General features: G+C 50.3%; 4 protein-coding genes across 4 annotated transcripts; 2 read left to right on the top strand and 2 right to left on the bottom strand.

Annotated features, from left to right (window-relative positions):
* Window positions 1–10,965: 10,965 nt before the first annotated feature.
* Window positions 10,966–12,821, bottom strand: LOC121347473 (gallinacin-4-like). Its single transcript, XM_041426143.1, has 2 exons — window positions 12,764–12,821; window positions 10,966–11,102 (listed from the first exon to the last, which is right to left on the bottom strand). The coding sequence occupies exons 1-2, from the start codon at window positions 12,819–12,821 to the stop codon at window positions 10,966–10,968; spliced, it is 195 nt and encodes a 64-aa protein (XP_041282077.1).
* A 4,598-nt stretch (window positions 12,822–17,419) lies between these two features.
* On the top strand, window positions 17,420–22,683 carry XKR5 (XK related 5). Its single transcript, XM_041426181.1, has 7 exons — window positions 17,420–17,519; window positions 18,323–18,506; window positions 18,609–18,784; window positions 19,768–19,977; window positions 20,091–20,260; window positions 20,790–20,901; window positions 21,617–22,683. The coding sequence occupies exons 1-7, from the start codon at window positions 17,462–17,464 to the stop codon at window positions 22,681–22,683; spliced, it is 1,977 nt and encodes a 658-aa protein (XP_041282115.1). The 5' UTR covers window positions 17,420–17,461.
* A 6,014-nt stretch (window positions 22,684–28,697) lies between these two features.
* On the top strand, window positions 28,698–46,999 carry TRAM2 (translocation associated membrane protein 2). Its single transcript, XM_041426215.1, has 11 exons — window positions 28,698–28,895; window positions 36,278–36,341; window positions 38,593–38,702; window positions 38,912–39,028; window positions 40,598–40,656; window positions 41,192–41,276; window positions 41,360–41,430; window positions 42,096–42,200; window positions 42,328–42,486; window positions 43,444–43,613; window positions 44,227–46,999. Exons 1-11 carry the CDS (start codon window positions 28,776–28,778, stop codon window positions 44,298–44,300), a joined length of 1,134 nt encoding a protein of 377 aa, XP_041282149.1. The 5' UTR covers window positions 28,698–28,775; the 3' UTR covers window positions 44,301–46,999.
* Window positions 47,000–50,301: 3,302 nt separating this feature from the next.
* On the bottom strand, window positions 50,302–67,253 carry EFHC1 (EF-hand domain containing 1). Its single transcript, XM_041426142.1, has 11 exons — window positions 67,143–67,253; window positions 61,873–62,094; window positions 59,975–60,262; window positions 58,068–58,217; window positions 56,827–57,019; window positions 56,374–56,594; window positions 55,533–55,673; window positions 54,153–54,366; window positions 53,659–53,806; window positions 52,646–52,847; window positions 50,302–50,427 (listed from the first exon to the last, which is right to left on the bottom strand). Exons 1-11 carry the CDS (start codon window positions 67,251–67,253, stop codon window positions 50,302–50,304), a joined length of 2,016 nt encoding a protein of 671 aa, XP_041282076.1.
* Window positions 67,254–68,784: the final 1,531 nt, after the last annotated feature.

The following is a 68,784-nucleotide window of genomic DNA, read 5'->3' as shown; positions in this document are numbered from 1 at the left end:
TCCCCCAGCAATGAGGTTCTTGTCTCCCTCCTACACCATCAAAGTACCATTACGGTCTCTCCTGTACTTAGGAAACTTCAAGTTCTCTTTCCACAAGCTCTGGCCTCTTAGACTCACATGAAGGCTTTCACTCTCTTTCCAGCGTCACGGTTTAACGAAGTCTGATTTTCAGTTGGGTGCAGTCCACAGGCCGCAGGGGCGGTTCCCTGTGGGGGGGACCCAGCAGAGCCAATCAGCTGGCTAGTTTTGAAGATTGACACCTGGTTCAGCCACTTAAAAGAGTTGAACACGCCTCCGTGAAGGCATATTTAGAAACCAACAAAGCCCAGGAAAGGTCTTTTAGCTTCCAGGCTTTGAATGGGTAAGTGGCCAGGCCGGGCAGGCCCTGTGTGGCCAGGCTGGCTCAGCCTGCAGCAGGATGGGGCATGGCTGAGATTTCTGCCCTCTGAGGGGTGGTGAGCAGGCTCCCCTCACTAGAGAACCTGCCAAGCCCCTTCCTGCTGGGGCCAGGCCCCTTTCCTGGCAGGGCCAGGCCCCTTCCCAGCAGGGCCAAGCTTCTTTCCCGGTGATAGGAATACCAGATTTGTCTGTAAAAACAAGGTGTGGGTCTGCTGGTAGATAAAACTAGCACTGGGAGATGAAAGAGACAATAGGAAGGATTCCACTGACTGATGAATGGAAAAAGATATTTGCTTTTACAAATAAACTTTAGGTTTGCCAATAAATCAAACTAGACATTGAAAGATGAAAGAAACAATGGGGAAGAAAAACCCGTAAATTCCATAAGAATTAAAAATTTAAAGGGAGTGTTATACATTAGAGGGGAATCTTCATTATCAGATGTATCAGGAAGTCTGTACCTCTCAAGTGCCTCAGCCAATGGGGAAAGAGAAAAGGGAAATGTGGCTGGGAAATTAGGATAAAAAGTGAGGCTGCGTCCTCCAAAAATTTGAGACCCCAGGGAATGCCCCATGGCCTCTCCCTTTATTCGAAGTAAAAGGACTCCTCTGTCTCCTTTTTGGACATAAACCTCTGATGTTTGTCAATTAATTTTCCTAAAACCAGTGGTGCCCACAGTGCTTTATTCCAGCAGCGCCACCAGGCCATGCCGTCCAGGGACTATACTGGCACCGAGAGCAATCATGCAGCTGGGACCAGCACCAGGAGTGGCCCAATGGTTGGGCTGGGAGCAGCCCCGAGGCCAGGGGCAGCCAGAGCCACATGGCCATCACCATCCCGGACCAGGAGTGGCCACATGGCCAGGGCTGCGCATCCAAAATTGGCACAACCGGGACAACGATGCACGGCCGTGGCTGCCTTGGCATGGCTCCCAACAAATTTTATTTAGCTGCTTTTAGCCAGCCATGCTGCGGACAGAAGGACAAAACCAGCAGCAGCAGCTTTACTTGTTTTCAGTGTTTCACATGAAGAAAAGCGCTGAGTAGATCTGGTGGCCAGCACGGCTCGCACGGTGTCGGTGGAGATCTCGTGACCAAGAGAGAGGCACGGTGAGCAATTTCCCCAGTGCAGAGCCTGGATGAGATCAACCTTTCAGCACTGCAGAACTGTATAAAAATTGTTTCAGCTGATAAAGCTTGAGAACAAATCAGCCCATGAACACCAGGTCTCTTGTGAATAAGAAAAAGGAAAGGGTGAAGACATATAGGGAAAACAACATGGGATACTGAGGTCAGTGAGGAAGGAGTCGAATTGTAGATGGGAGGGGATTGAGTGCTGGTCTTTATTCAAGCCAGGAAAAGCAGCCCCTGCCCCAAAGACAGCGGGGCTGGCACCACAGGGCCAGCCCAGCAGCAGCCAGCAGGAGCAGCTGCCACTGCTGCTGTCAGCCCATCTGGGCACGGCACAGGCAGCGAGGGCAGCGGACATCAGGAAATGGCAGGGGACATCAGGAGTTGGGTCGAGGAGCCAGAAGCAAGGGCCATGACCTGCTTGGGAATTTCAGGGTTTCAACCCCTGAGACTACAAGAAGAAAGCAAACAAGCACATTACCAGGTGTAACTTTCCCTGCCACTCTCTCCCCTGCCCTGCAATGCCCAGGGTGTGGTGCAGCAGGGTCAGGCTCAGGGGAGGTGAGCTGCAGTCCTTGGTGCAAACAGGTTGGAGCTGGGCTGTCTCAGTGCTGGCAGCCCTGGCTCCAGCTCTGTGCAGATGCAGCCAGACCTGGGTCATGTCCTTAGTGCTGCCTAAGGACAGGGAATGTTTCTCTCTTTGGTGGCTTTGGTGAGTCCTCTTCAGAGCCTGAATGAGCCCCCTGGGACTGAGAGTGGGAAGGCCCTGCCTGACTTGGGGCTGCTCAGGATGACTCCAAACCCCCCAAGTCTTTTCCCTCCCTTATGGGCCTCTCTCCCACAGGGAACAGATATGGTGATTATGTAGCAGACATTCACAGGAAACAATTTCGCTACATATTTCATTCTAGACAAAGGAGGGAACTCTGTCCTCAGGCAGCATTCCAGACCTTATCTCTTGCAACACACACTGTACAGTGTGGATCTTCCAATTTGTCTCGCAGAGAAGTTGCATCTCCCATACGTGCAGTATCCCCCTCTTTGCTTGCATCCAGCTGCATTTTGGGCTTCCATGGGGAAAGAAACATACAGAACAATTAAAGCAATAATCTGTGAGAGCAGTGTGTGGTTGCAAAAAGCTGGTGGTGTTTGTGCCTTTCTGGCCAGTGGATGGATTCAGCTCCAACCTCCCCACAGCAAAGATCACACACAGGGCAGAAGAACATTCAGACACCCAAAGAGGAACAGCTGGGTGCTCGGTGGAAGCCTGAAACCAAACCCCTTCCTGACCCACCAAAGAAGCCAGTATTCTATTTCCATGGGCTCTTTCCACCCCAGGTCTGTGTCCTATAGAACTATCACTGGAGAAACACCTTTCTCCTCAATCCCCCCCTTACCTTTGCATCACTCCCACTAAAGAGATCACTTCCCAGGACATGGAAAACCCCAGTAATGGAGGATCACACCTCTCCCCATCTCCCCACTTTGCCTCTCACTTGAAGCACTCTGGACCAACAGGAGGATCAGGGGGAAGAGCAGGAACAGGATCTTCATGGCTGCTGCCTCTCCCAGGTCTTCACAGGGCTGCAGAGGGGACACCAAGGCAGTGGGGACATGCAGGACCCCAGGTGGGGCAGGAGCCTGGGCTCTTTGGTTCACCAAACTGTAAAGGGGCTGCCTCCAGCTACAGCAGATGATGTTTCCTCTACTTTCCTCTTAAAAATAATTCTGTGATTTGTGCCACCCTGCCAGCTTCAGGAGCATTTAATGATGTTCCGGTCTCTGGGAAATCCATTACCTCATCTGGTCATTTTCCAGGAGACCCCAGAGTCACCTACCTGATGAAGGTCTGGGTGTTCAGGCAGCAAAAAACCCAAGAGGAATCACTGTGTCCTGTGACCCTTGGGTTGAAGGAGCATGATATAGTAGCCTCCTTGAGCCAGGTCTAATAAGCTCATGGTGGCCTATATCACACCCAAGATAGCTCAGCTACCTTTGGAGGCATAAAAATAAGCAGGATGGCTTCTGCTGCAGTGTTGGAAACAAAAAGGTTTAATAAAAGGCAAAATAACAAACAGAATAATCGAGCCAGGTGCAAGAGATCTTGCTCCTGGTAAAACTCACAAAAGCCATTAGTTTCTTTGTTCTCTTCTTTTTCTACTAAATTGCCCAGGCGGGACTTTTTGGTTTCTGTCCAATTAGCTATCCTTAAGTCTGAGGTGAAGTCCCCAAGGTCCTATGAAGTGGCTTTTCACCTAATCAATGAGAGAAGATTCTGGGCTTCTTTCCTCTTTAGGGGGACAAAGGATATTTTTGTCAATATGTCAACAGGGAGCACACTCCTACAGGAGCACTTTTTTGGCCAAAACACTCTGATTTTGTATCGTTGCAAGCCATGGGGACATTCACTGATTTTTGCTGACACATCTCCCCTTGGCCAATCAGAAAGCCACCCATCCATGTGGGGATGCTGGGGCTTCTCCTTTTCCCTCTCTGATGCAACAGCAGAGGCTGAGGTGCCTCCTGGGGCTGTTGCAATTGTCATCCTCAAGCAACACCTCTTGTGACACCCACGGCACAGAGGCACCCAGACTGTGGTGGCATGGCATGAACTGCCTGGGATGGACAAAACAGGCTGGTAGGTGCAGGCAGAAATAGGAACCAGTCCCAACCTATCTCTCCTGTGAGGGTAGTGAGGCCCTGGCACAGGTTGCCCAGAGGTTGCTGCCTCATCCCTGGAAGTGTTCAAAGCCAGGCTTGGGATAGTGGAAGGTGGCCCTGATCATGGTGGGGATTGGAACTGGATGACCTTGAAAGCCCCTTGTTCCCCAAACCATTCTGAAATTCTTTGATAAAATATCTGTCTTTTCCTGTCCTGTCAGTTTGCTTAGGGAGCTGGTGTTGTGTGACACACAGAAACATTAAAAAAAATTTGGTTTCCTTTTAACATCACAAGAACAGCTTCATGCTTGCGAAGGGGACTTGCATTGCACCTGACAGAACGTGATAAGCCTAAGGATGCCTTTCTGATGTCTACTCAAATAGTCAAGCAGTGCAAAGAGGAAATGCACTCACCTCATTCTGTCTGAATCCACTGCTTCTGAAACTGCCCTACTTGGTACAAAATCCACAAATGTGGTTCAACAGCAGCAAAACACTGTATAAAAATGGGCAATCTGTGGGAGATTAGTGAAGGAAGATGAATAGGGCCTTATCAGGCTTTAGAGATGTGGACTTGATCGGGAGAGGTTTTGGATTTATAGGAATTCTGTGGTATTTCAGAAAGATAAAGATCAAGGTGGCTCAGGGAGGAAAGATCATGAGAGAGAAAGAAGCAATGTATCCATGTCTGCTTCCTGGCCATGCCCTACATCCATCTTATTACCTGTCCTACATTCCTGGTAAACTTTATTTGTAACCCTCTTCTGTACAGTCAGTGCTGTGCTGTGTCTCCAGGGTGCTGGTCCATTGCTCAGAGAGACCAAAGCTCCTGGAGCTGGATCCTGGAGAGGAGAATGGGAATTGAGGTTGGATACATTGGACACAGGGGCTGGAATCAGAGAGATGCATGGAATCATGGAATGGTTTGGATTGGAAGGAACTTTAGAATTCATCCCATTCCCACCTCCTTGACTATCCCAGGATGCTCCAAGCCCTGTCCAACCTGGCCTTGATGCATCATGGGGACATTCCTTGAGCATCAGTCTGTGGAAGTAGGATTAGATGTCCATTGGTGGGTCCTTGGAATATCCTCGCTCCTGGAGGTTTGGAACCAGACTCTGGACCAGCCCAGAGCCAGCACAGCCAGGGATTGCTGCTTATGGTGTGGAAATGACTTCTGTAATCCCCACTGCAGGGAGGCCATGGCTGGGGCCAGCCCTGCCCTGGGAAGCTGCTCTGACCTGGGAATCTTGTGCTCGACCCCATCAGAGCTACAGCTTGGCCTTGCTGATCCAGACCCAGACTTGGACCAACAGCTGCCACCCTGATCTGACAGGGTGTGCCCACAGCAATGCCCAATACCCCAGGAGAGGCTGCTCCCACCCCTGGCTGCCCTGCTCCATGGAGGGGAGCAGTGGATGTCCCCTGTCCCAGCATCCCTGTGGTCACTGCCCCCTGGCACCCCCATGGCACCCTAACCCTAACCCTAACCCTGAGCTGAGCATCCTGGATCTGCCACACCAATCATCCACAATGACCCACCTGAGCTCCTAACTGAGCCCCCAGCCCCAGGCCTTGGAACCCTCCCAGCTCTAACCCCCAACTCAATCCAAAGCTCCTAAGAAGCCCCCTGGCACAGCCATCAGTCCTATTTTCTCTGTAGCAGAATGACTTCTCATACCCCTCAGGTACCCCTGGCCGCCACAACACCCCTGGTGCCCCACACCCAGGCCCCACAGCTGGTGATGGACCCAAGGATACCATGGCAATGTGTGTCCCATGGAACAGCCTCACAAGGACTCCTGACCCAGCCTGGGAGACAGTGGACAACCAGCAGGTCCCCACTGAAATTAGGGTGGTCACAGCCACCCCCTCCATCCCTGCGTGAGAGGTGCTGGGGTCCCCTTGCTGAGCCAAAAGGCTGGCACTGGAGTCCCTGTGAATGTCACATGTGTCCCCCCTCCCACCACGGGTGGAGATGCTGGTGTGGCTGAGGCCAGCATGGAGAGAGGGTGGATGGTGGGACAGTGTTTGTGTGTCCACGACTGTCAGGAATTCACCCCATCCTCTCTACCCTTCCCTATGTGCAGAAGAAAGAGATGCACACCCCGGATACACATCTTGGCAGTGAGAATGACCACCACCTTGTATTGGGGACACTGGGGGATGGGATTCCCATGAGATCCAGGTCTGGCTGTGCGGGGTTGCTGCTGCCCCCGGCAGTGCTTGGTGCCTCCGGGCAGCATCGTCCCGACCACGCAGCGAGGGCACGGGCTGGTGTCCCGCTCGGGGATCCAGGATCAGGGATACCAGCGCCTGCGGGAGGAAAGGTCTGGCAGTGCCTGTCCCAGCCAGGGCAGCAGTGAGGGTCAGCAGTGTCCCTGTACCCTTGGGCTACATAATCCCCGCTTTTTCCCCAGCAGCCTCACCCCGAACCCCAACAGCAGCAGCAACCTGCGCCCTCCGGGCAGCCCTGAACTCACATCCGACAGCAGAATTCCTGCTCGGAGCAGAGGCCGATGCGGCCGATCCCCGGCGGGCAGGAGCGGTGGGAGCAGAATCCCCCGCGGCGCTCGCAGTCCTGGGCTGATGCTCGAACCGGGGACAGCCCTGCAGGGCACGGAGAGAGGAGACTTTCAGCCGACATGCTGAGCACAGCCCCTGGTCCCTGCACGGCCAGCGTTAGCCCAGCCCTGCTTGTCCTCTGCCACAACTGCTGAGCAGGTGCCTGCAGCAGAAATCCAGGTCAGTTTGTGGCACTTGGATGGGAGAAAGTCACTACACCCCTAAGCAGGCTCTAGGAGAGGTCTCCATCGTGCCTGCTGCGTCCTTCCTGGAGCAAGGGAGAACGCGCAGGGTAGAAGCAGGATTTCCCTTCCTCCACGCTCCTCCTCCTCGTCTCCAGCAGGGCTGCTGTGCCCAGTGCGGCTGACTCAGAAATGCAAGGGTCAGGAGGCACGGAGAGGGATCAAATCCCACATTTGGAAGGATGAGAGCTTTAATACAATGCCCCAGCTCTGGTCCCAACAGCACAACCTGCAGCTGGAGTCTTTCCTTGAAGGTGTGGGGTCAGAGGGACCCCGGTGGGAATGGCACGGCCACCAGGAGAACTCACACGTCATCACACGCACACGAACATCAGCTCAGGCGACAAATCCTCCCTAAAAAAACACCGAGGACAAACCCTCCACATTTCTTACCTGTCACCCCCTGGAGCATCAGGAGGAGCAGAGCACAGAGGACAGGCAGGATCCGCATGCCTGGGAGTCGCCAGCAGAATCGCAGCTCTGGGGAGAAGAGAAAGGAGGCAGAGGTGAGTGGGAGGATCCTTTCCTGCAGGTCGTGCAGCACCTGCGCGGGGACAGAACGGAGGAGAGGGGATGTGACCAGTCACTGGTGGGAGGATGCACTCGGCAGCCCGGGAGTCGGAGCTTCCTGGCACCAGCAGCAGCAGTTTGGTCTCTCCACTTGCCAAAGTATCCCTTGGGATGGCTGAATCCTCCAAATGTCCAGCCCCAAAGCTCCTTTTTCTGCTCCTTCCCCCGACAGAGAAAAACAAGCAGAGCTTTCCTCATCTGACACCTGAGAAGGATTCCCAGGCCTCTAGCCGAGCCCAGGGTCTTGTGTCATCCTGCCTTGCGTAAGGGCTGCTCGGTGCTGTGGTTTGCTGGACACCTCTGGGGACACACACACAGCATCCCTGTTCGTTAGGCCCTGGCAAACACTCAGCTTTCACCACACAAAGGAGCTCTGTCCTCCTCCCCCCGCGGGAAGCGCATTCTCTCTATGCTTCACTTGAAAATAACTGGGAAGACGCCACTTGGGATGACATCCCCATCCAACCACAGCTCTAGGAAGGACAAGCTTTAACTGTGGCTTTGTTTAGTGGAGTTTGCTGTGTGTAACCCTTTGTTGTTTGATAGAGCATCTTCATGAATGTTTTCCGCTTTGCTGCAGTTTCATCAGGCGTTACGTGTGTGAGGATGGATGTTAAAAACACACTCGTGCCTGGTGTGTGTTCACTGAGCAGTCACATGAATCGTGGGATCACACAGTGATTTGGTTTGGAAGGGACCAGGAGTTTCCAGCCAGCTGCCATGGACAGGGACACCTTCCAGTAGGTACTCCAAGCCCCATCCAACCTGTCTTTGAACACTTCCAGGGGTGGGGCTGCCACAGCTCCTCTGGGCAATACATGAATATGCCTTTGATCCAAACAACTCGACATATTTAATTGTTTTGTCACTCACCTGTGAGGGACTTTGTACAAACTGTTTGCAGATCTGTACCCAGGGGGCTCACTACTACTCTGCCATGGTAGTCAGAGCACTCAGGACAGCTTTTTATTTCTTTCACCACTGAAGGAAATCCTGATCCTACAGCTGCAGCCAGAAAAAGAGAAAAGCCCAAATTCTTTTTTAATATCTGCTGAGCTGTCTTGGCATCAAAACCCCAGGAGGCAAGGGAGTGGGAGCAGCTATGTCCAGTAGTCAGTTTCCTTACAGAGCTTCATTAAAGGGGCACTTAGCTGCATCCCTGTGCTGTTGCTCTTTAGCACACGCATCAGCTTAATCCCTGGAAGTGTCCAAGGCCAGGCTGGACAGGGCTTGGAGCAATCTGGGATAGTGGAAAGTGTTCCTGATCATGGTGCGGGGGTTGGATCTATGTGATTTTAAGGTCCCTTCCAACCCAAACCAATTTATGATTCTCTGATCTATGAGTTTGAATGTGTGGAGTGCTGGGGAGATGGGATTGGGATAAGAAACAGGGAGATGTGCAGTATGGATCCTAGGGGATTTCAGCCTGTTTCACCCTAAACTGGCTCTTGAAGCCCTTCCCCAGCCATAAAGTCAAAGAGAGCTCTTTGTGGTGATGATGAGATAAAAGCATGATGGGACTGGATTCTGCATGATGCTGGCTACAGGCAGATGAATCTAAAATTACAGGGGCTGAACCCTCCTTGCAAAGTCCCTGGTCCTTGAGCAAAAATCTTGTGCCATTCCAGTTTGTGAAACATTCACCTAGCATGGATTGTGCAAAAATCTCTTAGGACATCAACTGTAAATTGCTGGTTTGGCTCCACTTGGCAACTTCCTTAGGTTTCCATCCAGGGAGATCCCTTGGAGGAGGCTGTTGGCCCAGCTTCCTGCCCTGCACAAGACTGTGGTTTCAATGGTGGCACAGTCATTTGCAGAAACATCTGCTTTGAACAGGCCAGAGAGTGAGGGAGCTGGACCTGTTCAGTCTGGAGAATACTGAGAGGGGATCTCAACAGTCCATAAAAATATCTGTAAGGGGTGTCAGAGGATGGTGACTGACTCTCTTCAGTGATGCCCAGCCACAGGATGAGGAGCAATGGCCATAAACTGAAATATAAGAAATTCCATCTCTACTTGAGGAGGAACTTCTTTATGTTGAGGGTGTCAGAGCACTGAACAGCTGCCCAGGGAGGGCATGGAGTTTCTTCTTTGGAGACATTCCAAACCCAACTGGATGTGTTCCTGTGTCACATGCTCCAGGTGACCCTGCCTTGGCAGGGGTGTTGGACTGGATGATCTCCAGAGGTGCCTTCCAACTCTAAAAATTCTGTGGTTCTGTAAGGGTGGGCAAATGCTTTGCAACAAATGGGCAGCTCAGGGCTTCCAGTCAGTCCTTTGCACTTGGTTTGGTTGCTTCCCTTAAAAACTCAGCCACTACTGCTCCTCCCTTCACAGAATGGTTTGGATTGGAAGGTCATCTCATTCCACCCCCTGCCATGGGACACCTTCCACTATCCCAGATTGCTCCAAGTCCCATCCCTGGCCTTGGACACTTCCAGGGATGGTGCAGCCACAGCTCCTCTGGGCATGAAGGATTCCTTGTCAGCACAAGGATGCTCCTGACCATGCAGAGACAGGAGCTCTCTGAGCAACCTGCACCTTCTAAGTTTTCTTTTGTGGTCCAGGGCAGTTCAGGCTGAATCTCTTGGAAGAGAAGTGATCAGAGGCACAGTGGGTTTGGCCTCTTGCACATGTTTCTATAATTGCCTCAAGCAATGTCACAGGTCTAACTCTGATCTCTTCATTTGCAACTGCAGCCGATATAAATTTTGCAGATTCACTCCAAATTTATAGCAGACAGAAACTTCAGATTACCAATTTGTTCTGCTCAGTGTGACTTTAGTTCCCATAATAAAACAATATGCTGTTCCCAGGTCTGAAAGCTCTGGACCAGGAGGTGGGAACCCAAAGCTGTCAGAGCAGAGGTGCTGTGAAGTGTCACACTGGAGACAACTTTTGTGCTCCCAGTGGAAATGGTGACTGATCTCAGCCATGACAGAGAATTGCCTAGCAGGCATGTGTGGAGAACTTGCCAGCACTCACTCAATCAGCAGCCCAAGAGGGGTAAATATTTTGGTGAACTACACATTCCTGGCAGGTCCAGATTAATTTCACAATTCTTGTTTAAAATTCTTAATGGAAATAAGACATGGGAAGTGAATGGGAAATTAATTACTTTTGGAAATGATTGACAATACCACACAGGGCAGCCATGCAACCTCCCCACATCTTGCTTTTATTGAAAGGAGAATGACAAATCCTTGGTTGCTGCTGCAACAATTCCTTGAATCCAACGATGTCAAAAGCGATCACTCCTGGAGATTCTCCACAATTAGCCACACTACAACCTACACGAAGGAAAGGATCTTCAGAATTATGATGATGAGGAAAATCGTGCTGCTTGGGGTTCAAATGATAATTTGGGAAGTCATCTTTGCCCCAGACAAGTCCTAAACTTACCACCTACAGCAACTGTACCCAGAACGACACGACCCCAGGTAATTGTTGCCACGAGGGCATTTCCCCCTGTGGCAGAAGGTCCCACGATACCCACACTCCATGTAAGGTCTCCTGGGCCTTGCCAAGCTTCTACCTTAAAAAAGAAGAAATAAACCAATAAATTAACAAAAGATGGGAGACATTTTATTTCTGGCAGGGATTTGCATTTTGCTTAATCCCTGTGAGCTGACAAGTTCAGTCTTCAGAGGAGGAGGTCTGTGGGCACAACGACCAAGCAAACACTCTAATTCCTTCTTCCCTGCCAAAATAGGATACCCACATTCAAACTGCCTTTTGGGAACGGCCACCAGCCTGTGATAATCCCAGAACAGGTTTTATCCATGAAGGTGCTAATTGTCAGGGATCAAAACAACCCCAGGGAGCAAACCAGCAATTAGGCAGGAGTTTACCTGGCCCTGTTTGGTCGATTAATAAAGATGCAGCCTGGCAGCTGAAGTGTTCTGGATGCACCTGACTGGGTGCACATGAACCAATTAATTCCAGTTTCCAGCTCATCCATGGAACATTGCAAAGTATTCAGAGAGAGGATAGCTTGTTCCAGCAAACAGGGAATGGATATTAAATATGGACCATGCATCCAGCACATCCCTGGTGGACTGGATTCCCAGCATGTGAGTAGAGTCATACATGCACAACCAGAAAATCCCAGGGAGTAATAAAGGAGTGGTTTAAAGGGTGAATAAAACATTCCTGGTCTCAAACTAGTGGTCTGTGAGGCATTGTGAGCAGTCTGAGCTCTCAGGGGCACTTTTCTTCCAAGATACAGATAAATTTCTGGCTTTAATATACCCAGAAGGCCCTACTGAAAACAGGCTAAACATCCCCTATGTGTTAAATAAGGACATAAAACAGACCAAAAGAATTCTTTTCCCAGTGTCCTGCCTCTGGGAACTGGCACAGGCAGAGGCCCAGGTAAGAATAACACCAGACAACCACATAAAATCATAAAATCAGACTCCTTTATGTTGGAAAAGACCTTTAAGATCATCAAGTCCAACTGTTAACCCAGCATTGCCAAGCCCACCACTAATCCATGTCCTCAGGGGCCACATTCAGATGGCTTTTAAATCCCTCCAGGAATATATATATGACACTTTTCCCACATTTCTGGTCTGCTGCAGTTCATCACAGACTTTTCCCATCCTAACTTCCCTAGAGGACACTTTCCATCCTGTTCCCACAGAGATCAAAACTCCACCAGCCCCTGTTTGTGCACAGAGCACCCTGCAAATTTAGCTGTGCCATTTTCAGAGCTGATATTAAAATAAAATCCCTTTTTCTGGACAATAGAGTTGCTTTGGGGTTCCAGACTCTTTGCACCCCCAAACAGGCATCATGATTTTGTGCCTCTCACTTTATATGTCCCAGCTCCTAAAGCAAAGGATATTTGAAGAACGTGGGGCCAGATTACTTTTTCTTTTTTTCTGTGTGGTTTAAGAATATTTGATCATGATTTAATTTGTTTGCTCGGTGACTCAGAGGCAAAGTGATTTAAGTACAAGCCTGCAGGGTTTAAAGGGGAAAACACTGGTGCTGAATAGTAATTTTGAGGTTGCCCCTTTCAAAGTGATGCTTGGAGTATTTGCCTGCTAATTTAATTTCTCATCCGTAATCTCTAATGAGTTTTGATGATTTATGTGAGGATTCTTTGCAGGAGGCAGCTTGGTCACATCCCAAAGGGGACAGGAGAGCTTTGCAAGACATCAGCATCTTCTCTTTAGTCCCTCACCTTACCTGCAGCTCCGTGAAATGCCACCAAGAGGAGAACAAGGAGAAAAGGAAGGATTTTCATGGCAGAGGGTGGGCTGGGATCCTGGGTCACTGCAGAGAAAGGAGACCAGGACATTGGTTAGAGCCTTGTCCCTCCATAGTCCCAGAAGTGACACAGAGAAATGTTCTTCAAGACCTGGAAGTTACCTAAAGGAAGTTATTACACATTTTTGTCATGATTGTGTCTATTGTCCTAAGATTTTCCTGGAGGACACATAGGATCATGGCACAGGAAAAAACTTCCATGCGAAAAATTTAATTTTAAATCCCCTTTTAATTAATGCTTTAAGTGACCAGCAATTTATCCTGGATTTCTCAATAACTTGCAGTGCATTGCAATAAATTTGATTTGCCTTATGGAAGGTAAAGCTGTTAATTCAGAAAATAAGACAATTTTTGCTAGATTTGTACAAAACAACCTCATGGGTTTTTCTCAAGCTTTTCTACTTTAAAAAAAAGAGCTGAAAAAGCAATTTTCTTCCCAATTAACCCAAAAGCCAGCTCCTCCTTATTCTTTCTTGGAGGCTGTTGTTATTCTTCCCCTCAAGAATTGCATTATTTCCAGGATAAATTTTTGAGTATTTGCATTTCCTGCAGCCAACAAAAACTCCTCTCCCTTATCAACATTTGACACCTCTAGAACTGCCTCATGACAGACTGGAGCCACTGCACAGTTAAGGCTATAAAACAAAATACAGATAAACATGAAAGACATGAAGTCTCCACCCATTTAAGAAGGAGAAAACCTTTTGAGAGAGGCTGAATAATGAGAATATTTTGGCTGTTACCAGGTAGGAGGGGTTCTAGGCTGGAACAGTCCCAGGATCAGTGTCAGCCACCCGGATGAAGATGACAGAGCAGAGCTGGGTGGGTTTGTGCTGTTTCTGGAGGGTGGTGAGGGATGTTTTACCTCCACAGCCTTCTGGTGGCCAATGAGGCTTTGGGGAGCTCTGGGGACACCCAATGAATCCTCTTTGCTGTTGTCCTAAGAGGAACCAAGGTCTGGCTTTCAAAGCATTGCGGCATCACCTCGGGAAATGTGTTGAGATGAGAAAAACCACCCTGGGCTCCTCCCTTTGAGCAACCCTTTGGCCACAGCAGCTCACTCAAGGTCTCTGTTTCCATCTGTTTTCAGAGGTTTTATATTTCCTTTACAAGCACAAACAATATATCATCGTAGAAGTAAAACAATCATCAGCTGGAATGTTAAAATAAAACCCACCAAACCTATGTTAAATGTGAAGTTAGTTCTTTGGAATTCAGGAAGAGGGTTAATGGGCTGTCATTAATTTTACATCATGACTGCTGTTGGAAGGGAAAATCTGGACAATTAAGAACACGGAAAAGATCTGCACTAGGGAGTGGCAGTGAAAAAATAAGAGAGGAAACGAGAAATCTAAGAGTTAAGAATAAAAAAGTGGTTTGGGTTTTTTTCAAATTTTTGCACCAAAACATTTTCATTACTAGGTTACCTGCATGGCACATAAGATATTTTATGCCATAACTATTTATGGACATTATTACAGCCCATGCCCAGCAATTTTAGGTTTATTATTATCTTTATTCTCTTGCCATAGACAGAAGAGTTCTCTGGGCACAGCCTCCTCCTTTCTCATCAAGGATTCCTCCAATGGCTTCCTGCTTTTTGCAGACATTTCTATAAATTCAGGTGCCTGTTGCAAAGGGATCTTCACTTCTCTTTTATCCCTCTTTCCTACTTGAATCCGGCCAGCCCCATTCCGTGGGAGTTGCCCTTCTCCTCCGGCAGCAGCTGGAGCACGGCTGAGCTCATCCCTGCGAGAGCCTCCCTGGGCTCGCCCTTCGTGCCCTGCAGGGATTTTTCTTAGATCTCTTTGTTTTCTTTCCCAATCAAAGCAACTATTTCACTGAGGCTTCCAGCACAGCCTTTTCAGCAGCTTTCAGGCTGCCTGCAGGCTTCTTGTTTCTCTGGGTTGCTCTTTTGCGTGCTTTTCTTTCCTCATTTTTGCTTTTTTTTGAGGTCAAATACTCGCGTGTCGAATACTTGGTCCCACAACGCGGTTACACATAATTGTGTTGTGGTCACTTTTACAGAGCAGCTCCCACAAACAGCTTTGGAATTGGGTCCTTTGCACCCAATCCAGGAAGGCAAATGTTCTTGTGGATGCCAGGACCAGCTGTTCTAAGAATCACCACTGTACAGCAAGAAAAAAGTACATTTTACAGAGGAAAAACCTAATGTCTGCATCTCCTGGCATCATCCACAATCACCTGTCAGATCTGCTCTGCTGCATCACCTCAGGCAAGGGAAGGACCTGCAGAAGATGTGCCCTGGTCCCCAAATCCTTTAGGGCAGGGCTGTTGCTGAAACCCTTCCCTGAGGTGTTGTGAGGTGTTTGCAGCCAAATATCTGAGCTGAAAAATGGCTCAGCACATGAGGAACAGCTGGGTCTGTGTGATGCCACCTGTGGGCAGCTCACCTGGAGCACCGAGCCCAGATCTTGGGATCCCCAACACAAGAAGGACTTGGAGCTGCTGGAGAGAGTCCAGAGGAAGCCATGGAGATGCTCCAAGGGCTGGATGCTCCAAGGGCTGGGAAAGCTTCCACCAGATCAGATTCCTCCAGCCTGGCCTTGGACACTTCCAGGGATTCAGGGGCAGCCACAGCTTCTCTGGGCACCCCCCACCCTCACAGGGAACAATTCCTTCCAAAATTCCCATCTATCCCTGCCCTCTGGCAGTGGGAAGCCATTCCCTGTGTCCTGTCCCTCCATGCCTTGTCCCAAATCCTTCTCCAGCTCTCCCTTTAGGCCCTGGAAGAGGCTCTGAAGTTGCCCTAGATCCTTCTCTTCTCCAGGATATAGCTTTCTTGAAGACCTAAGGAGGTTTTTTTTAGCAAAAGAGGCTCCTGGGTGCTGAAATCCAGCAGAGAAAAGTGCAGCCAAACCGGTGGCTGGGAGGCAGCCAGAGCAACTGGGAGCTGGCAGAGAAAGTGGGGAGGGTGGCTAGCTCTGGGAATATCTTCTGGAAGGCCTTCTGGCTTCCTCCTTCTCTGCCTGGCAAAGCTCCGGGGTGCTGATGGCACAGGATTTATTCCTGGCTTGGAACACAGGAGGAGAGACTGAGGAGAGACAGCTGAGACTCCTCAGGGTGGGAATGGTGGTAGTGGAGGGCAGGGGGGATGAGGTGACGAGGTTCACATGTCTTCTGTGGGTCACAAGAAGGGTCACATTGTGCCTGCATGGACCCTGGCAGCGTCCACACTGCTGAATTTGCAAAAATGGTTCTTCCCCATCCCACTCTCAGGTCTGGAAGAGGCTTTGGTGCCCATTAGAGGCTGAGTTGTGCTTTGTATGCTAAAAATTGGGTTTTCTAGGAATGGGCCATGTGGTATTTGCTGCTGTGGAGGACAGAGACAGCCAAGGCTGAGCTTCACTTGGCTCCAGAGCCCTAATTACACCCCTGACTTTGTTAAAATGCCCAGCAGCCCAACATCATTAATTAATGAAACACAAATATGGGCAGGGCAGTGGAACAGGAGGAAAAGTGAGTTGTCCTTTACACCCAAAGGGCCCCCAAACCCAATCAGATGGATTTGAGCTGCAAAGATGCCAAGTTCCTGGTAAAAAGCAGCACTGGAAACCCACAGAGTGCCTGGGGATGCTCCCACGAGTAGGGAAACCAGGCAAGGACATTTCTGAGCAGTTTGGTGGCTACTGTTACACAGCAGAGCCTGGGCTTTATTGCCAGAGTTGCAAAAAATCTCAATAAAATTAAAAAAAACAGCAATAAATGTATGAAAGTCCTGGTACACAGGTACATCCAAAGCCCAGCTGATGTACAGTTTTGGGAGCTTCCTGCAGCATATTGCAAAAACCACCAAAACCAGAGGTGATATTTTGCCTTAATTAAACTCCCCTTCGTGAATTTTCCTGTAGCAACCTGCTGGGAATTTATTTTCTAAAAAGATCAGCGCTGGAGGCTGCAGGGCTGGAAATTGGGATAAAAAGCAAATGCACACAAGAGGGCTCCTGCAACCTCCGATGCTTGGGATCCCATTTCACAGCGGTTTCATCTCTGTGGTAGGGCGGGAAAACAGCGGGATTAATTTATGGCTCTGTGCACACCATGTCCCAGCTGCCACCTAGTGCTCATCCCCGCGACACGGGGACATCGCGGGCGTCGCACGGGGGACATCGGGATGGGCGTGCCCCGGTGCACAGAAATTTGGGGCACAGCAGGGTGGGCTTGTGCCAGTGAACAACAGCACAGGGAGCAATGGGATGGGCTTGAGCCAGTGCTGAAGAACCCAGGGGACATCGGGGTGGGCTTGTGCCACCGCACAAGAACCAGGGGACATCGGGGCGGGGGCTTGTGCCGGTGCACAACAATTTGGGGGGGTACGGGATGGGTTTGTGGCAGTGCATAGCAGCTCCAGGGGTCTCGGGATGGTGAAGGCAAGCTCGGTCTCTGTGTCCCCAAGCCCCCGGGGGTGGCGCAAGTACCGTGATGTCGCACTGCCCGGGGAGGGGACACTGGGGGAGGTGCCCGGTGAGGGGCGGGAGGAGCGGGACCGGCCCCGGCGGCTCCTTCTTCTTCTTCCTCCTCCTCCTCCTCCTCCTCCTCCTCCTCCTCCTTCTCCTCCCTTTCCTCCCACCTCCTCCTCCCCGTCCTGCTCCCAGGATGCGCGGGGCCGTTCCCAGGCTCAGCCTGACGCTGCTGGCGGCGGAGAGCGGCGCCCGTGAGTGAGCGCGCAGGATGCGCGCAGGATGCGCGGGGGCGTGCGGGGCTGCGCTCCGGCGGAGGGGAGGGGGAAGGCGGATGGGATGCTGGCAGTGGCCTTTGCGGCCATCCCGGGGGTCCCGAATCACCTCCGTGTAGCGGGGAATGGGGGTCATCCCTGCGCCCCGCGCTTGGGGAGATGCGCGGTTCTGCTCCCGGCATCCCCGCGGGCCCGGCCGTCCTCTTGGCTTCTTTTTCATATTTAAAAAATGGCGCTTTTTTATTTTTTTTCTCCCGCTTATTTATTTATTTGTTTATTTCGGAGCCCGAGCTTTTTATCAGAGCCTTCCTGGGGGCCGGGCCCCTCGGTGGCGGTGGCTGTGCCTCAGCTGACAAAGCCACCGGGAGCCGGCAGCTGGAGATAAGCCCAGGAGAAGGGCTGCGAGCACCCTGGACGGGCTGGGAGATGGAGTTCTGGCGAGAATGGCTTTAAACTGACAGAGAGCAGGTTTACATTGGATATTAGGAGGAAATTCTTCCCTGTGAGGGTGGGGAGGCCCTGGCACAGGCTGCCCAGAGAAGCTGTGGCTGCCCCTGGATCCCTGGAAGTGTCCAAGGCCAGGCTGGACAGGGCTTGGAGCACTCTGGGATAGTGGAAGGTGTCCCTGCCCATGGCAGGGGGGGGAATGAAAGGAGCTTTAAGATTCCTTCCCCTCCCCCCCCAAATCATTCTGGGATTCTCTGGCTATGAATGGCACCACTCAGTTGCTGGGGGGGTGTGGCTGTGTCATCCCTCAGCAGCGCCTCTCTGCCCTTCTCCAGGGCTCTGTGCCATCATCCACTACCTTGTCCGTGGGCAGCTGGGCTGGTTCGGGCTGACCATCGCCTGCCTGGTGCCCGGCTACGCCGCCCAGCTCCTCAGCATCCTTTGGTTCCGGGCAGACGGACACACACCCGGCTGCTGCCTCCTGGCGCTCCACCTCCTGCATCTGGGCCTCTGGAAGCGGTGAGAGACACTCCCCACCATCCACCCACCCCCCACAAGCCGGGTGCAGCCCCAAATTTTCTTCCAGCCAGGGTGGGCATCCCGTCACGGTGGCTCTTGCAGGTACTGGGATGTTCTGCGGGCGGCGGCGAAGACGGGCGGTGGTGCCGGGGAGCTGCTGGCTCAGCTCGGGGATGTTTGTGTGCTGCGGCTCCTGGAGGCCCTGCTGCAGACCCTGCCTCACCTTCTGCTCCAGGCCTATGTTGTGGTGGCCGTGGACCCAGCAGGCTTCATCCCTGGTGAGTTCCCAGGAGGATGGTTCAGGGGTGGTGTGTTTGGGTGAGGGATGTGTGTGCCCTCCAGACGCAAAGAGACTGGGAAGCCTTGATGGGAAGCATCAGGGACAAGCGTAGCTGAAAGATCTGCTGTGGCTGAATGCAAGGGTGGCTGCTTTGCCCCAAAGGTGAACTTTCAGGTGTGCAAAGAGGGAGGTTGCAGTGTGGAGTCATGGCATGTGCAAGGTCACACTCTCTCATTGTCCATCTGGTCCGACGGCAGTGGCTGGGCTGGAGCTGCCCTGAGGCTTCAGAGATCTAGATCTGTCCATGGAGAGGGTATCCACAGGGAGATGCTGAGCACGCAGAGACTAGATTTAGCAGGATTTAGTTGAAATGCTCATTTCATCCGGGGTAACATTCAAGTCAGGTTGGACAGTGTCACTGTTGAGTCAGGAACAAAGTGAAGTGACACATAAACTGTTATTCTCTTCAGCAGTCTAATCCCGAGTTTATTGAAAACCCATTCCTTTTTATACAATGTTCTGATACAGGTGGACTGGATTGGTCATTTAATCAACACCCAATCACCACTGACTAATTAAAAAGACACCCTTTGGTAAACGTCTTATGAGAAAACAACTGTTCAAAACACCAGCTGCAAGATTGTTTTAATTCTTTCTCTCAGCCTTCTCAAAATTGTTCCCAGAACAATTCCTGGGAAAGTTTATGAATTTCTCTCTCTGACCAAACTGTCACAACCACAGGACAGGGCTCTGAGAAACCTGGTCTGGTAGAAGGGGTTCCTGCTCATTGCAAGGAACTGGACTAGATGGCCTTTAAGGTCCCTTCTGTGATTCCTTGATTCCATGGTTCACTTTATAGGATCAAGGGGTGTCTGGTTTGTATGGGGTGCCGTGCTACCAACACCTCCTTAACACAGAGAATTGGCCCTGCTGTGCATTTGGGCCTCCATCAGAGCCCTGACTGCTCCTGTCCCCACACAGGTGTCAGCGCGGGGCTGTCCCTGCTGTCCCTGGCCTGGGCTTTGGTCTCCTACAGCCACTTCACCTTCCTGATGAAGCCTGGACATCTGAGCCCACCAGCTGCTGTCATCCTGTGCCTGCTGCTCTGGAGGACAGGGATGTTGGGGACCCGGGTCCTAGCCCTGGTGCTCTTTGCCAGGCTCTATTCCTTCTGGGTTTTCGTTGTGGCAGGTAAGACCTGAGATCCTGTTCTCCACATCCCACCCCAATGTCAGCCCTGTGATGCTCCTGCTGCTGGGACTGTTTGCAGCCTCATCGAGGAATGGCTTTGCAAATCCCTGCAGGGGTCCACTGGCTGCTCATGTCCTTCTGGCTGGGGGCCCAGCAGACAGATATCGTGGCCCAGCCGTGCCGCTGGAGGCTCTTCAACTGCCTGCTGGGAGCTGTGTACATCTTCTGCTACATCAATGTCCGGCCCGGCCCCTCCAGGACCAGGGTGGCTGTGTTTTATGCAGTGAGTACCTGGAATTGTTTTGTATTCTGCATGGATGAAGCTGCTGGGGACGAGCGACAGCTTCAGACTCTCCATTTTCATCTCTCACATCACCACTTGCTCAAAATCCAGCGTTTTACTGTGTCCTGACAAAGCCATGTGCTCTCCAAGGTGCATGTGCCTTCTGCACTGCCTTTGATTCCTTAGAGGCAGCCTTACAATGTCAGTGGTAAAAAGTAGGTGAATACCTTGCAGAAAGTTCAGTTCGACAGCTTCTATGTTTTAAGTGGTAAATTAGATGCAAAATATAACAGCAGAAGTGCTCAAGGCCAGGTTGGATGGGGCTGGGAGCAACCTGGGGTAGTGGAAGGTGTCCCTGCCCATGGCAGGGGGTGCAATAAGATGTGCTTTAAGGTTCCTTCCAACCCAAACCATTCTGTGATTCTAAGAATCGATGAAAATCTAGGAAATGGGTGTTTTCTGTTATGAGAGGCGCATCTAAAGCCATCAGAAGGATATAAGTGATGAGTCTCTTCCCTCTGCCTTGCAGATAATGATGATGGAGAACACGCTCCTGCTGCTGTTGGGCACCCGGTTCCTGCAGACAGAGCTGAGGAACAGCCTGACTGTGACTGGGGCTGTCATGTCAGGGTCTTTAATAGGTAAGAACATTGATTTTAGAGCCTGGATTGCACATCTCGAGAGTAGTTTCAGGAAATGAGCTCCAGTATCCTGTGCCAAGTCCCTTTCCAACTCTCCTGGCGCCCCTTTAGGCTCTGGAAGGGGTTCTGAGCTCTCCCTGGAGTCTTCTCTTCTCCAGGTGAACACCCCCAGCTGTCCCAGCCTGGCTCCAGAGCAGAGGGGATCCAGCCCTAGGAGTATCTCTGTGCCAAGCAGGGTCATATTTTCCCAGAGGGATGGGAGCAGAGGGAAGTTGTGCAACTCTTCAGACCCTCAGATCAACTGTGTTAAAGAAATAGGATGGAAAAGGAGCAATTCCTGTGGTCTTGGATGAGTTTAGGGTATAAGGAGGAAGCTGTCTTAAAAACTTGCTGGTTTAAAGGCCAGAGGATGGGGATGCTGTGACATGGAAGGTTTCTTTCATCACACATCTCCCTGCTGGGCAACTTTCAGTCTGCAAATTAATCCAGATTAAATTTGGGGTTGAGTGTGCACTTCCTTTGCCAAAATCTGCTCAAGTGGGATTCTAGCATCTCCATAAATGGTGGGAAAATGTGCTGCTCATACACCCGATTCTCAGCAGCATCTTTGCAAAGGTCTTGTTGATCTGGAGGTGCCTCAGGGTCTGGTCTCCTCTCCACAGCTGACCACAATGCTGCTGGGACTCCTCAGTGACACTTTTCTGCTCCTTTCCAGGTACCACAGCTCTGGTGATTTACTACAGCCTGCTCCATCCCAAGTCCACTGAGATCTGGCAGGGATTCCTGGAGACAATGTGCAGTGCTGCAGCAGCTGGGGATGAGGAGGTGTCTGGAGAGAGCTCCCAAGCTGGGCAGGGTTCAGGGACTTTGGGAGATGAGGAGTCCTTGCCAGTGGAAGAGACCAAGACAGAGCCCAAAAATGAGACCAGCTCATCACTGCTGCAGTCCAAAGGGTGTTTGGAGGACAGCTGGACAGACCATCACCACTGGCTGCTGGTGAAGCTGGCCTTGAAGACGGGAGATGTGTCTGTGATCAACGCAGCTTTTGGGGATGGTGGCGTGGGAGAGGCTTTTCCTGGAGGATGGGTGATGGGGAAACCCCCTGGTGCTGAGCCTGGGGCAAACTCTTCCCTCCCCATGAGGGACATCCATCCCTCTGGACTGGCAGTGGGGAATGGAGGAGGCATCAAAGCCAGCGCTGGTGCTCTGGGAATGGCACAGGAGGAGGGAGCAGGGCAGGAGCTTGATTTTCCCCCATCCACATCCCATCCCAGTGGCTTCTCCCCGGATTCAACCGAGAGCTCCTCTGTGTATTTCAGTGCAAGTGCAGGAGGCATCGCCTCACCTGGGACAGGGACAGCCACAGCCACAAGCATGGCCCTGGTGCAAAGGGACAGCAAAGCTCAGCCTCCCCCAGGCTACCTGGGAGAAGGAGGAGGAGGAAGAGGAGGGGATTTATCCCTTGGGACAGCCAGCATCAGTCCAATCCTGGGCGCTTTTGCCCACAAGCGTCTGCAGAGAAGCTCTTCCTTCAGCAACACAGGCAGCTGTGGGGTGGCAGGTCTCCCCAAAGAGGGCTCAGAGCCCACAGGGACAGAGGGTGCCCTTGTGGGGTGCCATCACCTTTGGGACACCTACCCTTGTGGCCCACAGGGGACTGTGGTGAGGAGCAAGCTGAGGTCACCGTGCTTCACCTCCACCCCCAAGGCCGGCCCTAAATACTCCCAGCGAGGACTGGGGGAGCTGGGAGAGGGGACAGACCTGTCTGGGTTACCAGAGTGACCCTGTAAATGGCTGCACTGTCACCTTGGGCCAGCCTTGGGGTGACTGTCTCATCAACAGAGCATGGCAGGAGGTGGTGGGATGAAGACTGTCCCCACGGTGCCCCTGCCATGGGACTTCCATCACTGGGACTTCACTTTCCCTCCCAGTACATCTTCTAGTGGCAGCCTTGAAGAACTTCAAAAGCCTTAAAAAGTCCTAAAAGTCCAGGGAGGTTGTTCATTGAGCTTATTTATGTCACAGACCTGCCAGGCAGCCAGAGCCTTTTGCCTTTGGTGTATTTGTGACGATGACTTGAGGTGTGTCCCTAAGCCAGTGCCTGCACAAGCTGCTGGCCTGTCCCAGTGTGGAGATCTGGTTGCTGTCTCCAGGGGCTGCAGTGCTGGCCAAAGCAGTTTTCTCAGGACAAATAAGTGCCTAAATCAGAAAAATTATGGGTTTTGCTCTCAGATGTCCTACCTTCTGGGCAGAGTAAGGCCTCAAGTAAGGCTCAGCATTGCTTGATTGTTTTTTCTCCATCAGGTTTATCTTGAGGCCTTTACCAAATCCATTTTTGGGGTCACGTAGGATTGCAGATTCTCTTCCTGCTGCAGACCACAACCCCAGAACCTGGAATTACAACCAAAAGCCATGTCCTGCTGCTTGCCCACTGTCTTGCCTCCTCAAGTGGTCTTTTCTCTCCAGTCTCCTCCTTGTCCCCTTCCAGCTGCAAATCACAGGACCCCAGAATTATTTGGGTTTGAAGAGACCTTAAGTCTTATCCAGTTGCAACCCCTACCACATGTAGGGACACCTTCCACTAGACCAGGTTACCAGGTTATAATCCACATCTGCCTGGATGCTTTCACCTAAACTTAGGCCAAATCTCAAATCTGTTCTACTGCCACCACAAAACCCGCAGTGCAGGCAGGGTTTGTTTGTGTTAGGAACTAAACCCATCAATACCATGGTCTCAGAAATAGCCAGTGCTTCCCACCAGGCTGGCTGGGCATGGATTTGTGCCCAGGACATGGCTGAACATGTTAATTGAGGTGTGATCAGCTGGATTCACCACCAAGCTCCTGAGTGCCAGCTGGAGCACATCTGGCTGTGCTCTCCAGCTGTTGCCCAGCTGTGGGCAGGACTCTGCTGCTGCCACAGGGCAGGAAAGGCAGCAGGGAGGGCAGAGGCATGTGATGAATTATTAAAAATAGCTTCCATGTTGCATTCACTGCTCAGGGCTGACCCAGCCAGATGTTCCCTTGGGGCATGGAAAACCCAGTTGGTGCTGAGGATGGAGTGAAGCCACATTCCAAGGGGATGAAAGCTCCCTGCCTCCATCTGGACCTCAGCCCCCTGTGCTGTGCCTGTGCTCTGCAAGCAGGAGCAGTTCCAGTGGCTTTTCCAGAGCCCTTGTCACTGTGTGGATCACAGAGAAGGCAGCAGTGCTGCCAGGCCATTGCAGGAATTTTTATCTAGCTTGGTTTTCTACTTTTGATAATATATAATTATGCTTGAAAACACCCCAAACCAGCGTTTGCTGTGTCTGTGTCTCATGTTGGGGGTGAAAATAAGTGTGGAGGGGTCTTTCTTCCCACTCTTGGCTCTTGCAGCCCCAGGATGAGTTGTCTGTCAGGATTTCCAGTGGGAGGGTGGAGAAGGGACCTGGGCAACAGGATCTGGGGGAACGGCATGAAAATGTGTCAGGGAACATTAAGGCTGGGTGTTAGAAAAAGATTCAGAAAACGTTTAATTCATGAAACTCTCTCACAGGCCAGTCATAAAGGAAACAGACAATTTTGAGAAAGTAAAGAATACTTTTGTGCACAGGAGTCAGGAATAAATGTGGACTTTGATTTCCCAGAGCACATCCACAGTGCAGAAGTGCACCGTGAGCTGATACCTCTGACCTCGGATGAAGTGGTTGTGGAAATCCTGGATACATCAAGGAATGACAAAAGAGAAGGGGGGAATCTGGGGACAGAGGATGCACGAGGACTGGGGTAGGGATGAGGGTGTTTGTGTGAGGGTTGTGTTCCCACTGCTTTGCTCCCTGGTGAAGAGAGTTGGTCACTGATGAGCCATGCTCCACCTTCTCTTTGGAGCAATGTGAAATCAGGTGGGATAATATGGATTGTCTGTCTTTAAAGGCTTCCAGCCTATGTGAGAGCCCTGTTGCACCCAGAGGCCAAGTCCTGCATGCTGGCACAGTCCCAGCACTGAGCCACAGGTCTCTGATTAAATAACCTGTATTTAATCAGAGAATCCCAGAATGGGTTGGGTTGGAAGGGACCTTAAAGATCATTTCATTCTAATCCCCTGCCATGGGCTTGGACACTTTCCACTATTCCAGGTTGCTCAAATCCCTGTCCAACCTGGCCTGGGACACTTCCAGTGATGGGACAACCACAGCTTCTCTGGGCAGCCTGTGCCAGGGCCTCCCCACCCTCACAGGGAAGGATCTCTTCCCTATATCCCATCTAAGCCTAGTCTGTAGTCAATTCTAAAGCCCTGTTTGAAGTAGGAGGACTCCAGCAGCAAATCACAGCTTCAGACACCCTTCCCCACCCTTCCCATCTCCTGTGGCCCAGTGACCTGGTGCACCTCCAGATTTTTCCCAATGCTGCCAGACCAGGAAAATCATACTGGGGAGGAGTTTCTCCCCAAAACTTCTTGTTCCCTTTGCCACCAGAGGGAGATGCTGCTCAAGGTCCAGATACACCTCCAGTGCCTGTGTTATGGAATCATTAAGGTTGGAAAAGCTCTGAGCTCATCCAGTCCAACCATTCCCCAGCGCTGCCAAGGCCACCACTAACCCACGTCCCCACGTGCCACATCCACACCTTTGGGGGACCTTTGAGTTCCTCCAGGGATAATGACTGATGAGGAGAGGGAGGTGCAGGACTGATGCTGCTGTGGCATTGCACTGGGAGCCAGTGGGAATGAAATGGGGAGCTCTGGGATATTGGAGGAGGAGTGCACAGCAGGTGCCTGGAGGAATGAGACCACGGCTGTGGGCATCTCTTTTTACTTCCCAGGCATCACTGGGCCATGGGGAATGTTTGAAAATCACTGTCAGGGTCTTGCCCTCTTCAGGAGAAGAGTCACCTGTAAATATCCCATGGTGCCTTCATGTCCAAAGGTGTGTGTGTGAGGGGAGATGCCCCAGATCACACTGGATGCACAATGGGACCCTGGGGGTTTGGTAGAAGTGGCTCCAGATGATGCTGAGTCCTGATTTTGGTGGTGTATCCTTAGAGCTGTGCCCAGGTGGGTGACCTGGTCACTCCACACTCTGCTCTGTCCTCAGATCAACCCTTGGGGTGCACAAATCCCACAAATCCCATGTCACTGCTCTGTGTGGAGCAACATGGAGGCCTGGGCCGGTCCAAACCCTGGATGGAAAACTGCAGCTGGCAGAGCAGCAATGGACCAACTGCTCCAGGCAACTTGATGATGCTATCTTCCAAATGTCCCAAATGCTTGAGGAGACCCGGGCAGATCCTCTGCTCCTTCTGCAGCATCTCCCATGAAGCTGTTTTGGGGTGAGGAATGATCGTGAGCTAGACTAGGATCTGCCCAGCTTTTGGGGGTGTTCATCACCAACGTTTGGGCTTCAGCCACCCACAGAAGAGCTGGAGCAAGGGGATATCTCCATCCCACTACACTTGGACAGATTGTCCAGTGCTTTTGCCTGCTCTGGAATAGAAAATTTCTGCTCATTTGCCTCCTGTGAACCTTTTCCATTTTGTTTCTTAAGGAAACCCTCTCCATCAATTTAGAGAGGTGGAGGGTCATGCCCCAGCCCAGGAGAGCTCAATGCCACAGGTGAGAGGAGCTCTCAAGGGCAACATGGGAGCAGGAACCAAGCATGAATTTTGACAATGCAGGGAGTGACCCAAAGGCTCCCCAGGAGAAGTGGCTGTGCCACTCTGGTGATCTGGAAAAAGGAGCAAACAGGCAGGAACAGAGGCTACGTCCCTAAGAAATTAAACAATACCCAGGCGAGTGCCTGGGCTTGGGAACGTGGCTGTCCTGACCGCTGGCACTGTCCCCTTGGCTTGTCACTCTGATCCCTCTTTCAAGGTGAAATAAAATAAAGCAGGATGGAGCTGTACCAAGAGGGTTTGAGTGTGGGGCAGCAGCCTTGCCCCAGCCCTGCTGGGATCTCACCGTCCAGCAGCCCAATTTCTGAGCATTGCCCATGGGTGCCTGGTTTTGTGAAAAACATTCCCTCCAGCTCCAAAATGATGTAACACCACCCCACTCCTCACTCCCCTCATCAAGAAAGATTTCCCCGGAAAAACCATCTTTTCACTTCCAACAACATTGAAACACAGTACTTGGACCCTACAGAAAATAGAATTATTTGCCCTGGGGCTGTTGTTATTTGTCTGGTTTTTTTTCCAAGCTGAAACTTTATTTTTTCCCCCTTTAATTAAATTTGGTTTGCTGCAAATCCCTTTCTGGTGCCTTCAGTGTTCCTGTAAAAGGCAGGGCCCAGGCTGCAGCTCTGTGCCCATGGCTCCAAGGCTAAACAATACCACAGAGGGGGGGAGCAGAGGGTAAGCCCAGCTAATCAGGACTTGCCTAATAGGACTGAGTGCTTAATGAGAACCCAGGGACTCTGCTTCCCTGGCTGGATTTGGCTGGAGGAAAATGCTTTGTGCTCTCAGCACCAGGTTTGAGACGGCTCACTTCTCTCAGATGTGCTGGAGCAGTGTTTTCTCCCTCCCGTGAATCCATCCTCACTGGACACAAGACAGATCTGTGAGGGATCCATGGGGATCCAGGGATGCTGGAGGAGCTGCACATGACCCTGGAAGCAAAAGGATCCATGTTTTGCTTGAAGGGAGATCTTTCAAACCAAAACACTGTTTATACCTTGATTTTCCTAAGCAAAGCCACCAAAAGGCCAGGTCTGCTCCTCTCATGTCCTTGGAGCTCCCTGAGGAGCTTTGCGGGGATTTTAGGGATTGACTTCAATAAATAACAGCAAATGTTCCACTGTTTTGCCCTGGAGACCTGCTCAGATTGTCTCTGTCCCCTACTACACCCCCAAATCGAGCTGGGGTGTGGTTTTGGGAAAGGGGAGGGAAAGGGGAGGGATAGAGGCCTTTCCCTGATTAATGAGGGAGATCTGGGGCTCAGCACAGGGATTTTGGGATCCAGGGCAAGGTGTCAGGGTGTGCACAGGGGCATGGGTGCTGGGTGCATGGGAACCCAGATGTGCGTGGTGGGTGGGTGCAGATGTGGGTGCAGAGGTGGGAGGTTGCCTGCACACAGTCAGTGGGTGCAGATGCAGGTGGGGATCCCCACACACACAATAGGTGGGTTTAAGCACGGGTGGCTGTCCAGATGTGCACAGCACCAGGGCACAGATGTGAGGTGAGTGCCAAAACCAGCGTGTGCCTCCACCCGCTGTGGAGTGCTAGGGTGTGCTTGGGGCAAGCAAGAGCCATGACCAGAGCTGGGTTCTCTGCCTGGTGCCGGGCTGGGTCCTGGGTCCCGGTTCGGTGCCAGGTCCAGGGCTGTGCTGAGCTGGAGCAGGGCTGAATCCAGGTCCGGGGCTTGATCCAGGTCTGTGTCCGTGCCAGGTCTCGGCTCTCGGTCTGGGTCCATATCCGAGCTTTCCATCGCGTGCTGGGTCCAGGTCCCGGGGCGGGGCCGGTGCCGGGTCCCTGTCCAGGGCTGCGCCGAGGTCCGGTGCAGTACTGGGGCCGGGTCCAGGGCCGTGTCCGTGCCCAGGTCCGGTCGGGCTCGGGGGCGGGTTCGGATGCTGGGTCTCGCTTTGGGTGCGGGTCCATGGCCGGGTCCCGGTGGGGACAGTGTCCGTGCCGGTCCCGATGCGGGTCGGGGCGGTGCCGGTTCCCGATGCCGGCCCCAGTCCCGGTGCGGGTCGGAGCAGTGCCAGTGCCGGTGCTGTTCCCGCTGTGGACCGGGCGGTGCCGGGTCCGGTGCCGGTGCGGGCCGAGGCGGTGCCGGTTCCGGGGCCGAGCGGAGCCGGGCGGGCGCGGGGAGGGCTCAGGCGGCGGCGCCTGCGCGGGGCCATCGCGGCGCTCCGCGAAGTTCCGCGGGGCCCGGGGAAGTTTGGGCTCGGCTCGGCCCCGGCCATGGCCTTCCGCCGGCGGGCCAAGAGCCACCCGCTCTTCAGCCAGGAGTTCCTCATCCACAACCACGCCGACATCGGCTTCTGCCTGGTGCTCAGCGTCCTCATCGCCCTCATGTTCGAGGTGAGACGCCCCCGCCGTCGCCCCCCGCCGGGACCGGCTGTCCGTGTGTCCCCACCCCGTGGACGAGGTGGCCCGCCTTGCTCTGCATGGGGTGTCCCCTCCTGCGGCTGTCCCAGCTCGGGAGGGTCCTCACCCGGCCCAGGTGCCCCCATCCCGTACGGGGAGGGGGCTGTGGGGTGCGGGACCCCTCGGTCTGGGGACAGAGTGCCTCCCCATTCATTCCCCATCGCTCACCCAGCAGCGGAGAGGTTCCCCACATTCCCACGGGGACCCAGCCTGCTGCTGGCTTTAGGGGTGGCACATCCTTCTGCCCCCGCTCCAGTCTGCCGGGGGTCCCTGGCTGAGGAGGGGGAGCACAGGGGGTGTCAAAACCCCTGCCCCAAACCCACCGCAGCTGCCGGGATGTCCCGAGCACTGAGGGGCGCATCAAGCGAGAAGCCAACCCTTGTCTGATATTCACATCTCTTGGAAATGGAAGATATTTTTTTTTCCTTTTTTTTTTTTCCGCCTTTTTTTCTTTAACAGTAGCCCTTTCCCAGGTGTTTTCTCCGCAGCGCGCTGACCCCGCGCCGTGGGACGAGCACCGGGGGCTGCTGGGCCTGGGGCAGAAGCCGGCGGCTCCCCGGCCTTTCCTCATCCCTGCCATCCCGCTGAGCTGCGGGCCACGGGAAGGCATCCACGGCATTCCTTCCCCTGCCGGGGTGGCCGCAGACCCCCGCAAGGCCGCTGTCCCACCACCGCCATGCCGGGAACGCCACTCTGTCTCTCCCGCTGCTCCGGCTCGTTCCCTGTCCGCCGGCTTTCCCCGTGTCCTGAGGCTTCGCTGGGCTCCGGGCATCCCGCGCCGAGCACCGGGCCGTGGTCAGCGGCACCGCCGGCCGGGACCTCCCCGCACTCCCCCGCTGAACCCTCCCCTTCGGCACTGCCACGTTTCAAAGCAAATCCGGATGGGAAAGGGGTGGCCGGGGGGCCTGGCGAGGGAGGAAAGGCTCCTTCTGTAGCAAATCGCAGGAGGAGGAAATCCATTTCCTTAATTCCTCCCCGCTGGCACCCCTTGCTTTTCTATCCCCCTCTTTTTTTACTGCGAACTCATTGAATGAACGAGTCTCTTACAGCACTCGAACCCTTTTCAACGTCCTTGTGCATGTATGTGTGTTTATTTAAGGGTTTCAAAACTGACTCAGGAGGGCCAGCTGTGTTCCAAAGCCACATGCAAATGCTGCAAAGTTGGGCTGCAAGTTTCATACTCGTACTTTAAAAAGAAAATGCCACTGAAGTTGCGTCTCTCTCTCTCAGGGTTTTTCCCTGCAGATGGGTTTGTTGCATATTGGGAGCCCCATCCTGGTGAAGTGGTACCTGGGCTTGCTGCTGTGGTGCTTTTGGTTGATATGGTGCTGTGACGGCAGTTCTGAAAAATGATGAGCCTACCCCCGTGGAGGTGGCAGCAGGGAGGGGTTTGTGGTGTATCTGGGTTTTTTTAATGTATTTTAATTAAATCTCCCTCGGATGCTGAAGGCAGCAGTTTGCTACTCTCCAGCAGACCTCAGGGAGACAATGCTTGTCATGCCAGAGTAGCTTCCAGTGCTCCCTGTGGCTGGCAGCATCATCCCTTGGCATGGGGTTTGGGACAGCTCTTGGTCCTTGTGGGTATTTCAGTTTACTTTTATTTTATTATTACATTTATTCCTTCTGCTTTCTCTTCCCCTGGAGGGGAAATCAGCCTCTGCCCTTGCCCAGTCTCCGAATCATCTGTCCCTGTTTGTGCCACCTCTGTGGTGAGTTTTGGTGGCAGCTCTGATCCCTTGCCATGGTGAGGAGAACCTGTCACTGTCCCTTCCCCTCCTTCTCCTCTCATCCCTGCTTCCCACCCTGCAGCCAGGCTTCCACCTTCCCCAATGCCAGTGGCCACAGCCAAGCTCAGGCCCAGCGGAAAAGGCCGAATCCTGCTCACAATAGGCTGTTTCCTGCAGGGAAGGTCTTTTTGGGAAGACACAAATAAGATTTTTAACCTTTTCCCAGGCATCCCTCAGGAGCTGGCAGCTTCCTTGCTCTAGTACCCTGCTCGGGATGATGCTGGGGGACTGCCACGGGTCTCCCACTGCTCAAGCACAGCATAAGCTACACCTTGAGCATCTTTTTGGCTGCACAACCTTTCCCCATCCACATAGATTCACCAAGCTGGTAATTCCTCTGTGGCAGGGAGCAGGTACCGGTCATGATGGGATTTGGAGGCTTGGGGCTGCTCATTGGTGTTCCAGGTGATTTAATTATTCCAGTGTTGTGTGTGTTTCTGAGGATCATGGTGTTGCTCAGGGAGGGAAGCCTCAGGCTTGGAGGGAGTTTCCCCATAAAGACCTGTCCTGAGCTGGGCACTACAAAGGGTTTTTATTTTATTAGCCAGCCCTAAGCCTTCAGGGTGTGAAAACACGCTTGGTTGTGCAGCTGCCTGATGCCAGAGAGGGATTTTGCCACGTGTGTGTGGCTGTTGGAGCCCAGAAAGAAAAATCTCCCTTTTTTATTTTTGGTGAAAAACTGTTTTTAGCGCGTGTGTATAGAAACGTGAAACAGGTGCTTCCCATCCTCATGCAGAAATTACTTTGCATATCTTTTTCCACACTGCTTTGCAGAAAAATGAAGCAAAGGCCAGGCTGGGTTTAAGCTGTGTCCCACCAGGGGTGGCTGCTGTGAGCGGTGTCTGGTCAGGTTTGGGGAAAACTTTGCTGGTTTTGGAGAAGTTTCTATATTAAATGAGGGCTGCTGTTGTAATCTCTAATGTAGGGAAACTGAGGCTCAGCCTTATGCCTGGGGTGATGAAATAAAGCTGTAAACCATTGTTTTAGCAGTGGTTCCATGCTGTTGCAGGGCTTTCCCCCTGTGCAGATCGTGGGATGTGAGTCACAGGCTCTCAAACTCAGAGTTGTGACACTCAGGAGAAGGCGGCTGACGAATGAGCTGCTATTTCCAGGCTTCCTGCTAAATATACTTTCCCCTTCCTGGTCCCCTCCGTAGTACTCTAAAAATTAAGGCCTTTCCATTGTTAATGAGGGAAAACAAAATGCATTCCTGCCTCCCCTGGTCTTTGCCAGATGTGGGAACCGAGGCATGTGAGGGATGTCGGGGTTGAGTGCTGGGGAAGAGTGGAAAAAAGGTTAAAAAGTGCAGTATTTAGGTTTACTTTTAAAAAGGGAATAAAGAGGAGGGAGGGTGAGGCAGTGGAAATAGTGTCATGCTGGGGGATGAGTTTGTCTGTGGGGGCAGAGGGGCTGCACCGCCCTTGGGAAGGGCTTTTTGTTAAAGACAGATGTTTACTTTGAAAGGCTTTGGTCCAAAGTTTGGGCTTTAGTTTACATATAGGGCCTGTGTCAATCCATACTGTGCATCAGCAAGTTTGTGTTTCAATAAACTCTGGCTAGCGAGGGTAAAAAGAAACCCAAAGTTGTGAGAAAAGCCCTTGGACAGCATTTTGTCTGTAATTAGTTTGAGTTGTTTTTCAAGCCATGGAAATATTTTCCCGGCTCAGACTGCAGAAAACTCCCCCAGCCTCCCCTGCCAGAGGTTTGGAGCTGCTCCTTTCCTCCAGAGTGGCTTTAACTCAAGCAGGACCATGGGGATGGTGGTATGCCTGGGGATTCCTGGCTGTGGTGAAGATAAATCCCACTGGGATGAGGCTTTGGAGAAGGGAAATGTGTTTCATAGAATCCTGGAATTAGTCGAGTTGGAAGGGACCTTAAAACTCATTCCAACCCTCTGCCATGGGCAGGACAACTTCCACTAGACCAGATTGCTCAGAGCCTGTCCAACCTGGCCTTGAACACTTCCAGGGATGGGGAGTCCACAACCAATCTGCGCAAGCTGTTCCAGGATTTTGTAGAATGTGCTGGGGAAGGATGCTCAAAAATCATCCCTTATTCCTGAAAATATTAGAGTTTGGGAGTTGCAGTGGGTAATTTCTGGAAGAGGTGCTAAACTGCCTGGTTGTGTGTGCTCAGACACCTTTTTAAAAGCCACTTGCACGTCTGAACAAGTGGAGTTGGGATTTTGATGTGGAGCATTTCATGGCAGGGGTAACACCAACATCTTGTAAATTGCTGGGTGGGGCTCTGAGCACCCTGGTCTATGAAAGGTGTCCCGTCCTATGGCAGGGGGTTAGAACATGATCTTTAAGGTCCCTAACAACCCCAACCATTCTGGGATCTAAAAAAAGGATGGAAAGAGCTTTGCTGTTCCATATTAGGCAGCAATCTCCAGGCTAGGGGGTTGTGAATTTTTCCAATCACCACATTATCAGCGAGCAAATGCCTGGTAAATGTGGCAGTAAATGTGTGGTAGTGCTAGGATTGCTTGTCTTTACCTATTGCTCTGCCACCCAGGGTAGCAAGGTGGATGTGCTGAGTGGATTTCTAGGATTGCTTGTCTTTACCTATTGCTCTGCCACCCAGGGTAGGAAGGTGGATGTGCTGATTTGATTTTTGGCCATGAGGAACAGCCTCATCCCTGTCCTGACTGATCCAAGCATCTCAGGAAAGGATGGTCATGGTGGACACACTGAGTTAGTTTTCTCTCTTCACCATCCATCTGCAGTTTGGTCCTTGAGTAAGTGGCTTTTACCAGCAGAAAGCCACTCACTGCTGAGGATGTTGTTCCTTCTTCATGGCTATAGAGAGCTCCCAGGACAGCTGCTTCCCAAATTTACCTGGTTCAGGCACACAGAACCATAAAATCATTAATGTAGGGAAAGCCCTCTAAGGTTATTGAGTCCAACCATTCCCCCAGCACTGCCAAGGCCACCACTAACCCATGTCCCCAAGTGCCACATCCCTCATGTAAGGCAGGATGAGGCTGGGATGAGGAACATCTCCCTCTGCACAGAGGTGCCCTTAATGCAGGTCAGGGAGTGGATGAGAAATAAATATATAGCATTTGCTACCTGGTTGCTGCTCTGTGTGTCCCGTGGAGAGAAATCCCTCTCCCACCCTCTAAAAAGTTGTGCCAGAAAGGATTAGGTTGAATATGAGGAAAATTTCTTTGCTAAAAGGCAGTCAGGGATTGGAACAGGCTGGAAGTCATGGAGTCACCATCCATGGAATTGTTAAAAAATTGTGCAGATGTGGCACCTGTGGCCATGGCTTTGTGGTGGGCTTGGCAGTGCTGGGGGAACAGTTGGATTCCATGATCTTAGAGGACTTTTTCAACCTAAATTATTCTATGATTCCATGAATTGTGCCCCTGCCAGTAGCAGTTTAGTGGCAGCTCTGGCTCTGCTCGCTGCCCTGCAGGGCAGAAGCATGCCTAGCACTTCCTCTCCCATATCAGCATCTTGTTTCAAAGCAAACAGACAGCAAGTCTTGTGCCTCTGAATAATCCTCACATTGCTCTTCCCACTCCAAACTTCTGCTTTCCCTGGCTGCCTGTGAAATGCTCAAGGCAGGCTCTGAGGAGTTTTGCCATCCCTGGTGCTCATCCCTGTTTCCCAAGCCAAGGAAACCTGGATTTTGCCTTGCAGCTACCTGCGTCTAGGAGGTCACATTTGTCTTTGGTTGTTAAAATATTTCACTGAGACTTGAAGCAACCTGCTACCCCTCTGTAAGGAAAGGTGGGGGGTGCTGGGGTGGCTCCAAAGCTGCTGGTGGTTCTCCAGCCCACAGGAAGCAAAGGCAGGTGTGGAGATGGCACAAAGCATTGCTTAATGGAGGAACCTTCCTCCCAGGTGCTCTGGGAAAGAAGATCAGGAGAATCCTTGGAAACTGTGCTGAGGCTGAGCTCTGTCCAGGCATTGCTTCCCATCCTGGAGATACTCTGGGGCCATTTTCCTGGACTCACAGCTCTGGCCTGTGTCCTCTCCAGCAGGTTAGGAGGCTTCACCTGGAGATGATGTCTTATTCCCAGCTGTTTATAGCAATGGATATCAGCCAGGTACTCGGGGAGCTGTAAATCCATCAGTGCCTGCTGCCATTAGCATGTCCATGACACAGCCGCCCATCCCTGCAGCACCACAGCCACCACTGGCTCCATGCCTTTGTTTCATGCCCTGTGCCAGCCTGTGGCAAGGTTTGGATGTAAACTCCAGGTCCTGGATGTGCTGCACAACTCTGGGATGAAGCAACTTGGCTTTCCCAGCCAGCAAGGTCTGTGGGAGCCAGAAGTGTCTCCCTTAGCCAGCTTGAGGCCAGGCGATGCACTTTTTCCATTCCCACCCCAAACTCTGCCTATGGTCTCCATCTCCTGCATCTACTCCTCCACAAACAGAGCACAACATGTGGGATTTTTTTTTTCAGTGGAAAAAACAATAAAATCCCCTAACATCACAAAAACATGCCGTGGAGTTTGCTGTCTCCGAGCTGGGGCTGCCTGCACCAGTTGCTCAATGCTGGTGGTGGCAGGATGGGAACACTTGGCAAAGTCCCCTTAGCTTCCCCCACAAGCTGTGGAGCAATTTCCAGCTGGGATTTTAATATCCTGCAGCTCTGAAGCAGTGGCAGCCATGTCTGTGTGAAATGCAGCTCATCTCCGTCGGTGTTTGACGGGTACAGGTTTTTTTGGAAATGGTTGTGTTTGAGGGTGGGTGCTTGTGAATGTTGGAGGGTTGGCTGGGAGCCACTGGAAAGGGAAAATCTGTGACCTGCTGCCAGTGTGGGGTTGGTTGGGATGAAGGCATGTTTGGTGTTGGACGTCTGTGCACTGGATTTTGCTGTGGCTGCAGCTTGAGGGTGTTTTGGTCTCAGAGGTGCAGTTTTGGGGTGTCCTGTGGGGTGGATGCTCTGCCCCATCCCCACAAAGCCTCCTGCTTTGCTGCTGGGGAGGACCATTCCTTTGAATTAAAAGCAATTTAGTCAATGGCCATCTCTCTGCTGATCAGTGACAGGATCGGAGGGAATGGCTGGGGCTGTGTGGTTTAGGTTGAATATTAGGAAAAGGTTCTTTCCCCAGAGGGTGGCTGGGTACTGAACAGGCTCCCCAGAGAATGGTCACAGCCCCAAGCCTGACAGAGTTCAGGAATAGTTTTGACAATGATCAGGCACAGGACAGGATTCTTGGGATGTCCTGTGCAGGGACAGGAGTGGGATTTCAGTGATCTTTTTGGTCCCTTCCAACTCAGGATATTCCATGATTCGATTTTATCATTCAGTAAATGAAAAGTGAGCAGCACAGCCCTGGGTTTTGGATGTCCTGATACCTCATCCCAGGCTTTTTTTCCCCTTTTTGTCCATGCATCTGGGATCTTGTGGGTGACCAGTGCGAGGTTCAGTGTTTCTGCAAGTGAAGCTGGTGCTGGCACATCTCCCTGGGTGATTTGCCTTTCCCATCGTGATGGGAAAAAAACTGGTCCAGAGGAATGGATTTAACAACTGATTTGCTTCTTCTCCCCTCTGTGTCTTTGACAGGTCACAGCCAAGACTGCCTTCCTGTTCATCTTACCTCAATATAATGTTAGTGTGCCTACAGCAGGTGAGAGATGCCTCTGCTCCACAAATCCCAAGGGAACGTTGAGTCTGGTTTGCCCCAGATCCTCACTTCCAGCTGCCTTGGGCTCACCCTCTACTGATCAGCTGCTCAGGGTCTTGTCTGGCAGTAAATGCAGTCTGGCAGAGAGGTTAAAATTAAGGTATTTTGGGAAGAGGCAAAGTTTGAGTTGCTCAGAGCACTCTGGTCATGTCTGCCAGCCCTCATACTGCCAGGGTTGGGAAGAAGTGTTTTCCGGGGAGTTTGGAGGCTTCCTCCCTCTTTCTGCCATGGCCAGGCCACTCCGTGCTCCCTGCAGGATGAGGGTGCTGCTCCAAGCCTGGTCAGGCAGGATCCAGCTGGTGATTGCCTGTCTGGGGCAGCTTCTTGTCCCCCTGAGGAGCAGGAGGGATTTACCTCTTTGCCAAGCCGCAGGGGCTGTGCATGTCATCCCTGTCCTGCTGATTTTTGGGGATGGCACCTGGAGGGGAGGGTGTGGAGGGCCACATGGTGCACAACATCCCTGCTCCAGGCAGGTTCTGATTCACAGGGAGTAAATTCCAGGAGGCTCTGAGCTGGTGCAGCTCAGAACCAAAGAGACCAGAGGAGGTGTCGCAGCTCCCAGCCAGGAGGCTCAGCCCCTGTTATTCCTATTTTGGCTGCTGGTTGCTGCCTTTCTGGCTCAGAGCCCCTCTGGATCTGGCAGGGATCTGGGCACTGGCCTGGAGACAGCAGGAGGTGCTTTGGGTAAAGGCCTGGGCTTGGGATGAGCCAAATGCCCGGGGCACAAAGCCTGGCCTGGTGGCAGAAAACTGAAATTAATTGGGAGTGTTTGAGTAATCATCCAAAGAAAGAGCAGGGCTGGGATTAGGGGAGCTACAGTGAGGCAGACATGCGGAAGATAAAAGCTCTGCCCTTAAAGGTTTTGGTTATGGCTGAAGGAATCATCCAGATGAAATTGTGGTCCCTTCTCCCCTGTGGCACAGTCCAGACAACTTCTGCTACTGGGTTTTTAAGGGTTTTGTTCTTTCCTGATATGAGAAGTCCCAGGGGGCACAGAAACATCTCCCTAGGACCAGGTATTGGGGTATCAGTATAGGGCATGAGCTAGTGGGGAGAGAGATCTTAGTGCAGCAACTTCTTGGGAGGAATCTAAATTTTTCCAAGGCTTTCCCACATCTCCCACAGCTCCTGCTAGAGTTTCTGAGGTGCCCTGGTGAGAGGAGGGAGAGCACATGTACATGATATTATTTTCTTTGGCCTTGCAATTCTGTCTTTTACCTTGCTCTGGGATACAGGCACCATTTTAACCTCTGGGTCTGCACAGCACCAGGGGCTCCTAAGGACAGGGTGTTTTCTTATCCTTGTGCCAGTTGTGTTCATAAATCCTGTTCAAATCTTAGAAATCTGGAAATAAGCTTTCTTTAGGGTAGGCAGGGCTGGTGACAGAGCAGTCTCTTCCCTGGTATCAGGAGAGGACAGATTGGATCAGGGTGAGGGAGAGATGAAGCTTTCTTTAGGGTAGTCAGGGCTGGTGACAGAGCAGTCTCTTCCCAGCACTGGTATCAGGAGAGGACAGACTGGATCAGAGTGAGGGAGAACAGCAGCCAGGAGTGGGCTGAGCTTCATGTGATGATACTTCTTTCAGCCTTCCCAACTCTGCTTCTTCCCATAAGCTTCAGGGCTGAAAATAGTCACCTAAATGCAGATGTCTGGAGTATTTTGGGTGCTGCTCGGTCTCCTGTTGCTCCAGAAGAGCACAGCCTTCTGTGGGTCCTATTTCTAATTCACCAGCCCTGTGCTGCTTCCTCAGATCTCTGAATAGCAGAAGGCATTTAGGCAGCTGAATCCCACTCCAGCAGTTTTCAGGGAGGAGTGGGAGATCATAAGGAAGTGTTAAATAATAACTGAGGGGGTGGAAGTCCTATCCCAAGCCCTGATGTTCCTAGTGGGGCATCCCTGATCCCGTCACTTGCTTCAGCCTCCCATGTCATCATCCCTCCAGGTGATAAATTCCTATCTCCACAGCTGAGCTGTCCCCAGTGGCAAGGGGAAGCTTTTAGTGTCCTCTTCCTTGAGGTGTGTATCTGTAAGAGGGGAAACCACCCAGCTCTGCCCTGAAGAGAGCCCTTTTTCCCTGCCACTGGCATAGTCATGACCTCTCTCTGGTGTCCCCACCCAAGCTACTCGCCACTAAGCCCTCACCTGGAAATCTTTGGGCCACGGAGGTCTGACCCACACTTTGGTGTCTTTGCAGATGGGGAGCTGGTCCAGTATCACTATGGGCTGAAGGATCTGGTCACCATCCTCTTCTACATCTTCATCGCCATCATCCTGCACGCGGTGGTGCAGGAATACGCCCTGGACGTGAGCGCCATTCCCTGTCTTGTGTCCTCAAAATACCTCGAATCCCATGGGGGGCTCTGCACTTAAATGCTGTTCTGGGGGTGGTCTGGGGGCTGAGGTGGTGATGAGTGAGCCTTCATCTCTGGAGGCTGCTTGGGATGACGAGGAGGGGAGAGTTGACAGTGGCTGATGTTTTTTTGTTGTTTGTCTCTCCCTCTGCTCCTTCCCAGAAAATCAACAGGCGTCTGCATCTGTCCAAGGTCAAACACAGCAAGTTCAATGAGTCAGGGCAGCTGGTTGCCTTCCACCTCACCTCTGTCATCTGGTGCTTGTATGTCGTGGTGACGGTAAGGCACGGTGCTGGCTGGCATTTGGGTTTCCAGGGGGAGCTGTGGGTTCTGGAGCACAAAATCCCACTGGCAGCAGTGTCCCCAGCCAGCTTCTGGACCAAAACAGGCACATTTCAGTCAGTTTGGTTTTCAGCTGTGGTGGATCTTTGCAGCCACTGCCTGAGGGCATTTTTAGGAGGTCCTTCTCCTGTATTGTACAAAGCACAGGTAAATGGGCTGTGAAATATTTTTGGAGCTGGGCCCCAGAAATCCTGCCTGGCCCCATCATCTCCATCCTCTGCTCCAGGACCTGATGCCTTTCTCAGCTTATTTTCCTCCTTGTGTACATTCAGTGCCTTGAAGTTTCTGGTTGCCTTTTGTGGGGTCATGGGGCTAATGGGCAGAATTTTGGGATGCCTCTTTATTGTTCCTTCCTTGGCAAGCTGATGGTGAGGGAATCTTTGAAAACAGGGAAATCTTGCTGTTCCTTGGGGATGTGTCAACCCAAAGAAATCAGAGGGAAAACTGTCATTTTGGGAAGGAAGGGGGAGGGAAGAATTTTTTGATGGGAGAAATCTGACTGTTTTGGCAGTGTGAAGTGATGACACTTTGTTATCTGCAGCCACTGGGGTCCAGCTGTGGTCTGCAGTGTCTCTGGGGATGGATCCTTGGGGAGACATTGGGTCTCAGAGGGTCTTGCCAGCCCTTCTTGGAGAACTACTTTTCCCTTCAAGGCCAGCATTCCTAGAGATCTGCTAGCACTGCCTCTGCCCCATAGAGCTCTGAGGAAGAAAGCTTTGGCAAAACAGTTGATGCTGCTGGTTCTGGGCTCCCCTTGCCCAGTGCCAAACCCATCCCTCAGCAGCTGAGGGGCTGGTGCCTCCTGTACAACCCAAATTGCTGTGATGTGCCCCCCAAACACCCAACACAAGCACAGCAGGTCACTCTTGTGCTTCCCTAGCCTTCCCCAGCTGAACAAATGGGTCTTGGGACGCACAGGGAATCGATGATGGTGACTGGGCAGGACAAATTTCCCATGCCAGCATCTTCTTGCAAAGCCCAGGGCAGCATCTGTGTGGCAGGAGTGAGAAGGGAGTCCCATCCTGTAAGGCAAGAGGTGGAAAATGAAACTATCCAATTCATATCCAGTTATTCCTGTTGGTGTTTTCTGTTCCTCTGTCTCTTCATAAGCACTTCTTATTGCTTAAGTGCTGCTGGGGATGGAAATGCCAGTGGGCAAGAAGCCTCTGGACCATGCACACGGCTGCCTGAGCCATGCTACAGGAATCTCACCCTTACACCTCCAGAGCATTCCAAACCCCAAAATATCCTCTCCTGAACTTGGGACCCTCTGTGCAACTGAGCAAGCAGCCTTCAGCCCCCAAACAAGGGGCCTGGTGAAATTTTAGAGGTGTGCTAGAGACCCACTGATGCAGAGCTCAGCCTCAACCTTGTCCCTCACAGGGAACGTGGTTTTTCCTGCTGAACTGGGTGTCATCCCCAGTTCCTTGTTTCACTGTACTATCAGCCCACCCTCTCATAACCTGTTTTGTTTTGCTGAAGCCTTGCTTCTCTTCTCTTTTTCAGGAAGGATACATTTCAAACCCCCGGAGTCTGTGGGAAAACTACCCGCATGTTTATCTGCCGTAAGCACTTGGGAGGGCATTTTGTTCTGGGGCCGGCCACTTCCTTTCTCTCCATGGTTTTGCCTGCTGGGAGTGGGGTGCTGACAGCACAGCACCCTCTGCATGCACCCTGCAGTGAGACCATGGGGAGTGGGGATATCTCATTTGTGCGCCCAAGGAGGGGTGTTCCAGAGGTTTCATGAGGAAGGCCTTGTGGGCTTGGGTATTCATCCTGCTTGTTTCCTGCATCACCTTAAGAAGGTCTCTTTGCTGTTCATTTTTCACAGCAGAAATGTAGTGGGGGATGAACCTTCCTTCTTGGTTTTTTTACAAAAGTGAGGTTTGCTGAGAGCACAGAGACCACAGCACAATCATCTGGATAAACTCTGTGTGCGGCTCTCTCGGCTCAACAAATAATTTCAGTCCTGAAATGATTTCTCCTAAATTCCATGGCTCCAGAACAGTGGAGGGATTGCTCAATGCTGCCCTGGCACTCGGGCTCTTGGGGTCCTGCCTTGGCCTGGTCTGGCTCACGTGGCTCCTCCCTGCATTTCAGGTACCAGGTGAAGTTTTTCTACCTGTGCCAGCTGGCGTACTGGCTGCACGCCCTGCCTGAGCTCTACTTCCAAAAAGTCCGCAAGGTGAGAGCCAGGTGGAGGTTTTGGGAGAGGGAAGGTGGGTGGAGAAGGCTGAGAGGTTGATTTGGCTTTTCTGCCCCTGCCAGGAAGAGATCCCCCGGCAGCTGCGCTGCATCGCGCTCTACCTGCTGCACATCGCCGGCGCCTACCTGCTCAAGTGAGTCACCTGCCTCAGCATCCCTCCCACATCAGGGATGGGGCTGCTTCTGCCCTGGGGGTCACCTGGGAATCCTCACTGGGGTGAGGGGCTTAGAAGGAATAAATGGAATTGTTTCAGTGGAGAGTGACTTTTTACCTAGGCAGGTATACAGGACAAGGGGAATGGTTTTAAACTAAAAGAGGAGAGATTTGGATATTGGGAAGAAATTATTGCCTATAAGGATGGTGAGGCACTTGGCACAGGTTATCCAGAAGGTTTCCCATCTCTGGAAGTGTTCAAGGCCAGGTTGAATGGGCATTGGAGCAACCCGGGACAGTGGAAGATGTCCAGGTCAGGGGGTTGTAGCGAGATGATCTTTAAGATCCCTTCCCCCCTAAACCATTCTCTGCTAAAAAGCAGAGCAGCCTTGCCAGCCATAAGGTTTTATGTTGGATGTATCCCAGCTCTGCCAGTGTTTTGGACTGTGTTGATGGTTTGTAGACAGGGATTTCCCCTGTTGTAGTCCTGCCCCCACTGCTGCACAGAGGTCTGGCTTTGGGCTGGTGCTGCAGCTCATGGACAGCTGGGCTGAGGCTGCAGCTGGGTTTGAAGGATGAAAATTGAAGGTTGAAAGATGAAGGCTGACCAGCCCAGTGATGCTTTTTTTATCTCTTCCCTGCCAGTTTAACCCGCTTGGGGCTGATCCTCTTGCTGTTGCAGTACTTGGCCGAGTTCTTTTTCCACATGGCGCGGCTGGTTTACTTCACGGATGAGAACAATGAGAAGCTGTAAGCAGGGGAGCTGCCTGTGGGTCCCCTCCTCCTCCGGAGCCCAGGAGAGCCTGGATCTTGCTCTCCTCTCCTGGGTGAGCACTGGGGGCTGCTCCTGCCCACATGTCTGCTTGCCCTCCTGCAGGTTTAACATCTGGGCTGTGGTGTTCGTGGTCACCAGGCTCTTCACCCTCACCTTGTACATCCTGGTCATCGGCTTCGGGCTGCCGCGTGTAGAGAGCCAGGCCCTGGACCCTGACAGAGGGAACTTCTTCAGCTTCCTCTTCAACAATATTCTCTTCAGGTAGGAATGTCTCCTGTGTCTTCCTTGACTGTGTTATTCCAGCATGGGTTTTTCTGAGTTTGGAAATCATGGAGTCCCAGAATGGTGTGGATTGGAAGGGACCTTAAAGATCATCTCGTTTCAACCCCATCACTGGACCAGATTGCTCCAAGCTCCATCCAGATGGGATCTAGACAGTGATGATCTGATCCTGATTCCATTTAGGGAAGGTCTTAGTGAGCTGAAGGGCGTGTGAAGGAAGCAAGGAGGGGTTTAAAGGCTACACAGAGCCAAAATGGAGGGGAAAAGTCAGGAAATTAAGTGTTAATCAAGTGAAGTTACAAAGTACAAGCCTATCTTGGAGAAATGCTTGCACCTGTAAGTGTATCTCTTGTACCTGTAAGTGCATTTACATGGATGTGGTCAAGGAAAAGGCATTTTCCCTTCTGCTTGTTTTGCTGCCTGTTGATGTGGGAAGCAGAGGGTGGAATGGGCTCCTCTATGCCTTGCAGTTTGTCAAGTCTGGGAGCCTTTCTCACCCTTGCAGCAGCTGTGGGTTCAGTTCAGAATTTGCTAGGCATGGTCATTCTCAAGCTTTTTGAAGCCAAGGACTGCTGGCACACCTGAGGATTTGAGGGCCTTTCTTACCTCCCTTCCACCTGTTAGATCATCCAGGGACATCATGTCTTGACTGTGCCACTGTGGTTTGGGCAGTGCTGGTTGAGATGATCCTGTTCATCCATTTCTGCCTAAAGATGAAAGAATCAATGAATCAAAACCTGAGAGCTTCATGACGTGGAGGGAAAGGAAGGTGGCTGCTCTGGGCTCAGGGGTGGCAGAAAGGAGAGATGGTGGCTGGAGGGATGGCATCTGCCACATGGGGGGACCTCAGCCACCAGCCCTGGTGTGGGGGGAAGGCCGGGCTGGGGGTGGCCTCGCTGCTGTGTTCTCAGCCTGCCTCTTCTCCGCCCCTGGCAGAATGAGTGTGCTGCTGTTGGTGTGCCTCTTCCAGGCCTCGGTGATGTGGCGCTTCATCCACTTCCAGCTGCGGCGCTGGAGGGAGTACTGGAACGAGCAGAGCAGTCGGAAGCGAGCCGCCGCCGCCGCTGGCACCAAGCAGCAAACCAAGCTGCTCAAGAGGGACTCGGGTGAGTGCTGGAAGAGTGGCACTGTGGAGGTGTCAGCCCTGGGGTTCAGCATCCCTCTGCTGCCTGTGCAGGGTGTCCCCAGCAGTGTCCTGATGTCATGGGGGTTTCCTCATGTCTGTGGGCCAACCCGGAGAGAATAAAGGGTTTGGTTTGTGCAAGGGACAAAGTTTATTTTTCCATAGAATCAAAGAATGGTTTAAGTTGGAAAAGACCTCTGAGATCATGGAGTCCAACCTTTGACCAATCAGCATGGTGTCAACCAGACTAGAGTGCCGAGTGCCACGTCAGGTCATTCCTTGGACACCTCCAGGAGTGGTGACTCCAAACCTCTCTGAGCAGCCCATTCCAGTGTTTAATCACCCTTTCTGTGAGGAAATTCCTTCTAATGTCCAACCTGAACCTTCTTTGTGGCAACCTGAAGCTATTTCATCTTGTCCTGTCCCTTGTTCCCTGGGAGTAAAGTCCCCCCTGGCTGCACCCTCCTGTCAGGGGGTTCTGGCAAGTGAGAAGGTCCCTCCTGAGCCTCCTTTTCTCCAGGTTAAACACCCCCAGCTCTCTCAGATTACGCTGTAGACCCTTCACCAGCTCTGTGTCCCTTTGTTGCCATCCCCAGGTTACCATGAAAACGGAGTGGTGAAAGCAGAGAACGGAACCTCACCTCGCACCAAGAAGCTCAAGTCTCCGTAGAAGCCAAGAGTTGTCTGCTGGGGAGGAGGGCGAGATACCAGGACTGAGCAGCCCCTCCTCCTGCTCCTCTCGAGCGGCGTCTTGAAAGGCTCGGAATCATCTTCCCAAGGTGTCTCTCGCTCTCCTCCCTTCCTTTCTTGCTCTCGTGAACCGTTTGCAATAAAACCAAAAAGTCCCCATTCCCCTTCTCCCATCCCCCTCATAGGAACCTTCTCCAGCCCTCCTGGTTTTGCCTTCCTCTGATCGTAAACCAGCGTGCAATTTTTTTTTTTCCTTTTCTATTTTAGTGTTCGGTTATTTTGGTTAAATGGTTACAAATGTATCACAGATGGTTCCAAACAATCCTTTTTTCTCCTACAGCATGTTCCTCCCCTCTCTTCATGGTGCTTCCCTGAGCCCCTGGGACAGGGCCACGACAGCTTGAAGGCACCAAATGTGTGTTATGGGATCAGATTCCTGGGGGAATGTGCTGGGGCTGTGAGATCTGAGGCTCAGGGGTGCTCTCAGGTGAGATGGGGCACAACTGGCCAGCACTCGGCAGGATGGTGATGCTGCAAAGAGAGACCAGGGTCTGATGGAGGAAGCTCAACCCTGTCTTGTCTCCTGGTGGACCTCTGGGGTTTTCTGAGCCCTGCTTTTGAAAAACATCAAGAGCAGGGCAGCAGAGAAAGGAAAGAACTTCCCTCTTCATATAGAAGGTCCACCTCCTAGCCTCTGCTTGCCCCAGCTGGGTTTCTCTTGGCTGCCCCGTGGTTGTTCTGGGCCTCCTAGCCCCAAGAGCTGGCCCCAGGGCTCTGCAGCTCTCAGTGTTTTGTTAAGGGGCAGGAGCATCCTCAGTTCCACATGAATCCTGCCCTGCTCTGAGTGTTGGCCTGGCTCTTGTCAGCCCAGCCCTTTGCCAGCTTGTCTGTGCCTCGTGGACCTGGTGTTCTTGTTGCTCATGACCACATCCAGGTGACAAACTGCACCTGGGTTGCTGCAGAGTTTTTGCATCAGTGGGACTGTGCCCCTCGTGCTGTCACCTCAGCCTTCCTCATCCCTACCATACCAGTCCAGCCATGCCATTGGCAGCCACCAGCTTCACTCTTTGTTTCCGAAGGATACAGTGCTTGTATCCACCCAAGGTGCTATCAAATCCAGGGTTTCTTCCAAAAATCCTAGCCCCTTCATCCCTTTCTGAGCTGTGAATGAGATGACAGGGAAGGAAGGCGAAGGAGGCCGGGGCTGCAAGGAGCAGCTTGCATTTTAGGAAAAGCCTGGCTTGTGACACATAGCTGTTAGCAGATGGAGTTGTCTCAAATCTACCTCAGAGGCCATCTGTTGCTGCAGACCACTTTCCCCTCTTGCTCCTGCCACCTCCACGTGCTGGCAAGAGGTTTTGTGGAAAGCCAGATCCCACCAGCTTCATCCCTCTCTGAGTCTGCTGGGGAGCAGCATCTGCTTGGGATTTCTTGGATCAGTGCCATCTCACTGGGCTTCTTTTTGGGGTGCCACGCCAGGCTAGGTTTGGCAGGTGAGCAGTGGTGGCACCTCTGTCCCCACACTGTCCTCTGGGGCAGTTCCTGAGCTGGGCTTTGCTGTTGGTGCCCCTCTTGTGCAGTGAAGTCAGCCGTAGCTTTAGTTCTGCTTCGCCATGGCAGGAACAGGGGACTCGTGGTGTGTCCCTTGGCTGGGTGAGGAGAGGGACACAGAGCTGGGCTGCTGTCCATGTGCAGTCCAGGACTGATCCTTGGTGTGCCCCTGGCTCAGCCCTTGGGGGCAGCTGAACTCTGGCTCTCTCTGAGTGCAATTCCAGCTTGAGGCTGGTGCTGTTGTTCTTTGCACCAGTTGCATTTTGAGGAATGGGTGACAGTTGATTTTCTGCCCTTCTTTGAGCTGAGTTGGGTTTTTCCCCCGTTTGTCTGGGTGTCTTTTGTCCTTTCCTCCCTCTCTCCTTGTTGAGGAGGCACTGGAGGGAGAAAACATGCAGGGACATGAGGACAGTTGGTCAAATTCCACTTGTTCCTCAATCCCCAAACAACATTTGAGTGTCAAATGAGAGATACTGGCAAGAGAGGGCTTTCCCTGTTTTCAGAGGCTCTGGGGAAGGAGGCTGGAGCAGGGTCCCTGGTGGTACCTTGCCATTGCTCCTCGTAGCCTGTGCTGGGGGATAAGACACTTTTTGGCTCAGAGGCAGCGACAGGACCCGCGGTGCAGCGTGATCAGGGGGAAAAGAGCTTTATGTTGGGGAGGTCATGGAAAAGGCTTAGTGTGAGAGGTTTTTCCTTTCTCCTGCCTCTTCCCATCCCCTTCCATCCACTGCCAGTGCCCTCCAGGAGTGACTGCTGGCTGGCACCTCCCCAGAGCCTCGGCCAGGCCTTTCTGCAGCACCAGTGCCTCGCAGCAGCCGAGCTGCTGACTCTGTTAGCAGGTGACACATAGAGCCCCCCAAAAACACAGCTGCTGAATGATTCCTCCTCCTGCCTGCTTGGCTTCTGGCAGCTTTTCCACTTGCACAATCCTATCTCTATACAGTAGCTGGTGATGCTTTGTATCGCAAGTGCCTTATGTTGTAGCCTCTCTGTGCACTATAGCAGTAGCTGAACACCCTCCTTTGTTACTACATATGTACAACATGTGCTACATTTATGTGTTTTCTGTTTTCTTTTTGATAGAACTATCAGGAAAAGGGACATTTGTTTTTGAAGCATTTCTCTGATTTTGGTTTTTTAGACCTATAGATGATGGGGGGGGGGTTTTTGAAGCATTTCTCTGATTTTGGTTTTTTAGACCTATAGATGATTGTGTTTGTTGTTTTTTTGGTTTTTTTTAGCCCTCCCCTGTATTTAGTCCTCAGAAATCCCCATCCTTCTGTTAGACCCAAACCTGGCAGGTTAGTTTTTTTTGAGCTGAGCCTTTGTTGTGAGGCGATATCCACTGTCATCCTGGAGGTTTGCAATCCCATCTCCATCAGAGGGGCTGCCTTGGGCTGCTCCTATCTCTGTGTTGTAGTGCAAGCACAATCCCTGGGCTGCAAGCCTGCAGTAACTGCTGCTGTTTTTCCTGTGTCCGTGTCATTTCTCAGCAGATCCAGCCTTCCTTTCAGCCCAAAGAGCTTTTTCTTGGAGCATTTTCATTGCAAGCCCTTAGTGGTCGGTCTGTCCTTGGCCTCTCTGCCTATGAAATGCCACGAGCTCACTTCCCTTTACTGGATGCTCTTCTCATGCCCCAACTGTGTCATCTGCAGAAAACATAATGGAATTGTTGGGTGAGGTTGGAAAATGCCTCCAAACTCATCAAAGTTCAACCTTTAATCCAACACCAAGATCCAACCCTGAACAGGAGCTCTTGTCCACCACAGTGCAGGTGGTGATGGAGATTATCCAAAACTTCCATTGGAACATGATTCATTGCACTCTTGCCAAGGGCTTGAGGCTGCTTTAGTAGTCTATGTCAATTATCCAACCTAAGGAGATCAGGAATTGAGTAGCCTGTGGTTTTTGGGGTGAAGTGTAGTGTTTTCCTGTCTTAGCATAGAAGAGCTGTGAAATACCAGCACTAGTTCTCTTTTCTTGTCTTAAGTAGTGGGAAAATGGGCTTGGGAAGAGAAGGGGGTGGAGGAAAAACAGATGTAGCATTTCACATACAGTTTTTGAGTGACTCTTACATTATGGGGCATTACAGTTGCATTTTATGTTGTTGTTGTTATTTAGGATTCTTTCTTCTTACTCATTATGTTTGGGTTAGTAGTAGCCAAGTTCAGTTCCCCTGTAGGTCCCCTTACCTTCAACTCAGTGTTTTAAAAGGTATTTTTGGTAGGTTTCCTGGTTGGAGGGAAGTGTGGTCGCTCTGGGATGTCTCTTCCTTGCCTCCAAGTGACTCTGGGAGCTTGGAGCCATCCTGCCTTTCCTGCAGTGCCTGGGGCTTTACAGCAGACTCAGGCTCTTGCCTTTGGTAGAGGGACCCCAGGTTGTGTCAGCAGTGGGTGGAGGTGATGGGGTTTGCTTTACAGCCTTCCAGGAAACTTCGTGGGGAATGAAAGGTTGGTTTAGTAGGTTTTATACCCAGTGAGGTATGTTCCTCCTCCTTGGAGCTGTGTGTGGGGTTTTTCTGGGAAGAATGGCTGTTGGAGAAGCCAGGCAGAGGTGTGTGGTTTTTCCTCGAAAATGTTGAACTCGACTGATCAAACTTCAGCAAAGGAACTCGAGGAAAATTTCTCTTTAGTGCAAATTTCCTGATTTTGGATGGGGTGGGGGGGCATTAACAGTCTCTGGTATTTTATCCCATTTGTTTCATTCTTCCTGTCACTTCAGTTTTTGTACGGATTTTGTTTGTTGTTGTTCGTTGTTCAATGACTTTTGTGATAAACTCAGCAGAAGTATTTTTCTGAAATAAATAAATAAAAGGCATAGATTCTTCCAGTGCTGTTTCTACTGATGCTTTATTATTGTTAAGCTGTGCATGTGGCAGGGACAGCTTCCACTATCCCAGGTTGCTTCAAGCCCTGTGCAGCCTGGCCTGGGACACTTCCAGGGATCCAGGAGCGGCCACAGCTTCTCTGAGAAACCTGTGCCAGGGCCTCACCACCCTCACAGGGAACAATTTTTCCCCCAATATTCAATCTAAATATCTCTTTCAGTCCAAAGCCATTCCCCCCTATCCTGTCACTCCAAGCCCTTGCAGCTGGGATTCGTCTTCCCACATTTCCCATGTCCACAGCATGGGCAGCTGCTCCAGAGTTCATTATTCGTGGCTGCTTTCATCAGAGGGAGTGGAGAATAAGGGTATTTGTAGGAGGTGATTTATCTGATGTGGTTTAGGCACATATTTTTGGTGAGCTATATTGTATATTTTGTGCAGCTGGCCCCAGACACACGACATCACTTGGCTGAGGGTTAGGTTACGGTTTCGTAGCCTGTGCAGAAAATAGTTTCTGACTTTCTACAGCTCAAGTAATTTCATCTGTAAGTTTTTGGTCTCTTGAAATCCAAGGTGGACCAGAGATTCCTGGAGTAATCCTTGGTCTGGGTGAGCAGCAGCACAAAACAGGCCAGAAGGGAAGAGCAGTGACCTTTCCAAACAAGGGGAGACAGGAGGGAGCTGTCACGTGGAGACTCTCATCTGTCTGAGGGGAAGTGGGAATCCATGGCACAAAAGCTGACTTAAAGCAGCATTTTGTTCCAAAGAGCTTTGTTCTCTGTGTGTGTGACAGCTGCCTTTTCTGTGTGCTCCATGGCAACACCTGGCAGGTGTCACTTGGGGTGAGAAGGCTCCTGCCTCGTTCCCCTCACGCGGAGATGAGTAACAGAGCACGAGTGTCATAACTCTATTGCCGTGCCAACTGCTCGTGTTCCCTTTTCCTTGGAGACCTGTCTGGTGAGATGGCAGGTGGATAAGGTGGGTTTGGATAGGAGCTCAGTCCTAAAACCATTCTCCCAACTTCATGTTAAAGAATGCAGAGCTGCTGTCAGCAGATTTGTGTCCAGCCCCCTATTCCCTCCAGATAACTAAACTCACCACCATCACCCTATCTTGAGTAGACCCAGAATCACAATTTGTGAGTTCCCCCCTCACCCTTAGTTTAATCCTTAGCTATTCCAGCCATTCTATTTAAAACAGACTTTTTGACATGTTTACAGCAACTGCAGTTTTATTGCAATTTTAGTATCAAACTGGCAGTCTTCACTACTTGAAGGTGAAAGGCCCATCTGAGAGAAACCTGGAGTGGTTTTCACTCCAGGCTCCAGAGAGCTTTAGCTCTCTAAAGTACTGCACTAAAAGGTTGAGAAAACAACACAAGAACCTGACTTTGGTTCTCAGAATTATTTTTTTTCTCCTATAAGTTTCATTTCAATATCCACCAGTTTTGGGGTGGAGTTTAGGAGTAGCTAAAAAGACAGGGAGAGGTTAGGAAGGAAAAAAAAGTTAACATGAGGGTGGAATCAGCTGGGTCTGTAAAAGAGGGAGGGAGAGAGTGAAGCAAGGGTGAAAACCAAAACATCCTTTTTGAAGTACAATATATTCAAGTCAGCTGAGAATTCAACTGCTGACCCTCTCCTTCGGCTTCTGGGAAGAGATCACTAGGGAAGGCTCGAAGGAAGTCACGATAGTTTACCTTGTCTTCATCACAGGAACAGTAGTCAATCAGCTGTAGGGACAAAACACACAGCAAACACCATAAAAAGTTGGGAAAAGCTGCAAAATTTGGGTTGTTTTTAGGGGAAATTGCCCAGAGTTCTCCTTGTGGGACAGAGCAGGAGATGTTATTCCCTCATGTGGATTTTCCCCATCCTGGTAGTCCTGAATCACAGGTAAACTTGGAATCATAGAACCACTGAGGATTGAAAAGTCCTACAAGATCACTGAGCCAAACATTTAGATCATCAAGTCCAACCATTTAAAGATTGCACTTAATGATCTAAAGGTTGAACTTTATGATCTAAAGCTTCAAGTCCAGCCTTGAATGCCTATAGATGACACTAATCTATGCAAGGAGAAGAGTTAAAGTGTTTTGAGTTTAATCCTGATTTCCTTCTGGGCCTCACCAGAATGGCAAGAGAGCCACAAAAATACAGAGCATGGCCACAGACTGAGATGGGCCACAGGAAATCTTGTAGAAATCCCTGCCAAAAGTGGGGTGGAGGCAGTGTGTGTGAACAGTCACTGTTCCCTGGTGTCACTTTGGTGTGTGCACATGGCATATAGGGGAGACACAGATAATTGAGCTTGGTGACAGCCCCACTAATGAGCCAGTTCTGGTGTCCGTGCCTGACCCTGCATTGTGTTACAGAGCCACAGCCTTTGTGTGTTTCAGGGGAAGAAAGAAGGCTTTTGTTTCTTTAATTGCATAACTAATCTCCTTCTGACACCCAGCGAGATGGAAAAGGTCTAATATCACAATTCCCTGAAAGGATTCCTCTTCCCCTTGTCGCCTGGAGACACATTCTCTGGGGTTTGCTTCTGTGACTGACAGCTGTGCTCCTCTCCAGGCAGTGAACTCTGCCCTATGTTTAATTTATAGCCCTGCCACACTTCCCAGGGCTCTGGGAACACTGGGATCAAGATTTCAGGAGAGGAGATGGATGGTTTTAGTGCACAGGCCCTAGACTGGGGCTCAAACGTGGGATTTTAGCTTCAATTGTCACAGGTTCTCCAAATAATTTTGAGAATGTTCTCTCCCACTCTCAGAGTGGAGCAGGGATTGTCACCCCACTGTAAATTCCCTAGGGCAGAGTGAGCTCTGATGAACTCTGCTACAGCAAAGCCCTGGGTGCTTGTCAGGGCCTTTATTCATCCTACATTCAGAGACACAAATCCCCTGCCATGCACCTTTCTAACCATGGCTGTGATGCTCACAGTGGACTGATTTAGAAAAGTTTTTATTTTAGCAGGGGAAATAACTCCCTCTGATTTCTAGATTTCTCTAAAGTCTGAGTCCCCCTTATTGGCCACCAATCTACTGCTTAACCCATGATGCTGAGGAAACATCTTTGCCAGCCATATTCCTCCTCCCCCTCACTGCAGGGATTTTTCCCTCAGTTTCCTTCACATCTTTTGCTTTGCAGACTGTGCAAAGACTGTGATCTCCATGTGCTGTTTGTTTCTCATAGTGCCCAGCAAGTGTTAACCAGGGTGTTATGATTCTAAAATAAAAACAACAACAACAATAATAATAATCTTTATACATGTATTTCTATATTAATAATAGTAATAATATTAATATTGAATCATATTAATAATATATTAATTGTATTAATATATTCAATTATATATGATTGATTACATTCTGTAAATAATATTAATTATATTAATAAGCTATTATTTATTATTAAATGTCATTATTATTGTTGTTGTTGTTGTTGTTGTTGTTATTTTGGAAAATACTTAGTTCTTAGCCCTTCAGTTCAGTAGCTGTTGAATCCAGAATGTCTCTAAGCTTTCCTAAGGCACATTCCTTGAACACCTCAGTGTCATCTCTACTCAATCCCAGCTGTGCTTAAGCCATCACAAACACTCCAAGCTCTGCAGGAGCCTATCCCTGATCTCTGTCATGATTCCTGATCTCTATCACAATACACGACCTCTTCTACTCATCCAAGACCTCAACCAGCAGGAATTTTCACACATTACAGCGCAGTCAAACATGGGAGGAAACCTGGATAACATTTTTTCCCTTTTCCTTAGAGGACAGCAATTATTATCTCCTCTTAAGACACAGGCTCAGTCCAACAGCTCAGGAGTTTTTCTAAACTCTCTTGCCTTTTTCCCCAGGCTAGAGCAGCTGGTTAGGGTTGGTTTTTAGAAGAGGTCTTTTGGAAGAGCCACGGGAGGGGAATTCCACATGCACAGCACCCCTTCCATCTGACCTTTTTAAGAAGAATGGTGCTGGTTGGCACGTTGAACCTGTCACAAATGGTTAAAAATCTTGTTTTATCCAGGAAGCCAGAGCCCTCCTTGTCACAATGATGAAATGTCTCATGAAACTGCCTGGTGTTGAAGGGCTCTTGGAGTTTCAGTTCTTTCTGAACCTCCACAATTAAATCATCCAGATCCTTCTTGGGGACGCCACTGCAGAAGAAAACAATAATAGGATTTCATGCAAAAACTCATTTTGGCAGCCTTGCTGTGACACTTGAGTAAAAAAGAGCATTTCCCTGTGTGCTCCACAGTGTCAGAAACTGTGGGAAACTTGAGTTTCAACCAGAGCCATGATATAACTGCCTCGAAACCATGCTCTGAGATAACAGGGCTGTTACTGGGTCACACAAGCTGGGTCCAGACAGCTAAAAGGAGGATGTGGTCTAGGCTCTGATGAGCTGATAAGCAAAGAAGGAATTAAAGCCCTGAAAAAGACTCCCCCCACCACCTGCTGAGCCTGCAACCATCAAGCAGCTCAAGTTGGCAGCACCTGTTACAATGAACTGATGCCTTTTGGGAAAAGATATGTCCCCCACCTGAAAATTATGTCCCCCCAAAACTGAAAGTGTTTAAATGTTGCTTGGAACAACCTCAGATGGTGGAAGGTGTTCCTGCCCACGACAGAGGCTGGACTGAGCTGATCTTTAAGGTCCTTCCAACCCAAGGCATTTTGTGATTCTGTGATTTTGGCTGGAAATCCAAACACTTCTTGAACTCAAGCTTGGTGATGTGACCACTTCTCTGTCCCTGCTGCTGAGCCAGAGCTGTCCCAGGAGGTTATGGAGCTAGCAGCAGCCATAACATTTTACTGTACACACCTCACACCCTCTGTGCCCCAACACAGCCTCTTGGAGCATCAGAAGCACCAGCAGAGCAGGAGGCTAGAGCCCAGGGAGGCTGCTGAAAATGCCCTTAGTTGTCAAACTTATTTAGCCCCACCACCCCATTCTTTGTAGCCTACCTGCTGGCAGTCTCCACTACCACCTTCCGTGGGAGGAAATGATCCCTTATGGATTGCACTGTGGCTGCAGGGAAACTCTCTGAATTTCTCTCCAAATAATTAAGCACATATTCATCAGCATCAGTGATAATAAACCTGTGGCCAAATACTAGGGGAGAAACATTACAGAAGTAGTGTTACCTGTGGTTTAGCATGGGTTAAAGTAATTTTGTGTTCCAGGAGGGAGCAGGATTCCTCTCCTCTGGCTGGGCTCAGGTTTGAGCCAGCTCTGCTACTTGTTTCACTTCTTCAAGTAAGAATAATTTCACCAATTGAAAAGTTCAAACATTGACAGTAACAAAGTTATATTAATGTACACCAGCTGCTAATCTGGAAACTCAAACGTGAGGAGACCCAGAAGCAGCAGATCTTTCAAGTGAAGCAAGAAATATGCACAGTCCATGCAAGAAATTACATATCAGAGCAGAGTATTATAAATCCAGGCTGGATTTTACCTTCGATTGTAGAACCAATGGTGAAGTCAGAGGGCTCATAGTATATGGGATTCTCTGGAGTAGACCCTGGCTTGGTAACTTTGGTCCTTTTTAAGTATTTGCCTCCAGTGATGCCAGAGTTTCTGACTGGGGGTTCATAGATGCTGATCGTGTCATCAGCGAGGAAATAAGAGAGGATGAAACGACGAGTTTTGTCCTCAGGCACTGGTGATTCCTAGAGGAAAGGTAGCAGGTTTGGAACAGAGCATTTGAACCAGGTTTTCCTTGCCTGGGATGCTCAGGAGTACCTAGTAACCCACTCATAAGCACCCAGAGTTTTTTTTTACAGCTGACTAAACAAAGCACTTGATGTGCTGACATAGCATAACAAAGCACTAGACAGCACTTAGGATATGAATTTCAAAGGTTACTTGCTTTACTCAAGCCACTGAAGCAGAATCTGGGTTGAAGCTACCAAATATATTCAGTGTTTCCACAGCCTGAGTAATCCAAGAGAAATCCTTTCTCTATCCTATATGGAATGATTCATCCCAGGGAGGCTGTAAAATTCAGTTTTAAATTACATTTTTTCATTATGCTGAGTGCCTGAGAGGCTGGTGCTGTTTCAGCCCTTAGTCACAGGAAGTCACTCCCCTGACACACCAATGGATTTACTTGCTTAGTTTAAAGCTAAGTGGATCTTAACTCCTCAGCTGTGACCTTTAGGGAACTCCTGCACAATAGAGAAAAGAAACCAGCCCTTATCCACCCGGAGTGTTTGGAGAGGGCAGGCACAAGGCAGCACAGGAAATGCCATCGCTGCTGCTGGATGTGCCAGAGGCTCCTTGCATAAACCAGCCGCAAAGCTGGCACAGAGGCCAGGGCCTGGGTGCTGTAGTGAGTGGAAAACATCATTCTTGTGGATTTTCCACCTTCTACACCGGCATTGGCTGCTCTGCTAGGACAGCTCCTTGCTGGCTGCTGCATCCAGGACTAGCCTGGAGAAGGACAGGGGCTGGAGCCAGCAGCAGAGACATCAAGCACTGGCTGGTGGCAGTGGTGGCAGGCAGGCAGAGGCACAGTGCCCAGTGCAGGCTGCTTCAGCCAGGGCCATCTGTCACGTAGCAGTGGCAGAGGGAGTTTTCCCATAAATGGCTGTGGGTTTGTAGCAGGTCTGGTTTGTACTTTCTAGCCTTATTTTTATATTTTTTTCTAGTTTTCTGAGCTGCCAATTGTCACAGCAAGCACAAAACAACCCCATGGCACCCCCCCAGGGACACTTGTGATGGCTTGGGGAGCTCTCTTTTCCCACTGGCACAAAGGAGAGTTTGCCAACAGCTTTGTCTGGACAGGCTGCTCCTCCCATCCTCCTGACACTATTCCTCCAAGGAAAACACTTACCAGGGCCACCTGGTACCGCAGGACCTTGAGATTATTCTCCAGCATCTTAATGATATCTTTCCGTGGAGGCTTTGGAAACAGACTAAGGCAGTTCTGGAGAGAGTCTTCAGGGATGCCAAAACCATTATAGGGAGGAATTACCTGCATCCAGAGGAGATATCAACCATAAACAGCTGCAACTAAGAACAAGACAAAATTTACAAGACTTAGCAAAGCCCATCAGATTTGGAAGGAAATATTCTGCCACCAGGTAGCAAGAGCTGTGACATTCTACTCAGCAGAGATGGTTGATACCAGCCTGGCCATGTGTTGTATTTAATGAAAATATAAGAGGATTAAGTAAATCTGAAACTCAGAAAGCCAGGTAATTTCTCTGATTTCAGAGGTTATGGCTATACTAAAGAACCATAGAATGGTTTGGGTTGAAAAGGACCTTAAAATCATCCAGTTCCAACTAAACCTTTCTGTGCACAGGAACTCAGCCATGAAATGGTTACACTGGTAGCCTGATCGCCATCATGCCTGTGGTCTAAGCCACCACTCCAAATAATTTCTGGGCTCAGTTTGGAAGGTAACAAGGGCTGTGACCATCCTCAGTAGGCAGTATGGACTTGGCAACATGGTTTTGAAGAGTGAGGAAGAGTTCAGTAGTGTCAGTGCAGACAGACTTTAATTTTTATATCGATTATGACCATTCTTGCCTTGTCTTTTTCAAGTTTATTTTTTTCTTTAAGCTGAACTTGTTTTCTACAGGTTCTTACTACGCTGAACCTCTACTTTACTATAGGAGCTTACACCAACTGCTTCCTTTCCTCCCTTCTTTTGAGAAATTGTTTAGTACCTGTGGAGCTTTTTCAAGTGGTTTCTTATTTACATCCACTGGCTGGAAGTCTGTGATGCCATATTTTTCACGATAGAAGTCCTGGGTGAACTTGTCACAATCATAGATCAAGAAGGTGCGTCCAAGGAGGGTGACAGTTTTGCCAATAGCAAAATCTTTGGGTGAGTACCACTCTTGTACCTCATGGTCAGTGATCTCCAGCACACAGCTTGGGAAGTTCTCTAAGGACAAGGGAGCAGAAGGAAAAATAAACTAATCACGGAGATGTTAACATTTCCTAGTGAAAATTATATAAAAGCAAGGTGTATAAATAGCCACCTAGGGAGATGCTGGCACTGCTGTCCTGCCACTGTTTCCCAAAAGATAAAAAATTTAGTGACCATTTGTAGAACTTTTTTTTGACCATGAAATAATGACACTTTAGCACAGATGGATGTGCCAATCTGAACTTACTGTTCTTGTCCACAAAGACTTTGGGCAAGCGCTGGCGCCTCATCAGTACTGGGAATGGATCTCTCCCATCATTTCTCTTGTGCACTTCCCGAACCTCCACCGTGTCATCTGCCAAGAAGTAATGGATGATGCAGGGATGGTGATCACCAAAGGCACAGTTGGTGTCATCCCATATGGCATAGAAGCGAAGCACCTGGAGTGGAGGGAAAAAAAAAAGCAGACAAACACGGATCAGAATCAACTTTTGGTGCCGCAGAAATCAAACTCATCACACTGAGATGCGCAAGAGTTCCCCAAGGTTCAGCTCCTGAAGAGAGAGGAGAGACACAGGGAGAATTTAGTCAGAGCAAGGGGCATTTGTGTTTGTCTGAAATTGTCTGCTGTGGCACCTGGCATCAATATTTTGGGGGAGCAGAGGAGTGGACGCAGCAAGACCATTCCTAATAGAACTGCATCTGGATGCTAAATTCCAGAGGCAGGTGGCTTATCTCATCCCAACAGAAAGAAAGAGAGTAATGGATGATATTGAGCACAGGCTCTGCAATCCAAAGACGAGCTGTTTACAAGGCACAAAGCCCAGAAAAAAGCATAAAAGGTTTTGTTTCTCACTAAAGCCAAGAAAGGAGCAAATCTGGAGTCTGTTCAGCAGACTGAGACAATTTAGAATAAGTGAGGTTGCAGACTCTCACAAGACCTGGGTTTCACTAGCACATATTCACTGTAATCACAGAATTTTTTAGGTTGGAAGATCACAGTCCAACCTCTGACTGGCCCCTACTTTGCCACTCTTCCCATAGCACTGAGTGCCATTTCCATTCATTCTTTGACACCTCCAGGAATGGGGACTCCACCACCTCCCTGGGCAGCCTGTTTCAATGTCTAATCACCCTTCCTGTGAAGAAATTCTTCCTAACTCAACCCAAACCTCCCCTTGCACAACTTGAGGCCATTTCCAGTCCTCTCTCTGGTTGCCTGGGAGAAAATACTCACCTCCCCCCAACTGTCCCCTCCTGTCAGGGAGCTGTGCAGAGCCATAAGGTCCGCCCTGAGCCTCCTTTTCTCCAGGCTGAGCCCCTTTCCCAGCTCCCTCAGCTGCTCCTGGTGCTCCAGCCCCTCTCCTGGACAGACCCTCAGCGTCTTTCCTAAAGTGAAGGGCCCAGACCAGGACCAGGACTGGAGGTGCCTCACCAGGGTGATGTGGGTAATTATACAATAATCTGGGTAATCCCCAGCTCTCTCACCTTTGTGTCATAGGCCAGGAACTGCCTGAAGGGGTCGGGACCTGTGGGCACAATGCGTTTTTGCATAGGCATCCGACGCTGTTCCGTGTAAGGATCCGAAACCAGCTCCTCTGGAGGGTTCACTACAATTCCTTGGCTCTCCAGGAACACCTAGGAAGGTCATCTGAGGTGTTAGTGCTGCCAGGAGTTCTGAAGGTAAGAGGTGACTAGAGGTTACAGGTGGGCTGGGATGAGTGAGGTCAGAATTCTGCAAGTTCACTCCTCACGGAGAATGAGGCAAAGAGGAAAATACAGCAGATGACAAATACATTCGTTTAAGCTGTTTCTTATCTTTGCTTATCCTTCAATTAATCAGAGCAGTTCTGTCCTGAACATCCTAACTCAGATTTCACTTGAGCACAGTTTTCCATGGCCTTAGGGCTTTAAATGGAAGATAACTGTCATTTGGTCTCTTTTATGTAAATGGGAAAGATTAAATTGCTGTATAAACACAGATGTAGTCAGCCTGAGTTTGCAATAATTTAGGGCTGTGTCAGATAGTTAGAAGAAGCTAGTGTCACCCACACTAGGCACATGAAGACCCTTCAGGAACGAGGATATGTGTCAGTGGCAGCTTCGTTCCAAATTTCAGGCGTACTTTTCCCACAGAAAGAGTGCAATCTGCTTGTTTATAAAGGGATTTTTTGCTTACCTTGGACCATGAACAAAATCCAGGGTGTAACTCGTGGGCTTGCATCAGTCACCCAAAACAATCTCTGAGGTCAAGGGACTTGTTCCCTTTTTGGCTTTGGGAAGTGGTCCATGAAAACATTCAGCCCAGGAAGCACCTATGCAAACATCTCCCACAGGAATATGAGATCCCCCGGAGACTCACAAGGCAAGTTCACACTTTCAGACTCGCTATTTCCTGGTCTGAAAGATGTCAGTAAATGATAAATACACTATTGGCCTTGAGTTGTAGACCCATGTAGCTCATTCCATGTTTTCTATCAATATTAACATCAGGACCAGCTCTTTATTTCATGTGGACTGACTTGAACTGTCACCCAGTTACCAGCAGAACTGGCCCCACAACCACATTTATACCAATATATTATACATACCTAGGAACATTCCTGGGCACTGAGGCCAACTGACAAGGAAAAGCCTGGAATTAAACTCTTCCAGCCTCCAGGACAGGTTGACTGCATGTAACTCACCTTTTGGGAATGGCCCCTGGAGCAGCCTAACTCCTGGCCTGGAAGAATAGCAGCTCACCAGGGCTGAGATTTTACTGGGGACAATCTAGCAGGATACCAGTGTACTGGCAATTCTTATTTCTTATTATTGGATCATTATTATCTCATTTACTGGCCCAGAAATAGCCAGAAATAGAAAAGCAGGCAATGAGTAAGCTTTCTTAGAAAGGTCAGTTCATACCATGATTCTCAACCCATGGATCATGGCTTGGCTGTGGATGTGTGCAGAATTACTGCTGGTGTTCCTTTCTACTAACAGTGTGGAATATTAACTGTTCCTAACAGAGGAATATTAAATCAGAAAACAGTCAGGATCTCTAATTTCCCTCTCGTGTATGCACAGTGCTTCATCTGGACTCCAAGCAGTTAAACTGCCCAGACAGGAACTTAGAATTTGTATTGTAAAGAGAAGTCCTGAAGACAAAGGATGGACTCCCAGCAGTCCTGGGGCAAAAATCCTGAGCACCTCACTTGCCCTCAGCAGATGTCATACCCTGAAGTCCCCTTTGGCCTGAAAAAAGAAATCTACACAAAAAGCACAATGAAAGACTGCGAGCACCCATATCACAAAAGCTACAGCTGCAAACTGCAGGACTCTAACAGGTAATTAAACCCCTGCAGTTCCCAGGAACTGGGAGTGTTTCTGTCACTGTTCCCCCTGCCACACACCTTGGTGAAGGAGTCGCAGTTGACCAGGCGGTAGGTCCGGCCGTAGATGGTGAGGTCGATGCCCAGGTTCAGATCCTTCCAGTGGTAATAATCCCCCTGCTCATTCTTGGGCACCCGGTGGCGTCTCATGAGCTTGCCTTGGAGCAGACCCGAGTTCTTCACCTTGGGCTCGATGATACACATGCTGTCATCTTCCAGGTAGTAGTAGAGGCCCACCTGGCGGATCCGGTAGTGCTCCTCTGGAGAGATGGCGACTTCCTCCATGAAGTAGGCATCGAACTTCAAAACCTGCCCGAGGCACAATACAGCAAAAGGAGAGAGAAAAACAATTTGAACACTGTGATTAGTCTATCAAGGCAAGCTTTGGTGGTGTAAAATTACTGGATTGGATTCTAAAAATCTTCAAAGATAACTGTGGTCTAATCTGTGAGTGACACCAGAGGCACCAGGAGTGCTTTTATTAAGATGTGTCTTTTGCAAATTTGGTGTGCCTGAGACAAGTATAAAAATACAGCCTTTCCCCTACTTCTTGATCACCTGCTGCTTCACCTACTGCCAGGTGCTTGGCTGCTGACAGAAATCTACTTTACTGACACACAGCTTTTTATTTGTCAGCTTTACAGCCCTGATTTAGGGAAGTTATCTGCAGATTTTAGTGAAGAGTTCAATCACATCTGAGAATTTTAAAATCTGAAAGGGGCCATCATTTTAAGGCCAGACTGGAGGGGCTCTAAGCAATCTGGGATAGCAGAAGTATCCCTACCCATGGCAGGGAGGCTGGAACAAGATGATCTTTAAGGTCCCTTTCCATAATCTGAAGTCACATCTATTCAGCACTGACAGCAAAAACTGATTTATGCTGGGGAAACAAGAAAACTAACCAGCCAGGCCCTCTGCTTGGCAGAACTAAGAGGAATATTCCCTCCAAGGTCATTCAGTGCCCCTAAGAAGGTGCAGGTGGCCTTGCATACCCAGCCTACATCAGCCCAGAGGCCTGGATAATTAAGAGATGATAAAGCCAGCAAGTTCCTATCAGTCAACAAAGTGCCCCACAAGGGATTGTGACATCCCCAGCAGCACTGGGGCCCCTGCTGCTCCTGTGGCTTGAAGGAAGGGGCAGAGAAGGATCTGACAGATTAAACAGCAACATTTACATTGCTCTGAAGGAACAGCCTCAGCAATTAACAGAGCACATCTGTTCCCCAGCCTGTGTCACAGCCGGGCTGAGGGCTGGCTGGCTGCAGACGGCTCTGGCAGGGCTGGCAGCGCGTGGAGCCTGCACGTGCTGAGCTCCCGAGCCCTGCAGCTCCCACTGCAGCAGCTGCTCCATCCATGGCTAAGGGTTGCAGCTTGGGCCATTGGCACACTGAAAACCAAGTGTCAGCTCAGGACTGCTCCGAGCAGACACAGAGCCAGCACCCAGTCTGATATGGTGACCAAGATGTAACATGGGAAGCACTAAAGGAGCACGCTGTGGTGACCAACATAAGCATGAATAGATAGACCACGGTCAAACAGCCATCAGGGTTCCCACTGCAGACTGACTTTTCTAGTCAAAGCTCAGTTACAACCTCAATACAGTTTTGGAAACACAGAACTCCAGGCTGTGGCTTACAGAGCAATAATTTTAAGCTGGAGCTTTCCAGAGCTAATCAAACCTCTTTTCCAACATCTGCTGGAAATGCTCAAGTGGAACTTGCAGGGAATGTCTTACATCGTTTACGTATTATAATCCTCCTCCCAAGCAAAGAAAGCCTCTTTCAGTCTGGGATTCAGCTGTCTCTGACTAAGGGCTCTGGCATTTGAAAACTGCTGCATGCAGTCCCATGAACCCTGGAGCTGACTGTTTATGTCTCCGAATTTGGCCAGTGATATTCCTGGAATCAGCTTCTTTATACCTTTTTGTCATAAGCCACGAATGCTGGAGTGAAGCGGGAAGGTGCAGGCCTCTTGACTTGCCCATAGGTCAGTGTGGCTCCCTTGGTGCATAAATCATCTAATTCATCTTGAGAGAGCTGATTTGCAAAGAGTGTGTCCCCACCAACCCCCTCTCTTGGCAGCCGGGAAAAGGCATATCCATTTTTGAAGTCCAGTGTCTGGGACCGATGAAAAGATGTTTTCTGTTGGAAGGAAATCCAGCTATCAAAATACTGCATGAATTTAGCAGATGTAGCTACTGGAAGCACAAAAAACCCAGTAAGAGAGTGCAATATCAAGAATGTCTCACCCCACACACATACCCAGCACTTTATTATAAACTACTGCAGCAGTTATTTAAAATCAGATTTTGTACTTAGGGAAAAAAAACAGTGGAAAAAACAGTGAGTGGTGGATGTACAAAGCATGAGAGTGAACTCAGATCCTTGCAATGGCACACACTCTGGAAGAACTTAAATCACTGAATTTCCTGACTGCCACCACAGCCAGTGCCTAGAACAGTGTGTCAGCACTTTATCTGCCCTGATATTTATTTCACCAGCTCTTTGTTCCCTACCCTATTTGTCAGAGCACCATGGGACCTCAGTTACTGCCTTATGGTGCTTCCTTCACTGTTGTGCACCCTCTGTGTATTCCACTGTTATTTATTTTCTTAACCCTCCCCTGGGCATGATACAGGATTGTCTTTGCTGGGTTAAATCAAGGCATGTCATGCTCACAGAACTACAATTATGAAATGTACAAAAGCACATTAGCTGTTTTATCACCTCTCTACATAGTCATAGACTCACAGAACAGCCTGGGTTGAAAGGGACATTAAAGATTATCCAGTTCCACCCCCTGCCACGGGCAGGACACTTTCCACTATCCCAGGTTGCTCCAAGCCCCATCCAAACTGGACTTGGACACTTGCAGGGATGAAGCAGCCACAGCTTCTCTGACCTGTGCCAGGCCTCACCACCCTCTTTGTAAAAAAAATTCTTATTGTATCTAATCTCAATCAAGCCTCTTTGAGTTTAAAATCATTATTCCTTGTCCTACTGCTACAGGCCCTGCTATAAAGGTTGTCCCATCTTTCATGAAGTCCTTTTAGGCCCTGGAGGGGGCTCTGAGCTCTCCCTGGATCCTTCTCTTCTCCAGCTGAACATCTCCAGCTCTCTCAGCCTGGCTCCAGAGCAGAGGGGCTCCAGCCCTCAGAGCATCTCCTTGGCCTCCTCTGGATTTGCTCCAGCAGCTCCATGTCCTGCTTATGCTGAGGACCCCAGATCTGGAGGCAGCTCTGCAGGTGGGGTCTCACCTGAGAGGGGCAGAGGGGCAGAATTGCCCCCTCCCCTGCTGCCCACAGGGGGATCAGCCCAGCACATGGTGGGGGTTTCTGGCTCCCAACCTCTCATCCATCAGCAGCCTCAAGTCCTTCTCCCAGGGCTGCATTCAACCAGAGCTGTGCACAGGACCTGATCTCTGTCAGCCACTCTTGTTCTTCACCACTGAAGAGCAGGGTCAGGCTTGAGTGACACCAAAGTGCTCCTCTTGCTGCACACTCCACCACACATGGTACCTCACCTGCACTCCAGAGCCTGCCTGGTCCCACTGGGCTTTCAACACTTAAAGCTCCAGAGAAAGCAGGGGAAATTATGACTCCCTGATAATAAAATCTCTTGACTTTTGCCAAGTAAAACAGAGTTGTAAGCATTACTAGTGCTGAGGGAGCAAGCTCCAGCTCCTTTTCCAGCCCCAGGCTTGCAGTCAGTCCAACCTCAGGCATGCAAACTGCACTCCCTCCCTCGCCCCTCATGGTTAAGCCTCTAATCTTATTTATACCCTCAAGGCCCCACTTGAATTCCACATAATTCCGTGTTTTCTCTTTAAACTGCTACTATAGATCTTGCAAAGGAGAGAGCAGTGAGGAAAACAGGTGAAAGCAAGATTTGTCCAAAGACATTTTACCAGAACATCTTATAAACTGCCACAGAACTGCCACTTCCTTCTGTTAAATAAATACCAAGGGAAAGCTGTGGGAAAAAATATCCAAGGAAAACCAGGAAGTTTGTCTTTAATTTGAGCAATATCAGTGTTTGTTGGAAGTGTGCAGGCTTTTAAGAGCCCACATTTGCCTAAAGAAAGCACCTCACTGGTTCATAGGGCTCCTGAGTGGATAAGCTCTCCCAAAGTGAGCCTGTATGCCAGATAACATCTTCCAGGATCAGGTGACTAATGAAAATTTAAAAGGGAAAACCCAGAATGTAAACTCCTAATCTCAGTTGCTGCCAGTGTTTATCTGAAGAAATTCCACTGAATTAAGTCCTTCTTTTTGCCAAGTCTGTAACACTTCACACAAACACCATTCCCTCTCCCAGTGTCTGTTTCCCTGTCCTGTGAGACAGGGAAACAGACACTAAGCAGTAACAAGACTTCACTTGAACACAGAGGTTTTCTTCAGAACTTCTCAGCATTCACTTGGAAAGCAAGTATTGTGATGTCAGTTTTATGGACTGGAAAACTGCAGATTTCCAAGATATTATAAATTATTTCAAGGAAATATTATCTGATAATAATTCTGAGATAACCTTTATTGCTGGATGGTTATTTGTCATGAGTAATGTACTCTGGTGATGTCAGTTTTATGGACTGGAAAACTGCAGATTTCCAAGATATTATAAATTATTTCAAGGAAATATTATCTGATAATAACCTTTATTGCTGGATGATTGTTTGTCATTAGTAATTTACTCTATTTACTATGGAGAACTCAGTTGTCACTGATTTTAGTCCAGGTTGGATGGGCTTGGAGCAATCTGGGTTGTGGAAGGTGTCCCTGCCCATGGCAGAGGGTTGGAACAAGATGATCTTTAAGGTCCCTTCCAACCCAAACCATTCCATGATTCTGGGACAATGAATTTTCATATACAAAGCTGAATGCAGCCAGGAATGTTTTCTGTTAAAGATGCTCTCCAGGAAGGTTGTAAATTCCTGGTGAGCCAGAACCAGGCATGAAACCTCCTTTTTTTTTGCTTTTTTGTGTGATTTTAGTATACAGAGAAATAAATGGAAGCATCAGTTCTCTGTGGCACCACTTCCTTAAGAGGATGTTGGGAGGTTTTGGGGTTATCAGGTCCTTAGGGCCTGGATCAGTGGATGGGGAAAAGGAGAGGTTGTTCCTCATTTAGTATCAGGTGCAGAGGACGAGGATGAGGATGAGGATGAGGCTTTGGCTTTTTCCAGGGAACCTGGGAACAGCTGAGAGTGTGTCACTTCCTGGGGATGATCCTGGAAGCTGTGATGACACCAGTTCTGTGGTGAGATACCAGTTCTCTCACCAGGTTATCAGGTTCCAGACCTGCACTGTCAAGGAATCAGTTCTCCAGACAACACCAGAAGAGCAGTTTTGGAAGTATCAGAGCTTTGGAGGAAGGGGTATCAGGAAGGTGTTGATTGCCAATGAGACTGGTGACTTCAAGGTATATCTATGTAATAGACAAATTATGTCCAGGAAAAAATTATATTGGGATGATTTGGGGGATTAATTCATGTGGAGGAATGCTCAAGGTTTGATCAATATTGGTTCTCCTGGGTATATCCAGCTGAGGAGGTATCAGATGAATTTAAGGAACTTGGTTCAGGACAGCATCATTATCAGTTCAGAGGACTTTGCTTTGGGAAAACTCAGATGGTTCAGAGAAACAGCAGTTTTCCTGAGGGAATCAGGTTTCAGGACTGTAAAGCGAGTTTGGGGATTTCCCCTGGGGTACCTTATGAACTGTGGGGGAATTATTGGATGGATTCAAGGGAACTGAATATCCAGAGGTGTGAGTTTGCAGATAGTAGTTCTGCAGTTATGGAAAAAGCTTCTGGAATTTCCAATGAGGCTCACAAATGAGGGGGAGGAGGGGTGTGTGTGTCTCTCTCCAAAGCTATCAGGACAAATTCAGGGTTATAAGGTGGGTACATGATGCAATGGATTCCTTGGGGAGGAGATTAAAAGTACCAAGTCCCCTTGAAGATTAGTTCAGGGATACCTGGTCCCTTGGGAACAGATTGCAGTGTTCAATAACAGTGGAAAAATTATGGGAGTACCTCGTGTGCTGTGGGATCAGGAGATGTCAGGTGGGTACAGAGAGTTCAGATCCCCCAGAAGTGATCCAGCAGGAATTTGGTGGCTTTGGAAAACACCCAGTCTCTGGGGGAGAGTTAAGTGGATATTAAATCTTCTGGGGAGCATCAAATGAGTTTACAGAGCACCAGGTTCTTTGGGGGTACTTGGAGGGTCATGTCCAGGGTCTGGTGAGTTTGAGGTTCCCAGAACATGGTTAAAGGACATCAAGTTGTCTGGGGATATTTGGTGAATAGAGGATGTACCAGGCTCCTGGTCTGGGGGGGAATTACAGGGTGATCTGAGGGAACAGTAGGTTCCCTTGGGGGTTACATGTTCCTGAAGAAACTGTTTGCCCCTATACTCTGCTCTTGCAAAACCCCACCTGCAGTGCTGCATCCAGGTCTGGGAGCCCAAAACACAACGAATGTAGTGACCTGTTGGAGTGAGACCAGAGGAAAACATGGAGATGCTCTGGGGGCTGGAGCCCCCTCTGCTCTGGAGCCAGGCTGGGAGAGCTGGGGGTGTTCACATGGAGAAGAGAAAGCTTCAGGGACACCTTAGAACTCCTTTTGGTGCCTAAAGAATCCAGGAGAGCTGGAGAGGAACTAGGAACAAGGGCCTGGAGGGACAGGACAAGGGGAAGTGGCTTCCCACTGCCAGAAGGCAGGTTAGATGGGATATTGGCAGGGAATTGTTCCCTGTGAGGGTGGCAAGTCCCTGGCACAGGTTGCCCAGAGAAGCTGTGGCTGCCCCTGGATCCCTGGAAGTGTCCAAGGCCAGGCTGGACAGGGCTTGGAGCAACCTGGGATAGTGGGAGATGTCCCTGCCCATGGCAGGGGATGGAATGGGATGGTCTTTAAGGTCTTCTAACCCAAACCATTCCACAATTCTATGAATATTGCTGAATTTAGGGGTCCCAAGACTCCCGTGGATTAAGAGCAAAGTCTGAGGGAGTATCAAATTCCCGGAGAGTGTCTTCAGGGCATAGCAGGTACCTCCTGAAGCGGGTGCGGGGAGGTGCAGAGGCCCGTTCTGAGGTCCCCTCTCAGGGAGCACCCGCCAGGCCAGCCCACCTTGATCCGTGGGCCTCCCGTGGAAAGAGGGTACAGAGAGAGTACAGTGGGCGGGTGCGCTCACCGTGGGGTCCTTGATGGAGCAGCCGGGGAGGAAGGGCAGCCCCGGCCCGGGCCCGATCGGGGGCCCTGCCCCTGGCCCCGGCCGTATCCCCGGCCCCGGCCCCGAGCTCATGGCGGCGGCGGCGGCGGCGCTGCGGGCCCGGCCTGGCCGACGCGTCTCCACGGCAACCGCCCGCCTGCTCAGTGCGCATGCGCGGGACCCTTCGCGCCTCTCTGTGTCCTTCTCCGCGCCTGCGCACCGAGCGCCGCGGGGCGCGCGGTCGCCGTGGCAACGGGGAGGGCTCTGAGGGTCCGAACCGCCCCCACAACCCCTGTGAGGAGAGTGCGGCCCCGCAGCGTGGAAAAAAAAGACGTGGAAAGTGTTAATCCTGTTTTATTAGGGATTTTCCCCTCACAACCCCTCATAGTCCGCTCGTATCCCAGTCACAGACTTTCATATCTCTCTCACAGCCTCTCACGGCCCCCTCATATCTCCCTCGTTGCCCCTCATAATCCCCTCACATTTAAACATCTTGGCTTCCCAAACGGGTGGTGGCATCTGGACTGCTTTTTTTGGGCAGTTTTCCCTGCCTTGTGCAGTGTCCAGGGTGAGCAGCAGCTCTGAAGTGAGAAATCCATACCTGGACTGATTGAAATATTTTAACAGAAGAGATTGTGCTGGTTTATGATATATAAATACGTGTATAAAAATATATATGGTTGTGAAATAGTGTATTTTCCACTGATAAAATTCCTCTCTTTCAAACATGATTTTTATCTCTGGAGGAAGGGGTAAAATAAAAGCATCAAGGATACCCTCAAGGAAAAGGTGCTTGTGCAAAAGTCACTACCAAATGCAAGAGAGAAAACAGCTAAATCCATCACCATGGAAAACAGAAGTTATTTGGTGCCTATAGATGATGTGAATTCCCCAAAAGATGTGGATTCCTCATCCCTGGAAGCATTCAGGGCCAGGTTGGACAGGATTTGGGAGAACCCTGGTCTAGTGGAACGTGTCCCTGCCCATGGCAAGGGGGTTGGAAGGAGATGATCCTGAATGTCCCTTCCAACCCAAACCTTCTAGGATTCCATGAAAAAGAAGTTTTTTGTGCATCTTTGCTTTGTTCTCTTTATCACCACTACACCAGGCAAGCCAGGCTGTGATTCAAGGACAGGCAGCAGATCCGAGGGTTTTGTAAGCAGAAGTTAAACGGGGAGAACTGCAGCCAGACCGTCTGTCTGAGCACGGTGTGGGAGAGAGAAAAAAGCCAGACGGTGGGAGATAAAAGAACGAGGCTGATGAGCTTAGAAAGGAAAATAATGAACTGAAGGCCAAGCAGGGCTAGAAGAGCTGAATCTGGAAGACAGCAAAGCTGCTGATGTGGTGGCTGACTTAGACCCAGAAGCAGGACCCTGATCAAGCCCTCGCTCTGATTTTTCAAGCTGCAATATCCAGGCAGCATTTAAAGGGAAGGGGGCCTGTCTCAGAGAAGGAAATTCACCTCCATGTGCCAAGGATCATCCCCAAGGACAGTAACTGCAAATCTGGGACAAGGCTGTGTGGCAGAATGCCTGGCGCACAGCCTGTAAAGATGACAGGCTAGGCATGTTCATCATGGAGAAAAGAAAGCTCTGGAAGTCCTTGACTGCAAATTTGGGACAAG

The sequence above is a fragment of the Onychostruthus taczanowskii genome, unplaced genomic scaffold (assembly GCF_017590055.1).
Source record: "Onychostruthus taczanowskii isolate IOZ18803 unplaced genomic scaffold, ASM1759005v1 scaffold90, whole genome shotgun sequence".
In the NCBI taxonomy this organism is placed as follows: Eukaryota; Metazoa; Chordata; class Aves; order Passeriformes; family Passeridae; genus Onychostruthus; species Onychostruthus taczanowskii.
This window is presented reverse-complemented; position numbering and strand designations above follow the sequence as displayed.

Excerpts from the sequence above, each read along its gene's own strand:
- LOC121347473 (XM_041426143.1), bottom strand. The coding sequence starts at position 12,821 with ATGAAAATCCTTCCTTTTCTCCTTGTTCTCCTCTTGGTGGCATTTCAC. Across the intron at positions 11,103-12,763 it reads GGCATTTCACGGAGCTGCAG|GTAGAAGCTTGGCAAGGCCC; the intron begins GTAAGGTGAGGG and ends TTCTTTTTTAAG.
- XKR5 (XM_041426181.1), top strand. The coding sequence starts at position 17,462 with ATGCGCGGGGCCGTTCCCAGGCTCAGCCTGACGCTGCTGGCGGCGGAG. Across the intron at positions 18,507-18,608 it reads CATCTGGGCCTCTGGAAGCG|GTACTGGGATGTTCTGCGGG; the intron begins GTGAGAGACACT and ends TGGCTCTTGCAG. Across the intron at positions 20,902-21,616 it reads CATGTCAGGGTCTTTAATAG|GTACCACAGCTCTGGTGATT; the intron begins GTAAGAACATTG and ends GCTCCTTTCCAG.
- TRAM2 (XM_041426215.1), top strand. The coding sequence starts at position 28,776 with ATGGCCTTCCGCCGGCGGGCCAAGAGCCACCCGCTCTTCAGCCAGGAG. Across the intron at positions 42,487-43,443 it reads TTCAACAATATTCTCTTCAG|AATGAGTGTGCTGCTGTTGG; the intron begins GTAGGAATGTCT and ends CGCCCCTGGCAG. Across the intron at positions 43,614-44,226 it reads GCTGCTCAAGAGGGACTCGG|GTTACCATGAAAACGGAGTG; the intron begins GTGAGTGCTGGA and ends TGCCATCCCCAG.
- EFHC1 (XM_041426142.1), bottom strand. The coding sequence starts at position 67,253 with ATGAGCTCGGGGCCGGGGCCGGGGATACGGCCGGGGCCAGGGGCAGGG. Across the intron at positions 62,095-67,142 it reads GCTCCATCAAGGACCCCACG|AAAACATCTTTTCATCGGTC; the intron begins GTGAGCGCACCC and ends TCCTTCCAACAG. Across the intron at positions 60,263-61,872 it reads TCGTGGCTTATGACAAAAAG|GTTTTGAAGTTCGATGCCTA; the intron begins GTATAAAGAAGC and ends TGCCTCGGGCAG.